Here is a 72,089-nt window from a genome sequence, read left to right as displayed (position 1 = left end):
GGTAGGTTGAGTAAATTATGGACTCCCTTTACAGTGAAACGAATTCAGAAGGAGTAAATATTAGGATAAGTTTTGGAGCTTGTTAATTTTTCGAAATTGATAAGGTCCCAGATTAAGTGCAAATTACAGTTATGAATGAGGTGGGTTAGTTAAAGGTTAACCAATTTTAGTAGTTTGTGGTGAGAGGAATCATTGAGGATATAAGTGTGAAGTATAGTTTGCCGTTCTGCTAACCTGACTCATATCATTTGAACAAAATGGTTAAGAGTTGTTGGGTTGGAGGATAAGTCTCCACTTCGGTGGGGTAAGTAAATTAAGAACTCCCTTTACAGTCAAACGAATTTAGAAGGAGTAAAAATTAGGATAAGTTTTGGAGCTTGTTAATTATCAAAATTGACAAGGTCTCAAATTAAGTGCAAATCAAGGTTATGATAAGTGCAAAGCTGAACTTCATTGCACAATCTTCAGTTCATGGATTATCGTACATGTTATTGACCTTAGGTTTAGTGGATTTATGGTGTTGTCTTGGTGGATGAGTTGTGTAAATTAAACGTGAACCTAATTCAGTAGTTTGTGGTGTGAGGAATGATTAGGGATATAAGTGCGAAGTATAGATTGCCCTTCTGCTAACCTGAGTCTTATCATTTGAACAAAAGTTTTAGGAGTTGTTTGGTTGTATGACAAGTCTCCACTTTGGTGGGGTTAGTAAATTAAGGACTCCCATTATAGTGTAACGAATTCATAAGGAGTAAAAATTAGGATAAGTTTTGGAGCTTGTTAATTTTTCGAAATTGACAAGGTCTCAAATTAAGTGCAAATCATAGTTATGATAAGTGCAAAGCTGAACTTCATTGCGCGATCTTCAGTTCATGGTGCAACGTACAAGTTATTGACCTTAAGTTTAATGGATTTATGGTGTTGTCGTGGTGGATGAGTTGAGTAATTTAAAGGTGAACCCATTTTTGTACTTTGTGTTGGAAGGAATGATTTAGGATATAAGTGCGAAGTATAGTTTGCCCACTTACTAACCTCAATCTTCTCATTTGAACAAAATTGTTAAGAGTTGTTGGGTTGGATGAGAAGTCTCCACTTTGGTAGGTTGAGTACATTATGGACTCCTTTTACAGTCAAACGAATTGAGAAGGAGTAAAAATTAGGATAAGTTTTGGAGCTTGTTAATTTTTCGAAATTGAAAAGGTCCCAGATTAAGTGCAAATTACAGTTATGAATGAGGTGGGTTAGTTAAAGGTTAACCAATTTTAGTAGTTTGTGGTGAGAGGAATGATTGAGGATATAAGTGTGAAGTATAGTTTGCCGTTCTGCTAACCTGACTCATATCATTTGAACAAAATGGTTAAGAGTTGTTGGGTTGGATGATAAGTCTCCACTTTGGTGGGGTAAGTAAATTAAGAACTCCATTTACAGTCAAACGAATTCAGAAGGAGTAAAAATTCGGATAAGTTTTGGACCTTTTTAAATTTTCGAAATTGACAAGGTCTCAAATTAAGTGCAAATCACAATTATGAATTGGGTGGGTTAGTTAAAGGTTAACCCATTTCAGTAGTTTGTGGTGGGAGGAATGATTCAGAAGATAAGTGCAAAGTATAGTTTGTCGTTCATCTAACCTGACTCTTATCATTTGAACAAAATGGTTAAGAGTTGTTGGGTTGGATAATCAGTCTCCACTTTGGTGGGGTGAGTATATTAAGGACGCCCTTTATAGTGAAACGAATTCAGAAGGAGTAAAAATTAGGATAAGTTTTGGACCTTATTAATTTTTCGAAATTGACAAGGTTTCAGAATAAGTGTAAATCATAGTTATGAATGAGGTGGGTTAGTGAAAGGTTAACCATTTGAGTAGTTTGTGGTGGGAGGAATGATTCATGATATCAGTGCGAAGTATAGTTTTCCGTTTTGCTAACCTGACTCTTATCATTTAAACAAAATGGTTAAGAGTTGTTGGGTTGGATAATAAGTCTCCACTTTGGTGGGGTGAGTATATTAAGGATGCCCTTTACAGTCAAACGAATTAAGAAGGAGTAAAAATTAGGATAAGTTTTGGAGCTTGTTAATTTTTTGAAATTGAAAAGGTCCCAGATTAAGTGCAAATCACAGTTACGAATGAGGTGGGTTAGTTAAAGGCTAAGCCATTTCAGTAGTTTGTGTTGGGAGGAATGATTCAGGATATAAGTGCGAAGTATAGGTTGCCGTTCTGCTAACCTGACTCATATCATTTGAACAAAATGGTTAATAGTTGTTGGGTTGGATGATAAGTCTCCACTTTGGTGGGGTAAGTAAATTAAGAACTCCATTTATAGTCAAACGAATTCAAAAGGAGGAAAAATTCGGATAAGTTTTGGATCTTGTTAAATTTTCGAAATTGACAAAGTCTCAAATTAGGTGCAAATCACAATTATGAATGGGGTGGGTTAGTTAAAGGTTAACCCATTTCAGTAGTTTGTGGTGGGAGGAATGATTCAGAAGATAAGTGCGAAGTATAGTTTGTCGTTCATCTAACCTGACTCTTATCATTTGAACAAAATGGTTAAGAGTTGTTGGGTTGGATAATAAGTCTCCAGTTTGGTGGGGTGAGTATATTAAGGACGCCGTTTATAGTCAAACGAATTCAGATAGAGTAAAAATTAGGATAAGTTTTGGAGCTTGTTAATTTTTCGAAATTGAAAAGGTCCCATATTAAGTGCAAATCATAGTTATGAATGAGGTGGGTTAGTTAAAGGTTAACCCATTTCAGTAGTTTGTGGTGGGAGGAATGATTCAGGATATAAGTTCGAAGTATAGTTTGCCTTTCTGCTAACCTGACTCATATCATTTGAACAAAATGGTTAAGAGTTGTTGGGTTGGATGATAAGTCGCCACTTTGGTGGGTTAAGTAAATTAAGAACTCCATTTACAGTCAAAAGAATTCAGAAGGAGTAAAAATTTGGATAAGTTTTGGTCCTTTTTAAATTTTCGAAATTGACAAGGTCTCAAATTAAGTGCAAATTACAATTATGAATGTGGTGGGTTAGTTAAAGGTTAACCCATTTCTGTAGTTTGTGGTGGGAGGAATGATTCAAAAGATAAGTGTGAAGTATAGTTTGTCGTTCATCTAACCTGACTCTTATCATTTGAACAAAATGGTTAAGAGATGTTGGGTTGGATAATAAGTCTCCACTTTGGTGGGCTAAGTAAATTAAGAACTCCCTTTACAGTCAAACGAATTCAGAAGGAGTAAAAATTCGGATAAGTTTTTGACCTTTTTAAATTTTCGAAATAGACAAGGTCTCAAATTAAGTGCAAATCACAATTATGAATGGGGTGGGTTAGTTAAAGGTTAAACCATTTCAGTAGTTTGTGGTGGGAGGAATGATTCAGAAGATAAGTGCGAAGTATAGTTTGTCGTTCATCTAACTTGACTTTTATCATTTGAATAAAATGGTTAAGAGTTGTTGGGTTGGATAATAAGTCTCCACTTTGGTGGGGTGAGTATATTAAGGACGCCCTTTACAGTCAAACGAATTCAGAAGGAGTAAAAATTCGGATAAGTTTTGGACCTTATAAATTTTTCGAAATTGACAAGGTTTCAGAATAAGTGTAAATAATAGTTATGAATGAGGTGGGTTAGTTAAAGGTTAACCATTTGAGTAGTTCCTAGTGGGAGCAATGATTCATGATAACAGTGCGAAGTATAGTTTTCCGTTTTGCTAACCTGACTCTTATCATTCAAACAAAATGGTTAAGAGTTGTTGGGTTCGATGATAAGTCTCCACTTTGGTGGGGTGAGTAAATTAAGGACTCTCATTATAGTCAAACGAATTCAGAAGGAGTAAAAATTAGGATAAGTTTTGGAGCTTGTTAATTTTTCGAAATTGACAAGGTCTCAAATTAAGTGCAAATCATAGTTATGATATGTGCAAAGCTGAACTTCATTGTGCGATCTTCAGTTCGTGGTGCAACGTACAAGTTATTGACCTTAAGTTTAATGGATTTATGGTGTTGTAGTGGTGAATGAGTTGAATAATTTAAAGGTGAACCCATTTTTGTACTGTGTTGGGAGGAATGATTGAGGATATAAGTGCGCAGTATAGTTTGCCCTCCTACTAACCTCAATCTTATCATTTGAACAAAATGGTTAAGAGTTGTTGGGTTGGATGAGAAGTCTCCACTTTGGTAGGTTGAGTACATTATGGACTCCTTTTACAGTCAAACGAATTCAGAAGGAGTAAAAATTAGGATAAGTTTTGGAGCTTGTTAATTTTTCGAAATTGAAAAGGTCCCAGATTAAGTGCAAATCACAGTTATGAATGACGTGGGTTAGTTAAAGGTTAACCCATTTCAGTAGTTTGTGGTGGGAGGAATGATTCAGGATATAAGTGCGAAGTATAGTTTGTCGTTCTGCTAACCTGACTCATATCATTTGAACAAAATGGTTAAGAGTTGTTGGGATGGATAATAAGTCTCCACTTTGGTGGGGTGAGTATATTAAGGACGCCCTTTACAGTCAAACGAATTCAGAAGGAGTAAAAATTAGGATAAGTTTTGGACCTTATTAATTTTTCGAAATTGACAAGGTTTCAGAATAAGTGTAAATCATAGTTATGAATAAGGTGGGTTAGTTAAAGGTTAACCATTTGAGTAGTTCGCGGTGGGAGGAATGATTCATGATATCAGTGCGAAGTATAGTTTTCCGTTTTGCTAACCTGACTCTTATCATTTAAACAAAATGGTTAAGAGTTGATGGGTTCGATGATAAGTCTCCATTTTGGTGGGGTGAGTAAATTAAGGACTCCCATTATAGTTAAACGAATTCAGAAGGAGTAAAAATTAGGATAAGTTTTGGAGCTTGTTAATTTTTCGAAATTGACAAGGTCTCAAATTAAGTGCAAATCATAGTTATGATAAGTGCAAAGCTGAACTTCATTGCGCGATCTTCAGTTCAAGGTGCAACGTACATGTTATTGACCTTAAGTTTAATGGATTTATGGTGTTGTCGTGGTGGATGAGTTGAGTAATTTAAAGGTGAACCCATTTTTGTACTTTGTGTTGGGAGGAATGATTCAGGATATAAGTGCGAAGTATAGTTTGCCCTCCTACTAACCTCAATATTATCAGTTGAACAAAATGCTTAAGAGTTGTTGGGTTGGATGAGAAGTCTCCACTTTGGTAGGTTGAGTACATTATGGACTCCTTTTACAGTCAAACGAATTCAGAAGGAGTAAAAATTAGGATAAGTTTTGGAGCTTGTTAATTTTTCGAAATTGAAAAGGTCCCAGATTAAGTGCAAATCACAGTTATGAATGAGGTGGGTTAGTTAAAGGTTAACCCATTTCAATAGTTTGTGGTGGGAGGAATGATTCAGGATATAAGTGCGAAGTACAGTTTGTCTTTCTGCTAACCTGACTCATATCATTTGAACAAAATGGTTAAGAGTTGTTGGGTTGGATGATAAGTCTCCACTTTGGTGGGGTAAGTAAATTAAGAACTCCCTTTACAGTCAAACGAATTCAAAAGGAGGAAAAATTCGGATAAGTTTTGGACCTTGTTAAATTTTCGAAATTAACAAGGTCTCAAATTAAGTGCAAATCACAATTATGAATGGGGTGGGTTAGTTAAAGGTTAACACATTTCAGTAGTTTGTGGTGGGAGGATTGATTCAGAAGATAAGTACGAAGTATAGTTTGTCGTTCATCTAACCTGACTCTTATCATTTGAACAAAATGGTTAAGAGTTGTTGGGTTGGATGAGAAGTCTCCACTTCGGTAGGTTGAGTACATTATGGACTCCCTTTACAGTCAAACGAATTCAGAAGGAGTAAAAATTAGGATAAGTTTTGGAGCTTGTTAATTTTTCGAAATTGAAAAGGTCCTAGATTAAGTGCAAATCACAGTTATGAATGAGGTAGGTTAGTTAAAGGTTAACCCATTTCAGTAGTTTGTGGTGGGAGGAATGATTCAGGATATAAGTGCGAAGTATAGTTTGCCGTTTTGCTAACCGGACTCATCATTTGAACAAAATGGTTAAGATTTGTTGGGTTTGATGATAAGTCTCTACTTTGGTGGGGTAAGTAAATTAAGAACTCCCTTTACAGTCAAACGAATTCCAAAGGAGGAAAAATTCGAATAAGTTTTGGACCTTGTTAAATTTTCGGAATTGACAAGGTCTCAAATTAAGTGCAAATCACAATTATGAATGGGGTGGGTTAGTTAAAGGTTAACCCATTTCAGTAGTTTGTGGTGGGAGGAATGATTCAGAAGATAAGTGCGAAGTATAGTTTGTCGTTCATCTAACCTGACTCTTATCATTTGAACAAAATGGTTAAGAGTTGCTGGGTTGGATAATAAGTCTCCACTTTGGTGGGGTGAGTATATTAAGGACGCCCTTTACAGTCAAACGAATTCAGAAGGAGTAAAAGTTAGGATAAGTTTTGGACCTTATTAATTTTTCGAAATTGACAAGGTTTCAGAATAAGTGTAAATCATAGTTATGAATGAGGTGGGTTAGTTAAAGGTTAACCATTTGAGTAGTTTGAGGTGGGAGGAATGATTCATGATATCAGTGCGAAGTATAATTTTCCGTTTTGCTAACCTGACTCTTATCATTTAAACAAAATGGTTAAGAGTTGTTGGGTTCGATGATAAGTCTCCACTTTGGTGGGGTGAGTAAATTAAGGACTCCCTTTATAGTCAAACGAATTCAGAAGGATTAAAAATTAGGATAAGTTTTGGAGCTTGTTAATTTTTCGAAATTGACAAGGTCCCACATTAAGTGCAAATCACAGTTATGATAAGGGAAAGCTGAACTTCATTGCACAATGTTCAGTTCATGGTGCAACGTACAAGTTATTGACCTTAGGTTTAATGGATTTATGGTGTTGTCATGGTGGATGAGTTGTGTAATTTAAAGGTGAACCTATTTCTATACTTTGTGGTGGGAGGAATGATTTAGGATATATGTGCGAAGTATAGTTTGCCCCCTTACTAACCTCAGTCTTATCATTTGAACAAAATGGTTGAGAGTTGTTGGGTTGGATGATTAGTGTTCAATTTGGTGGGGTGAGTAAATTATGGACTACCTTTAGAGTTTCACGAATTGGGAAGGAGTAAATATTAGGATAAGTTTTGCAACTTGTTAATTTTTTGAAATTGACAAGGTCCTAGATTAAGTGCAAAGCACAATTATGATAAGTGCAAAGCACAATTATTATAAATGTTTAACATTTATTCCCTTCCAGTTTAAATGCAAAGCTCTGCTATCGTAACTATGAACCTGAAGTTTCCTTCAAACGAAAACTTAGGTCTACAATCCATTGACAAACTAACTGCCAAAGCACATGATATGTGAACCACAACCATAGTTTAAGCAATGACATAACAAAATAAGGGGTCCATACATCGCATACATTACAATGAAATTATTAGTTAAAACACCCATAATGATTTGCATAAGACAACGTTTGACAGAATATAACTAAACTTAACATTAAGTTGAGGATTTCATCTTAAACCATAATATATAAAAGGATATAGTTGCCACTATGGTTGTGACTTTGATGATTGCCATGCCTGAGTGTTCTTGAATTTCTTGAAAGGATCAACTAGGCTTTTAATCTTATCATCAATGCTGATGTAGGTCATTTCCTCATCTTCACTGCTATCCTCTACTGTCTGCAAAAGGATTTCGTCCAAATGCTCCAAATTTGAATCCACATTCATTTTCACATTTTGCTGAACAATTGGTTCAACATCAGGGTTAACCGTTACTGGTTCAGTGTGGTTCATCTGTTGTTGAACAGGTTCTTGGGGTGGTTCCTTTCCTATATCAACTTTGTATGAAGCTGCTACCTCTTCCATTGTTGGATCACTGATGTCATGCTTAAAGACCTATGCATTTGTTTACAACACAATCAATAATGTGTTTGGACATGACACAATATGATGAATAAGCTATTAAATATCACACCTTAACAATATTCCTTAGAGTCATGTTTAAGTACAACTTATCTGCCTTAGGATTGAATACAGAAACTTGTTTCAGTAAAATCACAGCCCCAATACCAATCAGTGGACCACATTCAGGATGTGAAACTGCTTTATTGTGAACGTTGGCCTGGGCAGTGTGCTTTGCATCCTGATAAAATAGCTCACCATCATTAAGAAGTTTGTTCAGCAGTTTCAGTGGTACAAAATGTTGGAAATAAAAAACATAATAAAACTTGAAATACCTTAATAGTGAGAAGTAGATCCCCCAACCTATTTCCTTTTCACTCTTTCACAACACATGCCACAAAGGGCAATTTGTCAAACACCTTTTTGGTGTACACGGGAGTAACATTTTTCATGTCACCCCCTTCCACCAAACCTGCATTTGGCATAATTTAGTGCTCTCATATCTTTTGAATGATGAAGCTTATACCCAGGTTGTAGCAGTGGTGTTTCAATGAAAAATTACCGTGGTGTTTAATGAACATGGTTGCCCATTTCCAAGAATTTGATTCAAAGTCACGAGCAAAATTTGCAGCAGCAATGTGCCCTATAAACTACTATGTGGACTCCTGTCTTCCTGCCACACGGTTCGTGATGACAACTTGATAATTTCCTGTTGGACCAGGGATCAAAGATGTGCTTCCACTGCACCGTCGCATGAAGCTCTGTAGCTCTGCTTCATCTAAGTCTAGAGACTCCCATTGTTCCATTTTCTTTGTTGCAATATCACCCAATGAAAGCACGTTAAAGCTGGAGCTGAAGAAAACGTCTTAAGTTTGTGTGATGAAAACTTCATGACCAAAATACCCTTGTAAATTGGTTATTTAAGTGATGTGACATTTTCCCACTCTAAAGATTGTCCCGTTGCACTTGTTCTGTGACTTTTTAAACAAGCCAACCACACCCGTCCCGTCAGCCATCACTAATTAATTGCATTCATTGTAATGAAAGGTATGGTGCGATTTTTCTACTAACTTAAAAGTTAAAACACATAAACACCATTAAAGCCTCTATAAAAACAGATTGGAGGAGGAATTAATGTCCAGCGACTAACAGGGCTGACATTCTGGCCACCAATGAAGATGTAAGAGAAGAAATTAATGCAAGCTTTTACTTCTAGCACCAGTTGGACCACTTACAATGGTGCGTTATAATCTGCTTATTTTATCCCATATACGTTATAGTAATGATATTTTAACAATCTGAAAACTATGTTTATGTAGGTTTTTTTTTTTTGCTTATACATTCTGAAATGTCATCCTAAGCTTACTAAAATATTATTTCTGAAAGGAAATGCTACCTAAATGCTACCTTCATATGAATCATAAACAAAGTTTTCAGATTATAAACAAATAATAAAATACCTAAACTGATCCAATGGCCATTGGGATGGTGGAGTTATGGATGAAGTAAACTGAATGTTAATTTACTTTGATCAACAAATGCAAAATGGTGAACATGATTGATGTAGGATTATCTTGTTCCTTTTAGAAGATTAATTAATATAGTGATGATTGATTAAGAAAACCAAGGAAATCCCCACTGGACATTAAGATAGCAAGCTATCTAGATGTGAAGGTTGCTTTCCAAGGTTATAGAGAGGAGGAGGATGGATTGATAGAGAGTATGAAACCAAAAGGAAAAACATATAATAGAAACAATATAAACCAAGAAGAGTAAAGAAACATAAAATGAAAAGCAAGGGAAAGGGGAGGAATGGAGGATTCATGCCACTACAAGGCTAGGCTAGAAGAAGCCATGACAACCTTGAAGATGAGTGGTGTATGCCGCCACTTGCCAAGGCAAGATAAGGCTTGAAAGAACTCCACTCCCTAAGGAGGAATACTCTCACAAAAGGTTGAAACACAAAGTGTATAAATTCTCCAAAATGTTCAACCCCTCTACAAGTGTTAGAGGTCCCCTTAAATAGACAAGTCTAGGGGCCCCTTAGCAAAACAACTAAGTAGAAGGTTACAAAAGAAACCTAGCATGTTCTAGAAAGTAGGTGAACATAGGGTGCACATGGGAGAAATTTCGTCCAAGCCTCCTAGGTGGCAAGTCTTCATGGCCAAGGCTCCCAAAAGAGGGTTCTAGAACATTCTAGAAGACTTGGTGTCCAAGACATGTGGGCCTCACCATTCTAAATGCTTCTAGAAAGTCTTGTTCCTTCCCTCTCTTCCTTAGGATGCCAAATGTCTTCCATGTAGTCCTCCTCCTTTATTATTCCTACAAAAAGCAAATTAAGGAATTTATTAGCATCTTGGTTTAAGGTTAAGCTAATCTTTTGAGTCAACAAGTCAACCCAAAGTCAAGGTCAACAAGTCAACTTAAAAATAGTCAACCAACCAACTTAATGGAATTTTAAACTAAAGCAAATAAAAGCAAAGGAAGGTATCAAAGAATTCCCTTTCTTCTAAGCATGTGCCATGGGCCATCATCCTTGGTAGGGATCAATCCTTTATCAATGATGACCCAATATGCTTGGACGACATAACTTTACTTCATGAAGACTGTAGACTACGCACATCTAATGCGGATGAAATGTCTGATAGTGCTCAAGACATTAACAACACTGAGGAGGGTGTTGTGCCTACTGTTGGAATGTGATTTGAAAGTGCAGAAGAGGTAAGAGTTTCTACAAGCAACATGTTGTGAAATGTGGTTTTGGTGTTCGAACTCGTACATCAAAAAAGGATGACGATAACCAGTTGTGATACCTAAAATTAGTTTGCTCAAGGGAAGGCAAGTATGTGTCCCATATCACGCCAAAATTGAAGACCTGCCCAACCCAAACAAGACAATGTCCAGTATTCTTAACAATAGTAAAAAAACCAGAAGCCACCTCCACTATGAATTTTGAGCTTGGTTGGGAACAATTCATATCCAGCTTCAACTTACATCATAACGAATGACTTTCTACTCTTTACGCTGAAAGAAGTAGATGGGTTCCTTGTTATTTGAAGTCTCAATTTTGGGCTGGTATGTCCACCACTCAAAGAAGTGAGAGTATGAATGCCTTCTTTGATGGTTTCATAAATTCAACCACAACATTGAAACAATTTATCATCCAATATGACAATGCGCTACGGTCCAAGGCAGAGAAGGAAATTGAAGCCAATTTTGCTTCCTCCAATACCACCCTACCTTGTGCCACTCAATCAATGATTGAAAGGCAGTTCCAAGAAGAATACACTCATGCAAAGCTAGCGGAAGTTCAGCAAGAGTTAAGGAGTAAGATCAATTGCACTATCAAAAGTTGTGAATGTGATGAAATGTTTTCAAAGTACATGGTTAAAGAGGAGTGCATACGTAATGGACAAAGTGATGACAAAATGAATGAAGTTGTTTTTGATAAAGTGACGCAACAAATTCGATGTACTTGTCTTTTGTTTGAATTTAGACGTATTTTATGCCGACACAACTTTCTTGTACTAGCACAAGAAGAGGTCAAAAGTGTATCACATCACTACCTTTTGAAGAGGTGGAGCAAACACATTCGATGAAGACACACTTACATAAGAGCGTCGTACAAACATAATAACGACGATGCCAATGTGGAAAGGTATGACTTCATGTGTAAGAGATTTTACGAAATTACAAAAGTTGCATGTCAATCTGAGAATGGGACAAATTCCGTGTTAACCCAACTTAACTCCACGTTTGCAACTCTTGACTTACCTATACTGAATAATCCAAGTCTTCCTTCCTAGAAGGGGATGGAAAAATTAACCCAACATCAAATGCCCACAATGGACAACATGGTACGAAGCCCTTCAGAAGTTAAGAGGAAGGGTCGACCACGAACAAATAGGCTTCAATCAACAGTCGAAAAGGTTTCCAAGAAACGAAAATGGAAGGCATCATTGAATAAATCGACAAGGAATGTTGATGTAAGTAATTCATGCACATTGTAAACTTATTTAGACGGATTGAATTACAATTACTTCATCACACCCAGTTTATGCATGTTACATTTTGCACCAGGTTACCCCTAATATGGAAAGTGGAGCACCCACAGTTCAGCTACCCACCACCATGGGTAATTCAAACAACCTATTATCACTCTCACCTTCCACAGGTTTTATGTCTCTCCTAGCATCATTAGAGCACAATATCGATACATAAACATCTACAAATGAAGACATCATTAGGTACTATATCACGCTGCTGTTATTTATTAAGATCCAAACCACTGAACATATGTCATGACTTTCAATTTTCGATGCAGAAATGAATGATAGAATTTGGAGGGTTATTTTGTAATGTCTTTTCGGAGCTATTGTATATGTCTGATTAACAAATGGTGGATGAAGGTTCAATTGGTGGCTTGAGATTGTTTCTACAATTCTGCTGTCATGCCCAGATTTTTTGTATCAGACAGTAACAACAAATATTATTTCCCATTTAGTTTAGCAAATACATGTCTTTAGGTTTACAGATAATTTCATGTTTGCACTTTGTTACAATCTTTTGATTCACAACTTCTTCACATTGTATGGCCATATACCTGAGATAAAGAAAACAATGTTAAACAAAAAAATTATGTTCTTTTCAATCATTTACTTGGCTGTTGAAAAATTCAACATAACTGGAAAAAAAGTAATCATGCTTAGCAGTTATTAAGGCACGGGTTTGCACATAAACTGCACCCTCTTAATTGGCAGCACAAACAACATTCCTTTAAAAATTAGTGACCTAGGTTATCAGTACTCATGTCATTGCTTTGCACTTAAAAAACCATTCAAGCTACACAAGACCATGACCCTATGAAGAAATATGACAATTAATTGGCTGCTGAAAATATGTACATAACTGAAAACAAAGTTTTTCTGCTTAGCAAATATTAAGCCACGGGTTAGCACATAAATTGCACCCATTTAATTGGCACCACAAACAACATTTCTTTAAAAATCAGTGACCTGGCTTATCAGTACTCATGTCATTGCTTTGCACTTAAAAAACCAATCAACCTACACAAAACCATGACCCCATATGACTATTAAGTAATGCAGGATGCATAAATATGACAACTAATTGCCTACTTAAAATATGAACATAACTGAAAAGAAAGTTTTCCTGCTTAGCAGATATCATGCCACAGGTTAGCACATAAACTGCACTGATTTAATTGTCACCACAAACAACATTGCTTTAAAAATCAGTGACCTTGCTTATTAGTGTTTCCTTCATTACACATGCAACATCATTCCAATCCATTAAACAATATTCCATAAAGAACCACATTCAATTGTCAATAAACAAATTAAGAATATAATTTTGATTCTACTTCCAAACATTACTTCTATAAATTCATAATTTGTCCACAACTTACACAAATTGAGGGTACCACAATTAATTTACTCTATGTTTAATTCAAATAAAATCTAACAACACTACAAACATCCAACAAATTCTAACTACTTCGCTTCCTCCTCCTCGCATAAGTCATAAAAGGAGTTCGTATGGCTATACTCTTGAAACGTTGCCTCGATTCTTCCTTCAATCTGTGGTACAAAATACTGCTTTGACCTTACCAACCTCTTCGGCATGTTGCCGTGGAGGAGTCCTTTCAACAACCTCAAACCTCTCTTCCTGCCTAATTTCATCACAGTCTTCTTGTCCCCCATAATTATGTGGTTCAGCGGGAAGCTCCTCTTTCAAAATTTTGTTCGATGTATTATTCATTATGGCTTTAAACTCCTCCATTGCCTTCCGCAGTTCCATAATCTCAGCTTCTTGTTTAGCTATTTCTATACTTAAATGTTCCTCGTTTTCTTCGTCTTCGTCGTCCTCAAATCCTTCACCATATTTATCAAAACCTTCCTGCACAAAAGGATGACAAAGCTCGGACTTTGATACACATACCTCCAGCACAACCAGAAACATTACACCAAAAAATTACTGCATACAATTTATGTCAATACCTATAAGTAACTACTAATACTAAATCCATTTTCATACCTTGTTGTTATTCAAAGCACTACTTATTTTTTCCTCAGCCACTTTCATATCCATCCATTGCAATATTCGGGGGAACATTGTGCTTGACTTTCCAACATCACATTTTGGAATCAAAAAGTGCTCAAAAGCCTAAATCTAAACCATCTCAAAATCAATAAAATTAAATGAATACATTTCTACCTATTTCAAACAATACCAATATCAATTGAAACGAATTCATTATAAATTACTTGTAACAAGTACACACAACCAACAATGTAGAAGTGTCTCTTCTTTCCTTTGTCCTGTAAGAACATGGATGCATTGCATACGCTCCCAACTAACTGTTCGTAAACAAGTCCACCCCAATTGTATTTTCCAAGACCACTAAGGTCATCAACAATGGTAAATAACATGGGAAAAATTGTTCTTTTGCAACTTGGAATAAGGAACTCTAATATTCCCAAAACAATATATAGCCTACAGTAATCCTCCGGGCTAACAGACTCCTACATCTTTTTAGAAAATCATATAACATCTCAATATCAACAATATCGTTATTCAATAATTTCCTACACTTGCTCTTAACAAAAACGTCATCTAACTTAATACTATCACCAGCAACCCGTAATCCGAGTCCCAAACAAACATCCAATAAAGATAAACGAACAACTTTATTACTTATGATAAACCCCCCTCCTTTCAACCCACACACTGATTAAAGAACTAAGAAATGCAACAACAATGGACATCATATGTGCCAACATGTAAGCATGCTTTAGCACACCAAATATTTATTTTCACACTTAACATAATTTCGAACCATTCATTAGATCTGCAAAAACAATTACCCCACTCACAGCTATGTTGTGCAAACATTTTAAATATTCATTTCCAATTCATTACTGCAAAGTCTGTGCAAAACTCAGTACCTTGACTTAACACTTATATATTAACAAGTTAGCATAAATTTTCAACAATCACCTTGCTAACCTCTTCAACAACACTAACTAAAAAAAAATTGAAAACTTTATCACAAATTTACTCTAACCAAAAATAGAAACAAAATTCACTTCTTTCTACAAACATCAACAAATTTATCGGAGTGGGTTAACCCAAAAATTTTTGTGCTCCACCAAAACAGAAAGCGATGACCATGGAACAGAGCAACGGAAAAACAGTGGGCAAGCATGAAAACGATACCTGTAGATGGTTTAATGACAAAATGCTCACCACCGTTGTTGCAACCACTTCCACTGCGTGATCTGTAACTCCTCTCTACCTTTTCTCACTTCCTTCTCTCACTCATTCGCTCTCTCTCACCCCATTCTCTCTCACTTCTCTCGCTTCTCTCACTTCAACCATTGCTGCTTCTCTCTTTCTCTCACGCTGCTTCTCTCGGACGAAATTGGGTGTTGACAATTTTCTTTCTCACTTGGTAGAAGCTTATTGCGCACTCTTGTGAAATTCAAGGATTTCTTCGGCTACCCGTGCTGGCAAGACAAATTATGATCACCACTGGAGCGTGAGCCTTTTCTATTTTTTTAATAACTATTTTTCTTTTAGTATTGAGATCCTTTATAGATTTTTTTTTCAATGAAAATTTTGTCGACTTTATCGATTGAATTGAAATGGTTACTTCAGAAATCATTGAATTATTCTTCCAAATTGTTGAATATTTTTTGTTTTCGCTCAATTCATCGAGTTTTGGGGGTTTCCTTTTAATAAAAAAATATTTTAAATTTAAAAATTCTTGTTTTTTTTTTCGTGAGGAATACTATACTTTTTCTAATAATTTCAACAATACTTTGGATGATCCCTTTTGCTTTTTCTATTACGATATTTAGAAACAATTTGAATTTTTCACTTAAAACTTTTAGAACTAGAAAAGTGAAAAATTCAAATTTTTTCTTTTTTTTTTAGTTCTTTTAAAATGGGGTCGAAAAAGGAAAGTGGATTTTTCGTGGAACTAGAAAAAGGCAATTCTACTTCCATCCTCCAAACTGTTAAAAAACAAAAGTTCTTTTTTTTCTTTGAATTTTTTTTGTTTTCATTACATCGTATTTTAGATTTATGCCAAGGTTTTAGACGAAAAGGAAATAATATTTTTATCTGAATCCCATATGTTAGCCATTTTTGCGGAAACTCTCTTTCGGATAATTGAACGCCGTTATACGTGCATTTAATATATATTTCTCTCTTCCAATCCATATAATCTTCAGACCATTCTGAAATTTGAAAAAATAGTATACGAGTTGTATTTTTAATTATTATAAATGAAGGTAATAGAATATATTTCCTAATAAAGCATTGGGTTATTAATAAAACACCTCTTATTACTTGAGCAAATATAATGCTATCCCAGGCTTCTGCTATTTCTATACGTTTTCTTTCTGCATTTTCCTTTTTTGCTTCCTCCTCTTTTTTTTCGGACTTTTTTTTTGTTTTTTCCTCTATAGAACCTAAAATTTGAAATTCTATCTTTTTACGAATCCAAATATTTAACATAAAAAATCTTTTCATTGATTTTAAACTATGAAAAGAAAAGAATATTGATTTTTCAATTTTATCCAAAAAAAACGGCGAATGCACCCTTTTTTGAAAAAATTTCCAAGTAATTGTTTTCCGTTTTTGAGCACGGATAGATCCTTTGATTATGTCTCTTCGAAAATCCGATTGTTGGGAATAACGTCTTAAAGCCAATTCGTTTTTTTGTTCAGTATTTTCAGTATCTCCACGATCATGATAAGTCTTGTATTTCTTAAAAAATTTATCTTTATTAGTCAAAATGACTACACGTTTGCCTTTTCTAGAACGAATTTGAGAATTATCTGCTTCAATTTTTCCACCTAGTTGTTCTAATTCGTCCATCAATTTGTATGACCACCGAGGTACTTTTTTACAGATTTCGTTTCTTTTAATAGACTTAGTGTTCTTTCGATTTACTTTTCTTTTTTCGTTCAAATCAGTTGTAATTGCATCAAATAATATTTTGATTATTTGTTTTTTTTCTGCGTCATAATTATAATTCATTTTTACTTGTTCAGGTTCTGTAAATAAATAAGGTACGTGCGAATTTAAGCTTGACACTAATGAAAATTGACTGATTAGATTAAAAAGAAATGTAGTTACTAATAATTTTTTATCAAATGTTTTTCTATTTTCCTCTAATTTTGGAGAATTACTATTATTCTTTTTAGAAATCTTATTATAAAGAAAGATATCTTGAATTTTATTTATAAAAATGTTATTTTTTTTGTAAGTTTTTTCATGTTGTATTGAGGTTGAAAAACCGTTTTTTATTTGTCCACGGAAGGGTCCATTTAACAAAGGATCTTTTCTTTTAGTTAAATATTTTTGTTTAGTTTCATCATCACAAAATCGAATTCTATTTTCGAATATATCGAGAGAAATCAATTTCTTATCTATCAGTTTTGTGCGATTTATAAATTCATTGCTCAATTTGTTTATTTTTTCTTCATTCCTATAGTACGAATCATTATACAAATCATCAGAGGAAATTTTCTTTTTTGTGAAGAAATCTATTTTTGTTTCCATCAGTTTTTCAAAACTTGATAAATTTTGTGGATACGTAAAAGATATTTTTTCTCTTCCATCACGTTGATATGTATGAAAAAAAAGTTCTGAAATTTCATTTTTTACCATTCAGATGCTGGCTATAAATACAAATGCTGAGGAAATTTATTCACCTTGGTTCATTTGCAAGAAGTTTGAGAGAAGTCATTTGTGTGCGAGAGATCTGTCCGATACATTCCTTGTTTCTACTGTCATCTTTGATATCTCAAAAAGGTATGTCAAGCGTTAGTGGTAGTGTGTCATTATCTAGGTCGGGTAGTGAGAGTGAACGTTCAGGGGGAGACATGAGTAGTCGGTCAGGGAGTGGGAGTAGTGGTCAGTTGATTGGTGAGGGGAGGATCCTGATGGAGACAACTACTGAAACGAGAGAGGATCCACCAGAGGAATTAGCAGAAAGTAGCTGGACAGCAAAGGCCGGGTACAGGTGGGTGGCTAAGGATGTGCGAACGCAACATTCCTTATTTAGATGGTCACGGGTGTTGAAGTCTTGGTTGAACTGTATCCCTATATTCGAAAGGGGTGTCTGGAAGGACATTGTGGCCTTGGAGAGAGTCCGCGCTATTGATTGTGTGTGCCATGGTCAAGAAGAGGCTTTTGAGAAATTTTTCTACATGAACATGTGCCATTTCTTGCACTTGTACGCGAGATTGTCGTTCAATGACTTCACTATAGGGGTGCTACGTTTGCTGAACGTTGGCCCTACTCAACTGCATCTGAATAGCTGGGCATATCTTCAAGCTTTCAAGGTGTTGTGTCGATCCTTGTATTTACAGCCATCTCCACAATCATTTCTATACTTCTATGATACTCGACCCAAGAGTCCAACAACATGGCTATCGCTAATAAGTCGGCCATGAATAGGCAGGCTGGAGGCGTTTACCCAATCATTTAAGCATTTTAAAGATGGTTTCTTCAAAGTGGTGGTGAAGGAGCCAAGGCGTTCATACTTCTATAATGTTGATAGAACCACTAAGTTCCCCTTCAGTTGGACCGACAACCCTTAGCGGTATAAGGATATGAAGAGGGAGAAGTTGTCGCTGGCGAATAGGGAGGTGGTGGAGACCTTGATGAAGTTTAACAATAAGATGCCCACTAAGGGCTTAGTTAGGGTTTATAATTCGATACATCCAATTGTTGATATAAAAGGTATCTTTTTGTATTTTATGTGGTATGTTGTGTTTGAGTTAACTAATCGTGGTTGTTACACTCACTATAGGTCATATGGCACAGGTTGGCAAGAAAAATTTGAGTCAGTTTCAAGCTCTTCGCAAGGAGAAGGCAGCGAAGGCCAAAAATGCTGGGAATATTGAAGTTCCCAACCCGTAGGATCCATTGGTGGAGGTTCACGTACATGGCGGCTCAAAGAGGAAGGCGGAGGTGCCCACTAAGCAAGATGGGGGTAAAAATGTGAAGAAGGTGAGGGTCGCCTTGTTGGGGCGGAGATCCTTGTCTGGTGTGACCAAACCCGAGGCTCGGTTGATATAGTTGCCCGAGACTACCGTCTGGTGCGACATTGATATTAACTTGTCTGAGTCTTTAGTTAAGTCTATTGACAATATGGAACCAAATGCCATGGTGAATGCGATGTTGGAAGTTTGTATGTAAGGGATTTAAAGGAGGGTAGCCGGTCCAGGGTGGAGGAGTTAAAAGAGAAGTTGAAGGGTCAAGCTGATAAACATGCTGAAGAGAAAGCTGCCTGGAAGAAAGAAAGGAAAAAGTAGTTGGAAGAGAAAAAGAGGTTGGGGTCCTAGAGAGTGAGATGTTTGGAATCTGAGAAAAAGCTAAATGCGAAGATCACAGATCTGGAGATCGATTTTGATGAATTGAAGGTAAAACATGACGATCTGGAGAGCGAACTCGAAGACCTGAAGGGTTAGATAATCCAGGAGCATATCAACGACTTCCAAAAGGTATTAAGGCAAGTTGCCTTCTTCCACAATGATATAGATGTATTGGATGCCAAGTTCGATGTAAACAAAGATGTAGTTGGAGGCAGCTCGTGAACGAGGCAGATTCAAGCCCGGAGGAAGAGGTAGAGAAGTTGGCGGCTGAATTGGATGCAAACCCTGATGAGGTCGTGGTCGCGGAGGAGGATGTGAACCAAACAATTGCTTGGGATTACTGTTTTAAATTTTCAATTTGATATTAATCCTAAGTTTGTAATAATCCGTACACTTTTTATTTTGTTTGTTAATTTGATGAATGTTCTATGTATATTTAATGTTGCCTTGAATTCATTATAGCTTGTTCGATATTAGCGTCATATACCGCTTACTTTGGCAAGTGGTATGAAGGTTTTTAGAAAATAACTTAATGATTTTTACACGAACGACGTAATAGTTCTGGTGTTCAACCTAGACCGCTTACTTGTGGTAAGCAGTGGGGAACTTAAAAGTTGGTTGGAAAGCATTTCACTCCTTTTTTATGGATTTGAGTGTAGCCTTGCCTTGTTGCTTTGGGGGAGAGTGATCAAAACACTTGGGTTGTTTATTTTGACCACACTTGGTCACGAGTTTCTTATCATTTGCTAACCAACTTCTTTACTTGTCTCGGATTTTTGGAGTTGTTTTGTAGAAAAACATGGATTTGAGTCCGGTTTTGGAGGATGTAAGAGAGGGAGAAGGTTCGACTTCTCCATACTCACCTCAAGTGGTGACTCCCGTGGCACATCAAGGGACCATCATTGATGTCACTAGCCTCCTCCAACAAATGGAGCTTAAAAGGCAAGAAGATAGGGAACAACAAGAGAGAGCCTTTCAAATGTTCATGCAACAACAAATGAAACAAATACAACATGTGCAACAACAAATTCAACAAGTGCAACAACAAGAACAAATCCAACCAAGAGAGGAAAGAAGGGCAAGGAGGCGATCTCCTTCTGTGGACTCTTAGGGAAGTGAGGAAAGAAGAAAAAGGCCCGGATGGGATGGAGAAAGAAGGCACCAAGTGCAACATCAAAGGCAACCTCCTCCCATCAAAATCCCAAAGTTCAAAGAAGAACATGACCCCAATGCTTACATGGAGTGGGAACAAAAAGTGGATCAATTTTTTAGCATTCATAGAGTTAGTGATCAAGAGCAAGTAGACTTGGTAGTTTTAGAGTTTGAAGAGTATGCCATGACTTGGTGGTATCAAATTTGTATGGACAATTATAACCAAGAGCCACTCGTGGCTTCTTGGATGGACCAACTTCTTCCCAATTCTTGTAAGGAGAAAAAGGATTTTAAAACACCTTCCAAATCCTCCCAAGACCCCACACCTAATGATGAAGGATTATCTTGTTTCCTTTTAAGATTATTGAATATGGCGTAAGTTGATTAAGAAAGCTAAGTGAAATCCCCACTGGACATTAAGATAGCAAGCTATCTAGATGTGAAGGTTCCTTTCACAAAGCTCAAAAGAAGAAGATGATGGATTGATTCAAAATGAAAAGGAAATGGAAAGCACATAAATCATATAAAAACAAGAACAATTAAAGGAAGAAGAAAACATAAAATGGAAAGGGAAGAAATGGTAAAAATGTGAGAAGCACGCCACTACAAGGCTAGGCTAGAAGCCATGGCAACCTTGAAGATGAGTGGATGTGGTGGAGCTCCAAAGGTGCATGAAGAGCTCCATGGGCAGCGGAAATGGATGAAGGAATGGAGGCAAGTTGGAAGGCACTTGCAAGCAATGGAAGGTGAAAGAAGTGATAGGATTTTCTAATCTATGCTAGCCTAAGGAAGGTGGCTAGAGGTAGAGAGAGGAAATCTCTAGAAAGTGGTGACTCTCAAAGGCAATAGAGGGAGGAGTGCTCTCAACTCAAGTTGCATCTATTGCATAAAATTTCAAGAGTGTCTACAAATGAGTGAAATTTTGGCTTTTATATGAAGCCATTTACACATGAGAAAAGTGAGCCCTTGGATGGAGTGGGCCTTGATCTTGGCCCTTAGATCAAGCTTGGAGAAGGAGGCTTGATCTTGACCATTGGATGATGCCTTGGAAAAGGAGGAAGCATTCCTAACCCTTGGATGCTTTGGATCCATGAGGTGTAGGAAGAAATGTTGACTTTCACTTAGTCCACCTTGGCTCTTTTGATAGTTCATGGCCAAATCTCCTATTGGGCTTAGTCAAGCCCAATTTTATCAATTGAACTACTCATTGTTTGACTTATTATTCTAGAAAGTAAGGCCTAAACAATGGGCCAATCTTATTGCTATTCTATTGCTCTTTGATACATCTCTTCAAATCTTCATATCTTCTTTGGCCAATGCGAAGAGTGTGAGAAGCCCAAGTGGGTTTAGGCCATCTTGAATGAAGCCTAATTGGATCTTTTTGAGCATGCTCTTGTTATTGGGCCTCTTGATGGACTTGGGCTTGAAGGTGAATGTGGGCCATGTATTGGGCCTTGAGCATGATTTGGGCCTAGGCATTGACCCAAGCTATAAGCCTTGTTGGGATCACATCATCCCCTCCTACTGGAAGAGGATCTGACCTCAGATCAAGAAGGTAATTTAAGGCTCACAGCAACTAAAGTTGGGTTCCACCAGGATCAAAAACATATCTGCAATAGTCATCAAACAGAATTGGATTAAAATCATGAAGACCATGCAGTATAATTGATTGAGGAATGTGTGAAAGTGGGCTTATAAATTTGGAAAAAGTTGGTATTAGGCCCACTTCACAAAAAGAGTGTTTCACACTTTGACTTGGATGATTTTTGAAAAGAATTTTAAAGTCAAAGTGTATTTTGGCACTATATTTTGAAGAGGATGAAATAAGGGAATGAGATAAAGAACAAATTTTTTGAGAAGGAAATAAAACAAGAGATTTAATGAAAAAGTGAGAAGAGTTTAAAGATGGAAAAACTCCCTTTGGAACTTGGGTCTTCATGAATGGAATTGGTGAAGGATTACACACCAAATCCCTAACAAAGAGTTCCCTTGAGGTTGAATTACTCTTTAACTCGACCACTTTTGATTTTCTTTCAAACTCACTCTCTTTTTTTAATTTCTCTCTTGCTTCAAAGTCTTTTCTCTCATTCTCTTCTTTATCTTTTCTAATATTATCCTCTTTTGCCTTTTCTTCTTCATCTCTTTTCTTCTTCTCAATTTTTTCATTTTCTTTTCTCAACTTCTTTTCATACTCTCGAAGCTTTCCAAGTTTTGCTTGCTCTCTCTTATATTGTTCTCTCTTTCTTTGTTCACTTAAGAACAATTCCAAATTGTGCTTAAAATCCTTTTCTAGTCTAGAAAACTTAGCAATGTTTTGGATGAATGCATCCCCAATGTCAATGAAGTCTTCTATCCGAGCTTGCTGGGCTTTAGTGATCCTGAAAGAAGGGGGAATGAAATGTTTCCACATGCATGTTTTTAATTCATAAAATGTATTGATGCATGATGTTCTCCCCTTTTTGACTCGATACTGCCTCTCTTGCCACCACTCAGATGCACGTCCTATAAACCTAGAAGTAACATGCCTAAGAATGTCAAATTGACTATATTTACCAAACAATGGTTGTACCAATTTCTCAGTATCCCACATCCAATCTCTAAATGATATTGGTCCTATATCCTCCCCAAAGAAGGGAATGTCACTATGAAATGTATGATGCAACTCATGACTACCATGCTTATGCAACCTAGGACTATATGTAGAATATGTACTCATGGTGATTGAATGAACTTATGCAACTTGAACAAAGTGTGGTAGAGGAAATCAATCACAAATGGACCTCCAGGTTAGGCGAGGTGAGTCTTTAAGACTTCTTAAATACCAAGGCCAATCCTTGCCAAGATACACTTGCAAAAGGTTTCAAAGATCACACAATTGTTTAAGTGCTAAGTAAATATAATCACTTGAGTCACTAAGCACAAAACAAGCAAACAAGACTCAAAGAAATTTAACACTAAAAATGGACCCCTAATTGGCCAAAATATGAAGAGACTTTGGACTCTTGAAATTTTAAGCCACTAAACAATATGAAAACTTGAATATAAGCTATGCGGCCTAATGTAAGGTGAGAAAGCACTTAGAACTTTCAACACACTTACAACTAAAAGCGAATTACTAATGGAGGAGAAAGGTTCTACGTAGGAGATGGGATTGAACACCTTGTGGTTCCCCAAGACACCTAAGTAGGCCAAAATACAAGTTCAAAGAGAGTTAAAATTGGTACACAAAATTTAGGCAAAGAGGAGCAACCTAAGAGCACCAAACTTTTAGAGAACTTTGAGTAGAAAATAAGGCACAAAGGATGCTCCAAATTGACCAAAAGAAGTGACCAAATTGTAGAAAAACTAGTAAACTAAAAGATGCAACAATTACAAGCCACAATGGCCAACAAAAATGCTTGAAATTGGTGTTGGAATCTACTCCCAAGGCCAACTTAAACACCACAATTTTGGACAGCAAAGTGATGGCACTTTGGTACCAAATGAAGCCTTAGTTGATGGCTTTGAAGTATACACCAATTGGAGAAATATTTGGACCCCTTGTGGATGCAAAATGCAACACCAAACAGCAAGAAAACCTGGCCAAAATAATGAACAAAAATAGCAAACAAACTATGCCAAAGGCATTGGTTAGCTCTCACTCAAGCAAGAAATTGATGGCTCAAAACTTTCCAAAAGATGGTGAAGGTGAGAGGAAGAATTCAAGCACACTCTCTAGAGTTTTACTTCTCAACCACCACCTAAAATGCTACCTTAGACTAGCAACCAATTTGGAAAACAAAATCACTTAATTCACAATCAAGAGCATTGAAGCCAACATTACTTGCCAATTGAAATGTATAACACAAGAAAAGCTAATTAAGAAAGTTGAACCACATTGAATATGATTTGACAAGACTGAATTGAATAGCCAAAAACAAGGACAAGCAAGAAATTAAGGCTTGAAAGAAAGGAAAGCACAACAAAGGAATCCTAGAACGGAACTAGAATAGAGTAAAAACCAAAAACAGAAACTGCAGTGCTCATAAAATGCTTATGGTATTCATTGCATGTATGCCAATGTGAGGGAAGTAATCCACTCCAAATGAAAGCAATTGATGGCAATATTGAATACACATATAAACAAGAAAATGTATAGACCAAGAGCACTGAAATTCTGAAGCAAAACACACCAAAAACGCACTAAACAGTGATTTTTCCGAAAACACAGCACCAGAAAACGCTGACAGATGCCTTAACTTTGAAGAATTTTCATATTTTTTGTACTTGACATATTTGAATGATTCTTTTTGCTAATTTTTCGTCCAGATGTTAAAAAAATTAGGCAAAAATCAGAAGGTGATTCGGTGCTATGAATCGTTACAGTTAAATCACACAAGAAAAGTGTGCGTCAGGACACAAGTGAAAACAGCAGCAAACTGGCACTGAAAAACGCAGAAAGTTGCATCTACTTCAAAAATTTGTATAGAATTCAATTCTCAACATAATTGAATGATTCTTGTTGGAGAATTTTTGTTTATGACTTAGCTTTTCGAAGCAACAATCAGATTAAAATTTGGTGCACTGAGTCACCCGTGACACTTCTCAAACAGAAGGTGTGCAGTGGAAAAAAGTTGAAAACAGAAGCAAAAGCAGAGTGAAAGGGGAAGATGTTCAATAGACAAATCAATTCGATTTGGAGCTTGATTATGATCTAGAATCAAGCATAGATGAAGATGAACATCTTAGGACACTCTAAGGCACAAACCAATCGGTGAAATGGCATTAAAACAGTGAGGAAAGCTGACTCAAACAACCACACGCATAGCATGAAGCTTCATTGCGTTTTGGAGTGGAGTTTGGCACGGTTTCACTCAAGCAAGTGCAGAAAATGAATGTAAACGGTGGAAAATTGAAGAAACATGTAAAAGAAAGCATGAACAAGACATATAACACAACTTGAACGGTGGAAATTGAAAAGAAAAAAGAATCACCGAATAAAAAATGACAACAAACACAATGGAAGCAAAAAAAATGGTGCTGAAATGTAAAGGAAAGCTAGTAAAATATGTGAACCATAGCAAGCAAGGAAATCTACAAATAGAGTGTAGAACACTCTTGTAGTCTCATAGTTGCATGGAATCAATGGAGAAACACAATATAATAGACAATGAATGGTAAATGTGAAAGAAAACCAAAGAAGAAGAAGAAGAAGATGAGAACAAGACGGAAAATGAAGGAAACACAAGACTAGGAAAGAACCTTACCAAACCTTGAGAGACCATGGTTTGATGGCTCTTGATACCATTATGGTGGAGCTCCAAAGGTGCATGAAGAGCTCCATGGGCAGCGGAAATGGATGAAGGAATGAAGGCAAGTTGGAAAGCACTTGCAAGCAATGGAAGGTGAAAGAGGTGATAGGATTTCCTAATCTATGCTAGCCTAAGGAAGGTGGCTAGAGGTAGAGAGAGGAAATCTCTAGAAAGTGGTGACTCTCAAAGGCAATAGAGGGAGGAGTGCTCTCAACTCAAGTTGCATCTATTGCATAAAATTTCAAGAGTGTCTACAAATGAGTGAAATTTTGGCTTTTATATGAAGCCATTTACACATGAGGAAAGTGAGCCCTTGGATGGAGTGGGCCTTGATCTTGGCCCTTAGATCAAGCTTGGAGAAGGAGGCTTGATCTTGACCATTGGATGATGCCTTGGAAAAGGAGGAAGCATTCCTAACCCTTGGATGCTTTGGATCCATGAGGTGTAGGAATAAATGTTGACTTTCACTTAGTCCACCTTGGCTCTTTTGATAGTTCATGGCCAAATCTCCTATTGGGCTTAGTCAAGCCCAATTTTATCAATTGAACTACTCATTGTTTGACTTATTATTCTAGAAAGTAAGGCCTAAACAATGGGACAATCTTATTGCTATTCTATTGCTCTTTGATACACCTCTTCAAATCTTCATATCTTCTTTGGCCAATGCGAAGAGTGTGAGAAGCCCAAGTGGGTTTAGGCCATCTTGAATGAAGCCTAATTGGATCTTTTTGAGCATGCTCCTTGTTATTGGGCCTCTTGATGGGCTTGGGCTTGAAGGTGAACGTGGGCCATGTATTGGGCCTTGAGCATGATTTGGGCCTAGGCATTGACCCAAGCTATAAGCCTTGTTGGGATCACATCAGGATGTGTGCCGCCACTTGCTATGCAAGATAAGGCTTAAAAGTATTCACTCCCAAGGGAGGAAACTCTCACAAATGGTTGAGACACAAGAGTGTTTTTACTTCAAAATGTTCAACCCTTTTACATGTCTAGGAGCACCCCTTATATAGAAGAGTTTAGGGGCCTCTAAGCAAAAAAAAAATACCTAAGGATGTCTCTACAAAAACCTAACCCTAGTTTCTAGAGAGACAAAAAATGAGAGACAAAAGAGCTAGCTATGGTGTGTGGAAGGCTAATTTCGTTCTAGCACAAAAGGAGACAAAGAATGTGTCTCATATGTCTCCAAAATGTGGCCAAAGTGTGCTAAAAACAAAGGAGACAAAAGGTACATAGGTACACTTGTTTTATGCCTTTTACTTTATGCTTTATGCCTTTGCTTTACTCTCTCCTCCACATCATTTATGCTCCCCAACCACCATGCGCCACCTAGCATTGCTTTCTTACTCCTAATTAACCTACAAAGCAAATAAACATAGATTAGCATGTTGGCTTAAGTCAAGTCAACTATAGTCAAAGGTCAACAAGTCAACTGAAGTTGATTCAACTAAGTCAACTTAGGGAATCAAAAATAACAAACACAAATGAAAGGCATGAAGGATTAATGAACTTCCTTTCTAAACATGCTTAGTCTTCTTAAGCATGTGCCTCCATCCTTGGTTGGGGTCAATCCTTCATTATCCTCTCCTCCTTGGAGAGAATTTGACCACAAATTCTTTGAGCCTTTGTAGATGGAGCTTGACTTGATTTGGGGGAGGATTTGAGCCTCCCTTTTATGAGCTCTTGTTCCATCCTTTCTAAGGGTATTACCCCTATCTTTGGTTAGGCCATCTTTATTTTCTAGACTACTCTTCCTCTCTTTCTTGTGCTTTGGGCCTTCCCTTTTGGCTTGGGAAGGGAAGGAAGGGTGATGCACATCTTGCTTTGGAAGAATTTTTTTATAAGCAAGTAACACCTTAGTGAAAGCTTGCCCCTTTTCTTTTTCTTCTTTATCTCTTCTCATTATATTTCTATCCTTTTTAACTTCTTGAGGTGATAGAGGTTGTAAAATGGTCTTTTTCCCATTTTTGAAGAAAATGTATTGGTTGGTATGACCATCATGTAAAGTTTGTTTATCAAATTGCCATGGCCTACCTAGTAAGATATGTGTGACTTCCATGGGAACAACATCACATAGCACCTCATCTTTGTAGCTTCCTACAGAGAAGTTAATTAGGACTTGTTTATTGACATCTATTTCTCCCTCTTTACTTATCCAAGCAAGCTTGTAGGGCTTAGCATGAGGAATGGTCTCTAAGCTAAGCTTTTCCACCAACCTTGTGCTAGCTACATTGGTACTACTTCCTCCATCAATAATTAGAAATCAAACCCATTTGTTAATTTTGCATCTAGATTGAAAAATGTTTTCTCTTTGAGTTGGCTCAAGCTCACTTTGATCTTGACCTATCATGCGCCTTAATAACATAGGGTCTTTCTCAAAAATTTTAGTTTTACTAGAGGAAGAAGATTCTTTTGAAAGAGAATGGGGAGATGAGTGTTCACTTTCAACATCATTACTCTTCTTTAAGATCATGGTCCTTTTGGTTGGGCAATTTAAAGCAATGTGATTATAACCTAAACATTTAAAACATTTAATGGAACTTGATCTTTGAGAAGTGGAATGGTGAATGTGATCACTTGGTGACTTGCTTTTACCTAGGCGGATCAAGGTAACTACACGACCAAGACCGCCTAGGCACAACCCCACAAATAACAAATAGAATCAGTATGCAAGTAACCAGTCAAGCAGAATCATATAGCGACGCAGGCCACCTATTGTAAAGGACAATACATAATATCAAGTAGATGACTCCAAACTTAGAATGTCGCAAACAGGGTCCCTAGCATCAACAACGCTAACACCGGACCTGGGCTAGGCCTAGGCCCATCTAGGATCCAATTGTTGGCCCTATCCATCTTGATGTTATCACAAACAAACAACGATAGTGTTGAAAACTTTTAGAATTTTTAAAGATATAAGAAATATAAGAGATATATTATATAAAAATATATATTATATGTGATTCCTATATATCATGTGCAAAATATAAATAATAAATTATTTTTACAATTGAAATATTTTTTAAAAATTGTTCCTGCAGAGAACAAATAAGATGAGTTAGGCACAAGGGTCACCTTACCATGTAGTCCGTTATCTCCTCAGTTAGCCTCTCCCCAGTTGATACATGTCAGCTTGAACCTAGGAGGGGTTACCTACAGAAGAGTCTCCGAAGCTCAAGTAAGTCAAAGCTCTCAGAAGATCAAATCAGTGATTAATGAATGTGTACCTTTAATTACTGGGTCCACGTGTATTTATAGAGCATTAATGATGTCTGATTACCTCATGGGCCAGGCCTTGACTTGGGCTCTAACTTGGGCCATGAGTGGGCCTGGGCCCTAACCCAGACCCTTAAGACCTATTGAATGTGGGGGCTTCTATTTTCACTAAGTTTATTGGAGTTGTCGGCCTGGGCTTTAATCTTATCGGGTCTGCTGGAATAGCCGGCCTGGACCGGCCACCTATCTGAGGTTACATGAGGTATAGGTTATTCTTCTAGAGGTATAGGTTAAAACCGGTACAAGTTAGGCTGACTCGGCCAAGGTTGAATACTTGGCTGCCTTGATATATACATTGTTTATTTATTTGGTCGAGTTTGGTTAGGTGCGGTACAAAAATTAATTTAAATAAAAAATATATTAAATAAATATTCTTGACATTCCATTTTGCTTAATATTTGATTATTTGAATTTTAGATCATCAAATTTGAATCTACTTTTGATGATTGGTTTTCTCCACTTCTTTACTTGTAATTCTTATTTTTTTTCTTTCTTTCACATGATCTCATCTTCATATTTGACATTTTTAATTGTATTTCTTCTTATATCAATATCATCTTTTTTGTCTATTGTGGTTTACATGGTACTAACATCGAACCTTTGATGAATGTTAGAATATGGACTTTCATCTACTTTTTCCACTTGGACATTAAATTTCTTCAAAAGATATTTATCTTTTTTTTATTTTTATTTTTATAGTTCCTTCACAACCTCTTTTTTTGTAGTTAATTCCTCCTTCATAAAATCCCAAAGCAAATATTTTGTCTTTCATATGAACTTTAAATACTTGTAGGTTGTTAGCATTTTTTTATTACACAAAATTTGTTATCAAAGGAAACCTTATTATCTTTCTCTAACATTTGAATAACACTTAACAAATTTTAAATAATCTCAGAAACACATAAGACATCAAAAATTAATTTGGCAGCTAAATGAGTTTTAATTGTAATTATTCCTATACCTTTCACAACAAGTTGTTCTCCATTCCCAATTCTCACTTTAGAAATATAAGATTTGTTGAACTCTTTGAAAAGTACTTGATCATGAGTCATATTGTTTGTGTAACCATTATCTATAAGACTTGTTGATTATAACACATGATGTTTTAAAAAGTAGTTCCTCCTTTAATTTGTACTCTACAATCTTCACATATTCTTGAGGATCATGGGATTTGCATATTGTTTTCACATGTCGATTTTGACCACATCTGTGGCATTTTGAATCTAGCCTCCACCAACACTTGTTGTATTGATGATTATTTTTCTTGTAATAGGGAGAAGTTGGAAATAGTGTGTTTTTGGTTTGGTTGTATTTGTTCCTCTTGCTTTTATTGAATTTAAAAATATATTTACTAGTATGAAGTAAAGTATCGTCAACTACATGATATTCTCTCATTAGTCCCTGGTTCTCTTGTGTTGCAAGGCACGTATCACTTTTGTCAAAGTGATTGTAGACAAATCTTTTGTGTTTTCCAATGAAGCATTAGATGTTTCTCTAGATGTTTCGAATCTCTCTAGAATCATTAATAGAATTTTCTTAACGAGTCTAGAATTTGGAAACTCCATTCCCAACAATTTAATATTTGTAGCAATACCCAACAAATTGTTTGAGTATTCCTTAATTTTCTCAAATTTTTTCATCCTTTATAGCTTAAACTCCCTTATGAAGTTCAAAACTTTCATGCCTCAAATAATCTTTTTATATTTTGAATATACAATCAAAAATACAAAAAATATATTTCAAATTATATAATCTAAAATGTTATTTTTGTTTTATATTTTGAAATGTATAATCTAAAATTTTAAAAATTATATTCTAAATTATAATCCAAAATACGAAAGTCTATGAAAATAAATTCAAAATCGAGGAAGAAATGGCCTTTTCTCTTTGGAGTTGATAGGAATGATAGTTGTAAGTGTCTTTATCTTGCGAGTCAACTACTTCAAGAGGGTCACTAACTTGGACAACCATTCCACAAACTTCTTGTAGTACCCATTGATAACAATCAATTTGATGCTTTTTTACTTGAACATCTTTGTGGAGGTTTTATTCATTAATTCCTAGGTTTTTACTTAAATTTAGCTTAGAATAGAATAATTCTAGTTTTTATTAAGATTCAATAAATTAGCTTCTCGTACAACATTTTTGTATTAGTTTCTTCGTTAGATAGATTTTATTAGCTTAGTATAACTAGTAATATAGTTTATGTAACATTCATTTTAATTTTGAGCTTTGATAGTATAAATTTTTGATTACATGTAGATTTAGTTTTGAAATTAAATTATGATATGCAAGTTTATGGTGTTAATATGGGTTGTTTTTGAAGTGCGCAAATTATTTGAGGAATAAGAAAGTGCAACTGCTTCCATGTTGGAAATGATTACACTACCATGCTAGATTAAATTAGTGATGATCTAGACATTGGCAAGATGGCATGTGTATCTGATCAGCCAAATAAGGGATTCCAAGATATACAATTTGAACTGGATAGTTAAGACAGCTGGCAAAGTTGCCACTTGCAAAAGTTGGAACAAATGAATTTGAAGAATTGAAGCACCAAAGTTGACTCATTTTCAAAACTTGTTGACCTGATATTTCTAGTACTAGGATAAATGGTTAAGAGTACTTGATTGTGTTGAGAGGACTTGGGTTTGAGTCTTGTGTATGCCATTATGTATTATTTTAATTCTTTATTATTTTAATAATAATATGCTTGATCATGATGAGTGATAATATAATCCTAGATTTATAAGAATTATCATGAAACATGAATTGGTTGAATGGTTGAGCATTGACTTGGCAATTGGATGGTTGTGTGTTCAACCTTGGTAGACACAAATTAAGCTTTCTTTTTTTGGCAGCTGGACTCCATGTATTTAGATTCGTATTGATCTTTTTGCATGATTATATATATATATATATATATATATATATATATATATATATATATATATATATATATATATATATATATGTGTGTGTGTGTGTGTGTGTGTGTGTGTGTGAATGATTGATGTCGCATTTCTGGAAATTTTCCAAAAACTGCCTGGCGGGCTTTCAAAGCTGCAAGGCGACTCATGCCTTTTATGTGTAAATTCTAGATTCCTGATCGGAATCGCCTGGCAGCATCCACAGGTTGCCAGGCGACGCAACCTCATTTTCTCAGTTTCTAGGTTTTTGGTATGAATGGCCTAGCGGTGATGAACACCCGCTAGGCGACACGAGCCACTTTGACTCGATTTTTTGTATTTTGGGGGTTCTGGGTGGTTTTGATCGGGGAAAAGAGTTATCGTCAATTGATTATATTGTGAAACCTTGTTAGTTTCAGTTTTGTAATGCGATATGAGGTGATTAAGTGGAATTTGGCATGAATATATGTTAGGGTTTGGAAAAATTGGGAATATGAAGTTTTGAATGATTGATGCTGAATTACATTGAGTAGTTTAGCGTTGAAATTGGTTTGATATTAATCATTGTTGGTGTTGGGATTGTGTATTGAGAAGTGAAGTATGCATACCATTTGAGGAATAAGGAAGTTCAATTGCTAACATGCTGGAAAAACTTACACTGCCATGCTAGATTAAATGAGTGATGACCTAGACATTGGCAAGCTGGGATGTGTATCTAATCAGCCAATTAAAAGATTCCAAGAGGTAAAATCTGAGTTAGATAGTGAAGACAGTTGGCAGAGTTGCGGCATGAAGAAGTTGAACAATGAATTTGAAGAATTAAAGCACTAAAGTTGACTCATTTTTAGCACTTATGGACATGTTATTTGTCGTATCTAAGGAAGTAGATTAGTTGCTTAGGTTACCTATATAAAGCTTGTAGTAGAAATTGTTCAAGAGGCTAAACGTTACATTAGACTACGATGTGGGCATGGTGATATGGAATCGTTAAAGAGTTGAAATTATTTTTACATTTCTAGTAATTGAATATGATTTGTTTCCTTCTAATCCATTTCTTATTTCAAGTCAATGCAATTTCACCCATGAATTCATTTGTTCATTTGTTTTATCAAAGAAGGCAAAGCTTAAATTCAACTTAACTTTTGTTTTGCTTCACAACGAATTTTTTTATTGTGGATTTACTCTAGAAATTAGAGAATGCGATATCATCATCTTAGAAAAAATTGACTACAATGTTAGCATTGATTCAAAAGACAATAGTTAAGCAATTCTGCTCAAATTTAAGTTTTTGACTAAGTTTGCATTCTGTGTTTATATATGCTTGAGGGATTTTGCTATAATAAATTTCCACTCATTTTACTTGAGGTTTGTACTTCATTCTTTTGTTCTCTATCTCATCTTTCACTAAAATTTGAAAAATCAAAGAAACTAAAGCATTGAAATTTATGCTTGTTATGTTTGTTAACTTATGATAGCTTATGTCATGTTTTCATGTGTTATGATGCTTTGTTTGTTCAATTTAGTGTTCCTATATTCAATTCATGTTTTTTTTACATTTATTCACAATCGCAATTCACAATTACATTATTGATTCACTGATTTGAAATACTCATGCACGGTTGTTGTCAGGTGCACATTCTCTACTCTTTTTTACAACTTTTGAGTTTGATTTATGATTCACTGTTTTGGATGTTTTACATCATTTCAGCCACATATTGAATTTACTTTAGGTTTATTAACATTTATACACACATATCACATGTTCATATACCATTCTCATGCATTAAGGTACCTTATAGGATAGTTTTTAGTTTACGTTTATTGTATCCCCAATTTTTAAGCATAATTTTAGGTTTTCGCACGCTTAATTCAGTCCACTTATAGTTATTTCCTTGGATTGATATCCAAGGTTTACCCTACACCCTACATTAAGGTGATTAAATCAATTTGTTTGAATTCCTACTCGACTAAGAGTTTAACACCTATCCAAGCCCATAAAACTCCTTATTTTGGTCACTATTTTTGGACTCGCCCAATTTAGGACAACCTCCACCTTAGCACGGTCGGTTAATACACCTTGATCCAAGATCACATGCCCAAGGAACTGTTCTTTCTCCAACTAGAACTTACACTTGAACATTTTAAAATACAACTTCTTTTCTTGCAAGACATCCAACAAAGCTATGAAGTACCCTCAATGATCTTTGCGATACTTAGAATAGATGAGGATATCGCCTATGAAGACCATCACAAACATATCTAAGAAATACCAAAAGATAATATTCATTTAGTCCATGAATACGACAATGTCATTGGTCATTTGAAACGGCATCGCGACATATTCATAGTGACATCAATTCTATCTTTAAACACACCGCAACACCATGAACCTAATACATTAAGTCATCCACTCAAGGAAAGGGATACTTGTTCATTATATTCAACTTGTTCAGTTGTTTGTAGTCTATACACAGTCTTGATCAACCATATTTCTTCTTAACTAGCAACATTAATTCTCCCTAAGGAGATGCACTTGGTTTAGTAAATTGTTTGTCCAACAACTCATCAATCTGTTTCTTTAGCTCACTAACTTTGCAACAACTATACTTTAGGATGCTCTTGACACTCGCCTTGCTCTAGGCATCTACACAACGATTCTTCCCATTATATCACCGATGAAGGCAATCTCTCCATCAAATCCACATACAAGGGTCTAAAATATGTCAAGATAAGTAATGACGCAAATTTGAAAATAAAAAAATGGTTATTTTGAATTTTTTGTTGCCCAATAATGTTTTCTTAAAAAAAACACTTTACATGGTTTCATCTATTACAAAAATTTGCATAATGTATCTAAGTTTGTAAGAAATAATAATGCTTTTTGTGAATTCATTTATGATTTTTGTCCTTAAAGAACTTATTTACACATAAGTAAATTCTTCAACTTAGACTCAAGAATGGACTCTATGTGTTTCCAAATGGTCAACACTTGTAATGTCATTATGCTTATTAGGCAGCAATTGAGTCTTGAATATGTCAACCTGTCAAAACTTGTACTCATCTTTCCATGGAGTTGCACTCCATGATTGGACTTACTTTTTCCAATAATAAAAACTATGCTAGATAAATGTACTATATCTTATAGAAAAACTTCTTCATTTCTATCATTCTTGTTGCTTAGGGAAATCAATGCAACTATTTTTCGTGAATTATAAAATAATATATTATACTATTTTAGAACTTTTATTCAATGATATGTAAAGTTCCTCTCTGATTGAATCAACCAATTTTAGATGCTTATTTGAAACATAATTGGATCTTTTCTTTTCTTTTTCAATTTAAATCTCAAGCTTTTCTACATGCTTACAATTTTGAATAATTTCTTCAAACAAACTTAAACCTAAGATTAAAGCTACCCAAAAAGATACAAAACTTTAGCCTTGTAATTCTAGTTTAATTAATTTTGTTTTAGTGGATTACTATAGGGTTGGTGAATTGCTTACTGATAATCAACTCCATAAATACGATTGATCTCTCTTTGTAAAGGAGATTTGTTTCTTTATTTAACCTATGAAAATCAATTATTTTTTCCTATTCAATCTTTGTCCCTAATCTTTACATAGGTTAAGGGTGGTGGAGGATGGGTATGTTATGACCAAAAAATTCCATAAAGTTATCAACATTTTAAGAAATATAGCACGATATTTATTTATTCTTTATTGGTTATGCATAAAGAATGAAAAGCCCAAAGGAAAAAGTGAAATTGTAGTACACATTTCACATAAATTCTTATTGTAGCATCATCTTAATTTTCTAGAAAGTAACTTTATTATTATAATTTAGAACACAATAGCAATGTAGATAAAGGCATTATATATATACATATACATATACATATATATATATATATATATATATATGTATATGTATATGTATATGTATATATACATACATATACATATACATATACATATATATATATATATATATGTATGTATATATACATATACATATACATACATATATATATATATATATATATATATATATATATATATATATATATATATATATATATACATATATATATATATATATATATAAGCGTATCAGTTGTGGTTTAGCTTCAAATGCCATTCGGTTCTGGCACGAACCAACTCTGTCTTATTGTCTTGTAGACGAAGCAAGTGTATATATTGTAGGTGGGGTTTTTTGCTAACATACTTATTGTTTGAGGCACCAATCACTTTGGATGATGCACTTGTCATTGATTCCAGTATATCTGATTGCGTACATTCACGCCGAAATTCTAAAGTCATGCTTGTCATTGTGTAATCTTCTAACATTTTTCTTGGTACACTCTACATAAACAAAATAAACATGCCAAATGGTTAGCTAGTTCTTATCCACCACCTCAATCATCACCAAATTATATAAAACATTTCACATCTATTTTTCCTGACTTTATTAACTAATCAGACAAACATAGCCAATTATAATCACATTTTTGCATGCATTATTTTGTCCTAGAAAGCATTTTTTCCCCATAATATATATGTTAAGTACCTCAGAGATCCATCTGGTGTATTTTGCATTATTAACATGCTGGTTAACATCCATGTCGTACCACCCTGGCTGGAATATTGCATGCAGATATAAATCAGTTAATAAAAATTTATAGCCCTTGAGGAAGATGGAATGAGTGAAGTGTTAATTAAGGAAAATAGGATTGTTATTCATCTATAAAGTTAGGACAATGATATTTTTACAACTAAATTTTGACAAATTTGTCTTACAACTTGATGTGACATCTTCTAAGTAGTTTTGGAATATAGAGAAATAAGAAAATGAAAAATGGGATGCCACTTAAAAAATGCCACCTCACATTGTAAGAGCAAGTTGTCAAAATTTAGTTGTTAAAAAATCTTTTCCATAAAGTTATTGTATTAAACTTACAATCACTCCAAAACGAAAACCTTCAACGGTGGAGTCGGTGAGCTTTTGTATCTTTTGATGATCTATTTCTTCGGCGGCAATGGCAAACCTGTTAAAGTAGAAAGGAGCAAGTTCTTGTCTAACTTCTTCATGCATCTTAGATAATCTTCTTGTTTCTCTATTCATGATTGCCCACTTGCTGCATCATGGGAGAAAATATTATGTGCTAAATTAATCACTAATTATGAAATATGAATTGAAAAACTTAACACACTTGTTGAAATTAGTACAATTTTTGTAAATCTTATTTTTATTTCGTAAGTGATAAGTCTTTTCAAGAACACATCGATGAGATTGAACATTAATGAAACTTGAGTGTAATATAATTAACATCACTTCTAACCTAAAACTTCAAAACGATGAATTTCTAAGTTTTGATCCTTGTATAGTGGTCAACTTTCTCATTTCTATCAATGTGAAACTTAAACTTTCATTTAGATTCTCAACCATATTTCTCAATATAGCTTTCTGTTACATAAATAAGGATAATTATGGAAATGAAAAAGATAGGAGTGCTTCTTAGTAATAATTATGGAGTTCATTAAGTTGTACTTTGGTAGTTGGGTAGTTGTTTGTAAGACTAGAAGTTCATTAATAGTATTTTGGTAGTAGTTGGGTAGTTGTATTAATTATGTTTTGGTAAAAATTGCATTATATGTATGTGGTTGATTGGCCAAGATAAAGGACCTATAAATAGTGCATGTACTAAAGTTTTTTACAGCAAGTCATAATAAAAAGAGTGTTTCTTCTGTAGAAAGACTTCTTGTCAAAAAATTGGCATCAAAGCTAGAGACCTTGAGTGTCAGAGTGCTTAACAAAAAGAAAAAGAGTGTTTGAGAGCCAAAAAGTTTAAGTGAGATGAACAACCTTGCAAATAGTCTACCCCTACCTAAGTTCACAAATATTGTCAACTATGACAATTAGAGTCTACATATGAAGACTCTCCTTGGTTCCCAAGAAGAATGGGAAGTAGTTGAAAATGGCTACCAAGAACCGACAAATATTGAAGAATAGAAGATTGCCCAGCTTGTTGTGTTGAGAGCAACGCGAGTAAAGGGCGAAGCAACTTTGTATGTGTTGTACCGAGCTATCCATGAGTCTATCTTTGAGAAGATAGGAAATGCTAAATTTTCAAAAGAAGTGTGTGATATATTGGAGAAGGCTTATAAAGGGGATAATCGTGTATAAGAGCTCAGGCTTTGAACTTTTATAGGTGAGCTTGAAAGCATAAGGATAAACGATGTTGAAGGAGTGGCTGAGCATATCTCTCAAGTTGAGATTATGGTGAACCAACTTGGTAGAAACATAGAGATGTTGCGCATTACCCGAGTTGGGGAGAAAATTCTAAGAAGTATAAGGACTTGTCAATGCTCTCGATTTAGAAACTTGTCGGGTCACTAGAGGTGCATGAGCAGTGGAGAAGGAAAAACAAGAAGAGTTTCTTAATCAAGCACTTCAAGCAAAGACAACCATAAAGGGAGATACTAATGACACTTAAGGGTGAAGACGATACCAAGGAGGTAAATGAACCAGTCTTGGTGGTAGAAGTCGTGGATAGGAAGAGGAGAAAGAACAATTCAACGAACAAAATTTGCACGAAAGAGTACGAGGTCGATGGAGAAGAGGGTGGTCGAGCAACTTAAATGTTGATTGCTTTAAGTGTGGTAAGTATGGCCATTTTACTAAGGAGTGCCACTCATATAAGTATTTCAATTGTGGTAAGGTTAGACACTTTGCAAAAGATTGTTGGTCTTAGTATGGAAAACAAGAGACACCCAACCTTCTCATAGAAGATATTTAAGGGGGGAGCGGTGTTATTAATGATGGGACATAGCTCGAGAGTCGAACAAAAGCAAGGTAAGAATTCGGTAAAAAGGATGAGTAGCACGGAGAATTGACCATGCAGGTTGAGTACCAAAGATAACTCGACAAGACAGTTAAGTAGCGTTGGAAGGTTAACAAGACATCCAGATAAATCAGTGGTGCATTCGAATAGCCGATAAAGGTGCATGGAGAGCTTAAATATCTCAGTGGGAAGTTTAGACAACTTAGTTAAATCAGTCAAGCAAGTGGAGTGCTCAAATAGCTTAGTAGAGCAAGTAAACAATCCAGATAGCTTAGTGCAGCAGGTGTGGAGCTCAAATAGGATTATATAGAGAACTTAGATAAGTTGGTGGAGCAAGTGGAGATCTCGGATAGTTCAATGAGGCATCTAGAGAGCTAAGTGGTTCATTTGTACAACTTGGATAGCTCGAACAATTATGGAGTTGAGCTCGCTATCCAAAGGTTAAATCTTGCACAACGCATTTTGCAACAAAGAATTCACAAGGAAGTTTGAGGCAAAGTAGAGTTATAGGCAAGCTTAGAGAATAGAAAACAGATTTTGCATATGCAATGCCTGATAATTGAACAAGAAGTGTTAAGTTTGCAAGAGCAGTTGTGTGCCAAAAAGGATTTTAAAGTTGCATTGGAGGTGCAAGATGAGAAGTGATGACTTGAAATGAATGATGAGTTTGGTGTGAAGACGACGTGGGAATTGTTCAATCTCTTAAAAAGAGCTTGACCTATTGAAAGGAATCCACTTAATGACAATTCGGCCACAAAGACAACAAAAGACCTAGTTAGGGACAAGTCGACTAAGGTTAAGAAGAAGTCGGCCAAAGCAAAGAACAAGTCAGCCACAATGAAAGAGAAGTACAAGTCGGTTACAGTGAAGAGCCCGACTATTAATGAGCAAGCTCGATATGGGATGCACATGGCAAAGTTGGGATGAAGGGAAGAAGGATAAAAGACAAAAGAAGTATTTAAGTTTACAAGAGTATTTTGTTAGATAAACTTAAATGAGGATAGATGGAGAAATGCAAAAGATAAGAATGATTCTTAGTAATAATTATGGAGTTCATTAAATTGTACTTTTGTAATAATTGGGTAACTCCATTTAAGACTAAAAGTTCACTGATAGTATATTGATGGTAGTTAGATAAATTTATTAATTTTGTTTTGATAAAAGTTATATTAAATGCACGTGGTTGAAAGAGCACGATAAATGATTATTCTGTTGAAAGACTTGTTGTCAACACGGTCATTGTATTACAATATGTTAATATGTTCGAGAATATGAGAGGACAATATTGGACCTGGTTGCTTTAGCGATGATTTCTTTGGTGTAACGATCCCTGATTATCCAATCTCTTCGTGTCCCATTCTTTCCGCCAACATCAATCCAAGTTTCAACCTCAATTTCATCCCCCCTGTACAATTTTTTATTTTGTCATCAAGCCAACCATCAATGTATTCATTTCTTAAACATGTAAATCATATCTTACAAAACATTACAAAGTTAATGAAAAAAATTGCATTTAATAGTAAATTACCTTCTTACAAAACCTTTAAAAGTAAAAGATATTTACCATTTGCTATATCTCTGAACTTGAACTTGCATACGAGTAACGACCCAAATGAGTTTGCGAAGATCCATCTCGTAAGTAGTTCCAAAACTGTTCTCATTTAACCCACAGCTTCTGACATGATTTAGAGCAGTTTCCTGAGTTCATCGAAACTATTTTTCATTAATAAGAATACAAAAAGTATGCGACCAAGATTAACTCATGTTCTTTTATGCCTGTCTTGAAAACCTATTAGATAGTAACAAATTATATGAAAATATTAAGATTAGTCCTATAGACACGCGTGGGAATTTCAATAATAATAAGATGGTCAAAACCATGTCAATTATTCATTATAATCATAATGATAACGATGGGTTAATTATAATATTACAAATAATAATAACAACAATAGAAACAAATAACGGTAGACAATAGATTTCACAGTATGACATGGGATAGCATTTTTTTGTTTATTTTATATATGCATAACTCATTCCTTTCTCAGAAAAACGCGGAGATAATGAAGATTACACAAGTTAATGAGATTGCTTACCCCATCATTCAGTCAACCAAACTAATACATTAGAATACATATTACCACTTTTATCTTTTTATTAATTTAAAGTAACAGTGAATAAAAAGTTAAAAATATATATTTAAATTCATTAACTATTCAAACATTACATATATTTGTAAGAAAAGAAAGTCACACGCACACACACTAGAGAGAGTATGAGAATAAATTACCAGAACACTAATCTTCTATATATGTTTAATAGATATATAAGAATTAATTATGTATAAAAGAATAATTAGATTTCAATGTTTAAATAGATTTCTAGTTCCACATATTTTGATTAATTTTTCTTTCAATCTTCAACTTAAATTTATTTTTTTAGTTTGAAAATTTAAAATAAAAAAATACTATTTTTAATCTTTCAGTATTATTGATGTTATATTACTAAAATCGCCAACAACATTACATTACAAGTGACATGTGTGACAAAAATAATGTTGTGAAATACTTTTTAATATTTTTAATAAAAAAACTTTTGTAGCTTTTTGAATTTAAGTCTAGTTTATTTTAACCATCATATTTCGTATTTATATTTTTAGCCTCTCATATTTTAAAGTGATATTTTTAGTCTCCATGTTTTAGAAGTAATGTTTTTACACCCTTCAAACTAATTTTTCTAAGCTTTACAAGAGAAAAAAAAATTCAATCCCAGAAATTCAAAGGATCTTTTTAGTTGTCCAAATCTAAAATTTAAAGTTGTATTTTATTAATCATATACTTTGGATAATTATTTTGAATTCATAAAACTTATTAAGTTGTTAAAAATCTACAAACTAAATTAAATGTACATGAATAATTGACAAATTCATTAATAATTCTAGCTAGATTCAGTAGTAAAGTTAGATTTAAATAGAAAAAATGATTGTACAAATCGATATACTCTATGTTGACTCATCCTTTTGAATTAATATCTCTAATTCAATCAAACATAAATTCATTTATAGAGTTTATCGAAATGAATTAATAGATGAAAAAGAAAACTCAAAACAGGTGTATCAACCTTTATATTATACGAATTTGTTTAAGTGACTATATAACACACACACACACACACACACATATATATATATATATATATATATATATATATATATATATATATATATGTATATATATATATATAAACTTTCAAAATTTAAATTATTGAATAATGTTTTAAAATAAATTTGCATATGATTTTTGTTAGGTTTATAAATAGGGGTTCAGTGGGAAGATATAACACCACTGAGACACTTGTTAAGTTTATAGAGAGACTTTCACCGGAAAGATAAAATGAAAAACAATTCCAATGAGACCTGAATTCAACCACATAAGGCATTGACACCACTCTCAACTCAAAAGCTTAAGATACTAGATTTATGGGTTTTGATCCTTATATGGTGCTTAACTTTCTCATTTTTATTTAATGTGGGACTTAGACTCACACTTGGATTCTTAACAATTTTAAACTCCCAAACCTAATAAAACAAATGGAAACATATGTAATCACGTCAACAACAAATGCAATTTTGTTGGAAACAAAAGTAAAAAGAAATCTTAAAATATAAGTCTAAAGAACATCAATTTTTTATATGAAAGACTAAAAGAAAAAGATCCAATTTAATTTAACGAAATAAAAGTATATCTAAGGTTTTCAAGCAAATATATATAAGTGCTAAATATCTCGAAACGACTTCATTCCTCCTATTCTACAAAAATATTTTTGAAAAGATATCACAGGAATTTTTTGAAGTAAGAAGGAAAATATTAACCTCAAAAGTAATATTAAAACAGCACTTCAAAGAGAGAATATTTAAAATCTTGAAATTAAAACCTAACATTGCCATTGAATCTACAAAAGAAATTCCCCCCAAAAAAAAGTTAAATATTTAGAAGATTTGAATTGTATATATTTTCTTAAGTTTAATGATGCAGTAAAAGCTAACCTGGAGAAAGTTGGTGAGTGTCTCCATGGAGATAGTCTTATCTGGTCCAGTTTCGTAAGACCTCACAAAGAAATTTTGCCTATAAACAAACCTGTCCTCCACAAACCTTCCACGAAGGAAAGTAGCAAAATCCTCTGTGCTTTCATTTCCCAACTTCCTTGCTCTTCCATTAATCAATGGAACATCTTTCAATCCCTTCCTCGTGTTCCCTCCCACTGGACTACAATGAGAACATGCACTCACCAACAACGAAAACCTTCTATTAGTGTTGTAGCATGTAGAGTTGCATGGGGAATTAATCTCTACAATTCTCTTCTTGGCACTGCACCAATTTCCTAGAAGTTGTTTCCCCATATTGATGGGTGCCACCATTGATGATGTCATACCAGAAATCATGGCTTCTAGACTTGATGTTTGCTTCTAGCTCTGCTTCTAATTTATACATTCTAACTGTGTCTAGTAATTAATGTTTCTCTCTTTTATTTTCTAATATTTGTCTTAAGGTTGCTGCAAAGATGAAAAATAAATGTTGATTTAATGACGTGCACGAAAGCTTCTCGGTTCTTATCTATTTTAATAGATATCTACCGTTTTGGAGAAATAGTAACGCGTGTGCCACATTTTTTGGTAACCGAAAAGATGGAGTCCTGTATTTAGGTATTTGCACGAGGTTCACCATTTCCTGAACACAGTGAGGAAGACATCTAATTAATAGGTAAGAAGTAAACGACAAGATAAATTATTTGTAGACTTAAATATGTTTTGACTTTGATACAAAATTAAAGTTCCTCCCAATTTCAAATTTTGATACATTTCATTATCCAAACCTAAATATTATATATATATATATATATATATATATATATATATATATATATATATATATATATATATATTCTTTAACCTAACAACACCAACCTTTTTTAACCTATTAAATGATGTTTCAAGTTGTGATTTGAGAATGTGTCAAAGAGTGTAAACGGTTCTGATAACTTGGTTCCAAACATAGACCCAACTACTAGAAGATACAAGAGGGCATGGATCTTCAAAAATCCAATGGGCTTCATGTGTTCCAAATGCTATTTTCTTGGGCTAAAGAAGACATAATTATATGATGGACTTATTTTTGGAGCATTAGAGTAGATTTCAATTGGATCAGTTGTTTAGGTTTTGCTTTCTAAATAAATTATAAAGTACCTTGCATCTAGTTTTGTAATTGGGTCAAGTTAAGCCCATTCTACAAGCTAGGTCGAGAGATGCATCTAGACTTAGGCCACATTTTGCACTTTAAGCACATGTACTTATGCATGGAATGTGTGAGCCTCCACATGGCGCTTGATCCACAACTTTTGCATCCTAGATCTAGATCTAGAACTAGACGCATGTGCGTCACATGGCTCCTTCCATTTGCATTTCATTTGGCCGTGTATTTGAATTCCATTTCAGGAGACAATTCTCTACCATAAATGAGAGTCTCTATGCATTGTAAAGGTTACTCTTGAATGTTGCTCCAAAGTTATCATGTTGAGATCACTCCATGACCTTGCCTTTAAGAGTCAATAGCTAGAGTATTCTCCTTTATAATGTTGTCGTTAACGTGATCAAATTAATACCACTTATCGATAACAACCTTAGTATTGTTTAGAAAGTAGTCAAAACAATAGAAAGGGTATAGTAATCCAAAGTTGTCTTTCAATGAACACATAATTGATTCTTGACAAACTAGTTTTTATAAAAATACAAAAGGGATTACTTAAATAATATTAGGAAAAATAACAAAAGAAGATAAAGATAAAAAGATATAAAAGACAATGATAAAGAAGATAGATTGATTCCGCTGCTTTTTCAAAATAGATCCATCATCGGTTATCTAAAGATTATTATTCAATTAATTATTGTTGTAGATATGCAACTTAATCAATGTAAATTTTCAATTAATTTGTTGACATTCTCACTATTAACCAAAGTACATTTTTAATTAAAAGTAAGAACTTTGTAAATTAATCATTGTAAATTTAACCAAAGTACATTCTCAACTAAATATTACTACGCCTAATCATGTCTATTCTTTTACCTCTAATATCAAGTAAAAAACTAATTAATCAAAGTAAATTCTTGATTAATTCTAGTTAAAGTTTTCACCTTTAATCAAAGTACACTCTCAATCATTGGCAAAAACCCATTCAATCATATGAAAGTTTCTAAATTTAATCAAAGTACATTCTCAATTAAAATTAAAAACCCTTGAACTCATATTATTAATATTATTTATCCTTATAGTGGTTATGAATATTTAAAAATATTTGAAGAGATATAGACTATTTGACAAATATAGTTGGTTGAAAATTTATGATATAATATTAAATAAATAAATTATTTAAAAATATTTGATAAATTATCATCAAATAATATTTACATTAATTTTCTTAATCAACCCTTTAAAAATTTATAGTCCAAATTTGCAGGAAAATCCAAATATATCAATAATTACATTTTAGTCCCTCTTTATTTTACCAAACATTGACTAGATTTGAGATATTTGACCATGTTTGACTGCCATGTGGCAAATTTCTCTCACTCTCCCAAAATTAGTTATTCTTCTCCTTCACCCCTATAAAACTCTTATTTTCATCTGTAGTAACCTTCATTGAGTTTCGTTCATCTTTTTTTTTTTCTTTGAGGTTCGTATAACTCTAACGTTACGTTTCTTAGTTTAGGTGTCGTTGCATTAGAGGTTTTTTATTGTCATTCTTTTGCGTATGGGGTGCCACGACATTGCATGTTCTTGTCGATGCTCACACTTTGGGTCTCTCTTCTTTCTCTCTCTCTCTCTCTCTCTCTTTATTTTGGTGTCGATGCACTTTACAAAATGTATAAAAAGGCCTGTGTTGCTACAATCACTTTAAACTGATATTATATTTTGTGGCCACAAATATACGACATTTTGGGAAACCATCACACATGCAAATAATGGCGGTTGAAAATTTCACAATATACAAAAATAACCATCACAATTTACATGACTTTTTATAGTGATTGCCCAACATATACATTACTTTTATATAAATTTATAAGACATTACAACCTAGTTGAAAGTACTCAACAACTTCTAACCAACTTAGTGAAATAATTATAAAATTGTTAGATTATCACCTAACACATAATTTTATTCTAATGACATTATACCAAACTATACTAATATAACATATGTTATTCAAACTAGTTGTCAACCAAATAAATCTTCTAACTTGTTAAAGAGTATAAAATTGTTCTTAGTTCTCTAAACACAAATATTTCATTGTAACAATCTTTTTTTTTTCTAAATAAACAATATTAATTACTTAGTATCATATAGTCTCTGCATCATTAATAATTATAAATGAACTAATTCACAATGCAATTCATAAACTAGATAATATTGTATTTCAAGATATATTCAACTACAATCATAAATGCATGCTTTAAATACAAGATATGAACTTAATATAGTCTTTCAAAATGCTAATTCCATTATCTAAGCTACTCTTATATTAATATTTTTGTTTTACTGTTCTCCAATGTTTTTATCACCATAAGCTCTTATATTTGCTCTCGTATTTAATATATGATCATCGGAAAAGAAAATAAACAAAAGATACATAAAAATTACAAGGGTAAGCTAATTTTCATAAGATTAAACTCAAAGTTTAAAAGTATCACATCTTTCATAAATATTATCCAAAATAAATCTTTTTATATATATATATATATATATATATATATATATATATATATATATATATCAAGTGTAACTCATATATTTCATCCAATACTATTAATAAGGTTAACTTTGATTCTTATGACCTAGTTATCTTCCTCAATGTGAATTAGACTATAACACCTCAAAAGGGGATGTCATAGAAAATTATAAAATGAATACTTTTAGTGGAAACAATTATGACAAAACGTACTGAAGTAAAATTTTATAATTTAATTATAAGATTTCATAGGTCAAAACATCATTTGTCTAAAACTTTCGAAATAACAATATCAAGTAAAAGAAATTACATCATCAAAAAATACTAAAATTCTCAAGTTCACCTCATTTTCTCGTCAATCTACTCCATTCCATAAACATATGCATTATCACTTGCTCTCGTAGAACACACGTCATATGATCATTGCACACACAACAAACACAAACAAATAAATAGGAATAAGCTAATTATAAATAATAATATATAAACAAAATTTAGTAAGACAGGACATTCCAAATAATATTTAACATCACATCTAAGTAATATACTTAAACATTATAATCACATCACAGAAAATAAATATTATGATTATAATATTTAGGAAAAGGTCCAAACTATAATCCCAATGGCATGCACTTACACCCGTGAATGATTTATCTCAATGAACCAAAAGCTACTACTAAATACACAAAAGGCAATATAACATATATATATATATATATATATATATATATATATATATATATATATATATATTCTAGCATACGGCATAACATTTTAATATATAATATCGCAAAATAAAACAACCGCATTCACATTTTTCTTTCAATTATGGTCATAAAAGCATCTGCATGCTACCAACAATCACGTAGCGTGATCTAACCCATGGGACAAAACCAATCCCATTATATGAATTGTTAAAAAGGACAAACATGTGAGATATAGAAACCAAGCAAACAAAACAATATTGCATTACGTGAAGTTTGCACCAAAATCTGAAAGAAGGAAATTAAAATCATGTGACTGCACTACAATGAGACAGAAATCTTGGCTGCACCAAATAACCGAACCACGTAAAACATGAAGAGAAAAGTCTCCATTGCACCGATTAAACATGAAGAAAGAAAAAGAAATACCAAGCTACACTCTAAACCTTCCAGGGTCCCACCATACATTAGGAAAGTTGTTGCAGAAACCATACAAAGGAAAACGAAATTGTATACTGCTTTTTTACTACCTTATGTGGCATTCCACGTGGTGGATGAATATGAGTTTTTATTTTGTTTTATCAAAATCTACCATGGCCAAAGGTTGGTGGGAAAAGAGCCAAAGCAGACTTTGGGAGAAATGGTGTACTACGACATTTTGATCCTATCCAACGTAAGTGAACTTCAAACTCCCATCTTTCTCATTTAATTTCATAATGTTCTAAGTCTCTATTTATTCATGGACAATGATATGTTAGGAATCTAAGTGTGAGTTTAAATCTCATATTGGTTAGAAATGAGAAAGTAGAGCACTATATCAGGATAAAGACCCATAAATCTATTGTCTTAAGGTTTTGGGTAGAGAGTGGTGTCAATGCCTTATGTGGTTGGGCTCAGGTTTCATTGATGTTTATTCTCCCCAGTGATACCCATCCTCTATAGACCTAACAAGTGGTATCACATTACTAATGAGACATATGCCAGAACCTTGTGGGAGAAAATTGAGTCTCTGTATGTCTAAGTCTGGCAATAATAAATTGTATTTGTTGAATTGCTTGATGAATTTGAGGTACATGGAGAATTCTTCAATACTTACCAGAGTCTTGGGAGGTATTTCGGGTTTTAATTACGAACGGTGCTCATTTTTGTCATATGGGCACATTCAGAAATACTATTTTAAGTGGAAAAAAGAGAACAAAGACAAGAAGGGCAAGCAGAGAGAGAATGACCATGATGATGATGATCGTGTCACTACTACTACTACCAAAGGTGGTGATCTTGTTCTTCTTTGTAATTTTAAGTTAGTTAATCTTATATCTGATGAGAGCATGTGGATTGTTGATAGTGGTGCTACATTGCATGTTACACCTAGGAAGGAGTTCTTTATATTTTACACTTCTGGTGATTTTGAATTGTTAAAGATGGGTAAAGATGGTTGTCGCAACCGAAATCGTGACGGGACGACGAACCAAAAAAATAAAATTTGTAAAAACAGAGTTTGGAGTCGCCACCACAGTTATTATAGGAAACTATGGAAAACCATAAAAAAAAAGCAAGGTCTGTGAAAAACCAGAATTTGGGTCCGTGAGTCGGTTACGCGTGGGGAAGGTATTAGCACCCCACAACGCCCATCCTAAGACGGTACCTTTAATTAAATGTACAAAAGTTTTATGGTTTTTCAAAATATTTATGTTTTCCCAAAATTAGCATAAAAGAATGTAAAAAAAAAAAAACAACTATTTTTTTGATTTTCGACGAGGATTAATCATCGCTCCTACGTATCTCCATGTGAATGGAGAATCAGGGTTACGTAGTTCTTTTTAAAAAATCTATTTGGAAAATTATTTGAAAATGATTTAATTTGTTTTATAATTTTGAAAATCTTTTTATTTAAATTATAGTATTATTTTAAAATTGGTGTCATGCGACGCGAGCGGTTGGATAGACACTTCAAATATTTTTTTTCTAATCTTTTATTTTTTTATTTCTTAATCATTTATAAATTTTTAATATTTTTTTAAAGTTATTTTAGAGTAGTTGTGGATATCATTGCGACGTGAGCAACCAAATAGATATAAAAGAGTAAACAAAGAAAATTATATTTTATTCTTAGCTTGATATATATTTTTTAGGAAAAAAAAGGAACGAAAGTCTAAAATAGGTGTCATGCAACGTGAGCGGTCGAACATACACAAAAAAATGGAAAAAAAATTTTAACGATTTAAAAAGAATAATAATAAAATTGATAAAAATAATAAAAAAATGAACTAGCAGTTACGTACCTTAAAAAATGTTCAATATCTGCTCACCTTTTCTCTTTTTCTTATTCTTTATCTCCTTTTCTAATATTTTTGTTTTTTTTTCTAGAGAGATAAAAATGAGATGGGTCTGTGTGGGTGGTAATGAGAGAGAAAGAGAGAGTGTAGAAAATATTTTCTTCTCTTTTTTTTACTACCTCCTTTAATATTTTTTTTGAAAGAGAGATAAAAAAGAAGGTGTGTGTGGGAGTGGTGATGGGAAAGAATTAGAGAAGTGTAGAGAATTTGTTTTTTCGATCCCCATTTCTGTATGACAGAGTGCGTATTTATACTCACATATTGCAATATTAATGCAATCTCAGCCTTAATTGTAATGAACAAAATAAAGAAAGAATTGGTCATGATAGCAACACATTATGAGATCAAATCGTAGAAAATCAGAGCACAAAATCAATCAAGATTAAGACAATTGATTCTAACCATCAACAAATCAGAGCACAAAATCAATCCCAATTAGTAATATTGATTATAATCATTTGAAGAAATATTTCTTCTAATTATTGGAATCATATCACTAATTTCTCTTACAGAAACAAAAGATAGACCACATGTTGAGTTGTTGGGCTCATGAAGGAGTGCGATAATTAAAAACAATTTGGGCTTTTTCTTCTTCTTTTTCACTCTTTTTTCATCTCTTTTTTTTTTAAATTAAAGTTCGAAAAATCTCTAAAGAAAATTTTGTTCCACATTTTTTTATTTTCCATTAACTAAAAACTTTTTTTTTTATTTTTTTTATTTTTTTTGAAAATAAATTTATTCACCCGGACGAAATTGGGTGTTGACAATGGTGTTTCAAAGGTTATTGGTGTTGGTGATGTTTGTTTGCAAACCAACATGAGAGTGCAATTATTACTCAGAGGAGTCAAACATGCTCTAGATGTTCGCTTTAATCTGATATCTGTACATTTGCTTGATGATTGTGGTTATGACAATCACTTTGGTTCTAGTAAATGGAAGCTCACTAAAGTTAACTTAGTTATGGCTAGAGGGGAGAAACAATATAAATTGTACTGGACTAAAGCTTTGGTTGTTAAAGATAGTGTGAATGCTATGTATACATAGGCATCTTTGTGGCACCGAAGGCTTGGTCATATAAGTGAGAAAAAGGCTTAACTGCTTAGCTATAAAGGATGTGCTTATGCGATTGAGGAATGCAGAATTGGAGAAATGTTCTCATTGCATGGCTGGTAAACAAACTAGAGTATCTTTTAAGAAGCATCCTCCCTCAAGGAAGTCAAAATTGCTTGAATTGGTGCATTTTGATGTTTGTGGCCCATTAAAGGTAAAGTCATTTAGTGGTGCACTTTACTTTGTTACTTTTATTGATGATTGTTCCAGGAAGCTATGGGTCTATGCTCTTCAGCGTAAAGATCAAGTACTTGAAAAGTTCAAGGAATTTCATGCTATGGTTGAGAGGCAATCAGGCAAGAAGCCGAAATGCATCCATAGTGATAATGGTGGTGAGTACTGTGGACCCTTTGATGTTTATTGCATGCAGCATTGTATTAGACACGAGAAGACTCCTCCTAAAACTCCTTAGTTGAATGGTCTAGCGGAGAGGATGAACATGACCTTGGTTGAAAGGGTTACATGTATGCTTTCGGAAGCAAAGTTGCCTAAACACTTTCTTAGAGAGGCATTGCTTGTAGTTGTGCATGTTATTAATCTTAGTCTCGCATTTGCTTTGAATATTGAGGTGCCAGACAAAATTTGGTTTGGTAAGCATGTTAGCTATGATCATTTGTGTGTTTTTGGTTGTAGGGCATTTGTTCATGTTCCTAAGGACGAAAGATCTAAGTTAGATAAAAAGGCAATGCAATGTATCTTTATTGGCTATGGTGAGGATGAATTTGGCTACAGGTTTTATGATCCTGTTGAAAAGAAGCTTGTTAGAAGTCGTGACGTACAATTCATGAAAGACCAGACCATTGAAGACATTGATAAGGTGGAGAAGACCACAACCGAGAAAGATAGTAATCTCACTGATGGTAATTCGATGAGGTTGACTGCTCACAATCTGGAGAATTTTGAAATGGAAGCTCAAGATGAGGAGCAACATGGTGATGTTGATGATCAACAGGTTGGAAGTGGAGTCGAGGTTCCAATTGATGATGCTCAAGAGGAACATGATGACGATGATCTTAGTGATGTACCTGAACCACCTCAAGTCCAACTCAGAAAGTCTAATAGACAGAAACAACCTTCTACAAGGTATTCTTGTGATGACTACATAACATTGACTGACGATGGAGAACCTGAGTTTTTTGAAGAGGCTTTTGATAGTGAAGAGAAGAAACAGTGGCTGGATGAAATGCAAGATGAGATGAAATCTTTGCATGATAATCACACTTACGACTTGGTGAAATTGCCTAAAGGCAAAAGGGCATTGGACACTAGGTGGATTTTCAGGGTTAAACAAAATTCAAATTCTACACTTCTAAGGTACAAGGCTAGATTAGTGGTGAAATGTTTCAGACAGAAAAAGGGTGTTGATTTCAATGAGATTTTTTCACTTGTGGTTAAAATTTCAGCTATCAGAACTATGCTAAGTTTAGCTGCTACTCTTGATTTGGAGGTTAAGCATATGGATGTGAAGAAAACTTCCCTTCATGGTAATTTGGAGGAAGAGATATACATGAAGCAACCTGATTGTTTTCTTGTTGAAGGCAAGGAAGATTTTGTGTGTAGGCTAAGGAAGAGTCCATACGGTTTGAAGCAAGCTCCAAGACAGTGGTCTAAGAAGTTGGAGTCTTTTATGTGTAAGCAAGGTTACAAGAAGACTACTTCTGATCATTGTATCTTTGTTAAAAGGTTTTCTAATGATGACTTTATTATCCTATTATTATATGTTGATGACATGCTTATTGTTGGGAAAGATATTTCCAGAATTGACAGGTTAAAGAAGACACTTGGCGAGTATTTTGCCATGAAAGACTTGGGAGCTGCTAAAAGGATTCTTGACATACATATCTCACGTGATAGAAGAGAAAAGAAGATTTATCTATCACAAGAGCAATACATTAGGAAGGTGTTGCAGAGATTCCAGATGGAAAATGCTAAAGCTATGAGTACTTCTCTTGCTACTCATTTTAAACTGAGTGTTAAATAGAGTCCTTCAAATGAAGTTGAGAAGACCAATATGAGTAGAGTTCCTTATGCATCTGCGGTTGGCAGTTTGATGTATGCAATGGTGTGTACAAGACGAGATATTGCACATGTTGTTGGTATAGTTAGTCGTTTTCTGTCAAATCCGGGTAGAGAGCATTGGAATGTTGTGAAATGGATTTTGAGATATCTTCATGGTACAATTGATATAAAGCTTTGTTTTGGAGGTGATAAACCTACTTTGATGGGTTACTCAGACTCAGATATGACTGGGGACATTGATTCCAGAAAGTCCACTTTGGGCTATTTGATAAAGTTTGCAGGGGGAGTTGTGGCTTGGCAATCAAGACTACAGAGGTGTGTAGCGTTGTCTACTACAAAGGCAGAGTTCATTGCTATTATTGAAGCATGCAAGGAGTTGCTATGGTTGAAGAAATTCTTGTAGGAGCTTGGTTTTAGGCAAGATAACTATTTATTGCTCGTTGATAGCTAGAGTGTTATCCATCTTGGTAAAAATCCAACTTTCCATTCTAGATCCAAACATATTGATGTGAGGTATCATTGGATACGTGATGCTTTGGATGCTAAGTTGTTGGCGTTGGAAAAAGTTCATATAGATGATAATGGTGTTGATATGATGACTAAAGCATTGCCAAAAGGGAAGTTTGATGTTTGTTGTGAGGTCGTTGGTTTGGCAGTTTTCTCCACATAGTTGTGAGGGGGAGATTTGTTAGGTATTGGGCTCCCTTCCTATGTGGAGAAAAGGCCCAAAACTTGAAAAGTCCATGTCTCACTTAACCTAGTGGAGAGGGGGCTATAAAATAAATAGAAAGGTAGAACAATAGAGTCAGAACACACTGAAAACCCTAGCACATAGAGGGAGAGAGAGAGAGGGAAATTTTGTTCCCATTTTTCACAAAGCTACCACCGTAAAATCGGCGTTGCGGATTCGTTCAACGTTGGATCGGGCTGAAATTGATACAGCAGGTTCGGAACTCATTGCTCTTCATTATGACCGGTCGGATTGTTGATATGAGGTCTGAGTTGGGAGATATTAATTTCACACTGCAGTAGTGATTTTATAGGTTTTTCTTCTCTATTATGAATGCTTTGTTGCTTTGTTATTTGGTTGGGTGTTGGCACTAATTTGTGCTATTGATTGAGACTCTTTTGTACTCTTGTTGATCATAGAGGAGCTATTTCTTTGGTCTGGACGACTCGTGGTTTTTACCCTTGATTTGAGGGGTTTTCCACGTTAAAAATCTTGGTGCCTTTATTTGTGCCTGTGGTGATTTATTATTGCTGCTCTTTGATTGTTGCTCCTCATAGATTCTTGCAAGTTAGGGGAAATTATATCCGCTACATTCTCTGGTATATTGTTTGTGTTGTTGTTTTTCCCATTAGAATCGGCTCAGACGAGTGTAGTGTATGGTCCTAGTATCGAAAGTCTTCTTGGCAAGGGTTCTAGGTAAGCGTGTCCCGTTAAGAAAAATGACGATATAGAAAAGGGCAGAAAAGGAGTACTCGTGGTTGGGAATGCTTCCGGTGGAGGGGGAGTATACCAATGTGGTTTAAGGGACTCACCCTTGAGGGGGAGATTGTTAGCAATCCAAGTATGAGTCTAAGTCCCACATTGGATAGAAATGAGAAATTAGAGCACTATATAAGAATAAAGACCCATAAACCCATTACCTTAAGATGTTGGGTTGAGAGTGGTGTCAATGCCTTATATAGTTGGGCTCAGGTCTCATTGGTGTTGTATCTTCCCAGTGAAACCCTCTCTGTAAACCTAACAATTGGTATTAGATTCGATGGTTAAACTGGCTCAAACAAGGTGTAGTATGGTCCTAATATCAAAAGTTTTCCTGGCAAGGGTTCTGATGAGTGCGTATTTTTGCCCTCATTTAATGTTTAATTCTGGGTATTTAATTGAATTTGTGTGCTTAAAGATTGATTTAATTGGGATTTCCTATTATTGGGTTTATTGAGCATGAGATACAAAAACATGTTAAAAATAGCTTTTTAGTTGCATAAATGTTCTTTGGATATTTTGAGGTGTGTTAGTGCAGCTGCAGCTAAGTTGAGCTCATTGAGGTGTGGAAATAAATTGATTAAAGCTTCATGACACCTTAAAGATAAATCCAAGAATAAGAAATTATCAAAAGCACAAAAATCCAAGCCAAGCATTGCATGAAGACGGCAAGAAAATCTTGAAAAAGTGAAGAAGTTTGGCTAAACCAAGAAGGGAGGAAAGAAAAATTAGACCTTGCGGTTTTCTTTATCTTTATGATAGAAGATAATTTGGGAAAATATATCTTTAGATATTTTATTTGATATTTTTAAATAATTATCTTATTTAATTATATCATAAAATATTAAAAGATAATAACTACCAAATCCTTTTAAATATGACAAGATCTTCTTGAATCTTTTTAGTTCCACAACAAACAAATATATCTTGAAGATATTAGATTATTTAGAAGATAATTTAAGGAGATTGCAAAGCGTTGATTTGGAAAATTAATACAAATACTAATTGGTGATAATTTATCATATATATTTAATTAATTTAATTTAATTATATTAGATATTGATATTATCAAACAACTATATTTGTTAAATAGTCTATATCTCTCCAAATATCTTTGAATATTTATCTTTATCTTTATTTTAAAAGATATTTGAGAGGTTTTATCAACAGAAAAGCCCAGTCCAATTCCTATATAAAGAGACCAAGGGAGAAGCAGAAAAACAAGCTCGGGACTTCAGAGTTTTGGAACCCTTAGGGGGGCCTAATTTCGTTTCCTTTCTCTCTCTCCATTCTTCTATTTTTATTCTGTATTCCATGAATTGCTAAATTTCTTGGGTTGATTCCATTGTAATTTCATTATGGATTATGAGGTTAGAATGAAATAATTTCTTTGTTCTTTTTATTATTGTTGAGGTTTTTATTTATCTATGTCTTTTATCTTTGAATCATATAAAAAGTAATGATTTTAAATCTATATGCATGTTGATCATATGAGTTCAGGGTTTTTAAATCTAATTGAGAGTTTACTTTGATTTTATTTATAAACTTTCATGTGATTAAACGATTTTTTACCAATAATTGAGACTTTACTTTGGTTAAAGGTATTTACTCTAACGAAATTAATTGAGACTTTACTTTGATTAATTAAGTTTTTTATTTGGTGAGGAGATAAAAGAATAAACATGATTAGGCATAGTAAATTTGATTGAGACTATACTTTGGTTGAATTTACTGTGGATAATCTAAAAGTTCTCACCTTTAATTGAGACTGTACTTTGGTTAAAAGTGAGAACGCCAACAACTTAATTGAGACTTTACATTGATTAATTTGTAAGACTATAACAATAATAAATTGAGAAATAATCTTTAGATAACCGATGATGAATCTATTTTGAAAAAGCAATGGAATCAATCTATTTTCTTTACTATTGTTTTTATTTCTTTTTATCTTTTAAATTTTATTTCTTTTTTTTTATCTTAATCATCCAATATTTTTATTATTTTATTTAACTAACTCTTTTGTATAGTTTTATAAGAACTAATTTGTTAATAATCAATTCCGTGTTCGTTGGGAGACGACTTTGGGTTACTTTACCCTATCTATTTTGTTGACTACTTTCTTAACAATACTGAAGTTGTTATAGAAAAGTAGTATTAATTTGATCGCGTCAACGACAGTGTTATCATATTTGGCGCCGTTGCCAGGGAACACGGTTAGAATTTTTATCATTTTAGTTCTTTTTTTTTTCTTTTGATTTTATTTTTTGTTTATCACTAACATTTTTTTTTCTCTCATTTTTTTGCTAACATTTTTTTATTTTCTTTAGTTATTATATTTTATTTAGTTTTTTTTTTAAGCATAATTTTTGTTTGAGGAATTTTGTTGGGAAATTTGTAAAACTAGTTGGGAAAAACTTTGGCTAAGGAAAGATAAGGTACTTAAGTTGTCCATTGAGACACACCTCTCTTTCCTGGAAGTCTACTCAACAAGCTTTCAACTTATTTCTTTTCAGAAAACCTCTTTCAAAAATGCAAAATAATTTTTCATATGAAAGTAATCAACATTGTAGTTTTCAAATGGATTACAATTGCTATCCAGAGCAACCACGTGATTTTCAGCAACAAATTGTCACACCTACTTCTGCACCTGATATAAGTGGGTTAACTTTACGACAATTTAATGATCTATATCCTAGATCATCTTCTAAGTGTCCACCTCAGCAACTATATGTTCCAAATAGTTTTCAACAACAATATGTACCACCACAACAAGTTGAAGCAACCAATGGACCATCCTACAAGGAAGTTATGATACTAATGGGTGAAGTTATAGAGAAATTAGAGTCCATGGATGAAAGGTTACGAGTTGATCAACGATGCAGAAATATTGAGCAAGAGTGGTATGAAAATAAGCAAATATTGTCTGATATGTTGAGGATGCAAGTAAGAACAACTTCATAGAATTATTTGTAACTATTAATACCACCCCTCAACCCCATCAGAGATTTCCTGAAAATCTAGATTTTAACGAACTTCGTCATGAAATCAAAGATGTGCTTCTGAAGTTGGCCATCAGAGCTGAACCTGAAGATTTGAGTCAGCTAATGAATGATATAGTTAGAAAGGTCACTTTGGAAGATATGATGAATATGATGACTGAAATGATGAAGATGAATCAGACAGTCAGAAAGAGATGATGAATGCCGCCACACAAAGCTTGCAAAATCAGTCTGAAAAACCAATAGCGGAATCACATCACATTGATATATCTATTGATGGATATAATGATTTTCATAGTAATATGTCTACTGATGGACATATTAAGGATGTTGCTGAAGTTAATGAAGAAATTAAAGATTCTCACACAAACATATCTACTAATGGATATGTTGATGATGCTCCATGTGAATATAAAGTTGTACCTGTTGATGATGTTATGAGTACAAATGATCATTTTCAAGAGCAAAGTTGTGAGAACAATACAATGGAGGAACCAAGTGCAGTTGAAGAGCCAACAGTATTCGAAGATGCAGCTGAAGCATCTATTATTGCAACTGACTTGGTTAATGATGAAGCAGTAGAGTCAACAACACAAGGTGAAAAATTTTGCTCACAAGGTGAGATTATGAGGATTACTGATGATCCTGTTAACCATCCAAATGCACCTGATGATGCTCAAGTTGAGTTGAAGCCACACACTCCACACATCAAGTTTGTTTATGTGAATGATGCAAATAAGTTTTCAGTGGTTATCTTTGTTGACATGGCTGCAGAAAAAGAAGAAAGGTTGCTGCAACAGGTAAAAAGCTTAGATTTAAATTCTTTTGAAATCATTGTTGATAGAAAAGTTAAATTGCATGCATATTTGTTTTTTGTTTTTGATTTTAATAAAAAATATAAAAAAATTCAAAAATATGTTTTTCTTGTTTTTAGTTTTCATAAACTTCAAAAAGTAAAAATTAAAAAAATGGTACAAGTTGACTTGTACTTTATAAAATTAAAGAAAATAAATTTTGACATATGGCCAGATTGAGCCAATAGTCACAAGAATTTTCGCTTCCTCCCCAAAATAAGTCCATCAAGGACATTTTTTTTTGAAATAAGTGTGGGGGAGACAAACTGTAGGTAGGATTTTTTTGTTCTTTTGTTTTTCAATTTTTTTGTTTTTGTTTTCATTAAAAAAAATTGTGATTTCTTTTTGAGAAAATTGTGAAAGTATTAACTTTTTACTAAGTGAAACTTTTAAACAATATGTCTCATAAGAAATCCACAAAAATATTTCCCTGCTTTCAATAAAACATATTGACATTAGATTTTGGGATTTGATTCAGTAATTGGGATGATCATAATTCTGGAAAAATAAAAGTCATGTTGATATGAGTGGATTGTTTCTATGATTTGCTAATTGAGTTGATTTGAGAATTTATTGATTAAATCTTTTGTGAAAGAATTTGACCTTGTGAGTCTTGAGCCTTAGAGCAAAGGATGGACAACCATATGCCATTCCTATTTTTTCTTGAGTGACTTGCTCATGTTTGTTTATACTCAAATGTTTAGCTTGACTCTTTTGTTTTGCATCTTAGGTGAATATGCATGATTTGATATGATTGAGGCATTTCTTGTTTTTAGCTACTTAGCCAAATAAGCCCACCTTGATATTGATCCATTGGTAGCCCCTTTGAGCTGTAAACCTTTTTTTTTCTTGTTTTAAGCCTATTGCATAACCTTGAAAAGAAAAAGACCATATTCTACCTTAGGAAGAAAGAAGGAGTTAATGGATTGTGTTCAAGAATGGTTGAGGAATAAAGTGTGTGGGTGAGTACCTCACCCATAAATTAATAAAAATGGCAAAAGGAAAAATTGTTGATGAAAAAGTGTTGAAATAATTGCTTTCTAAAAAAAGAGAGAGTAACCAGCAATAAATGAAAAAGAGTTATTTTTGAAATTATGCTCCATTATTCTTCCTACATTACTATTTCAAAAAAAACCAAAAATCCTAAAATTGTTCGTACGTTTGCCTTGGCCCCATTATAACTTGTAAAAGAGTCCTCATGATCTTTGAATGCATGTTTTCTGAAAGTTTGTGAATGTTAAAGTCTTCTTAAGTATTATGAGAGTTTACTTACATGAGTATTTTGAGTGAAAACACAAGCCAAGACACTTGAGTGAATTTTGGAGAGAACATATACATTTTATCTTGAGTGCTTTTTTTCATAATTGATTGTCTTGTGAATTCAAAAGATTAACTCATGTGTGAAATATAGAATCTTTCCATTTGTATATACATGATAATTTGATTTCTAGAGTATTGATTTGTCTCCAGTGATGTTCATTCCTTTGATCCAGTGTTGATATGAAGTAAAATACCTCATAATAAAGTTTTGAAATTGCTCAATTTTGCCCAGGAGTGCAAAAGGATAAGTGTGTGGTTATGATGAGTGCATATTTTTGCCCTCATTTAATGTTTAATTCTGGGTATTTAATTGAATTTGTGTGCTTAAAGATTGATTTAATTGGGATTTCCTATTATTGGGTTTATTGAGCATGAGATACAAAAACATGTTAAAAATAGCTTTTTAGTTGCATAAATGTTCTTTGGATATTTTGAGGTGTGTTAGTGCAGCTGCAGCTAAGTTGAGCTCATGGAGGTGTGGAAATAAATTGATTAAAGCTTCATGACACCTTAAAGATAAATCCAAGAATAAGAAATTATCAAAAGCACAAAAATCCAAGCCAAGCATTGCATGAAGACAGCAAGCAAATCTTGAAAAAGTGAAGAAGTTTGGCTAAACCAAGAAGGGAGGAAAGAAAAATTGGACCTTGCGGTTTTCTTTATCTTTATGATAGAAGATAATTTGGGAAAATATATCTTTAGATATTTTATTTGATATTTTTAAATAATTATCTTATTTAATTATATCATAAAATATTAAAAGATAATAACTACCAAATCCTTTTAAATATGACAAGATCTTCTTGAATCTTTTTAGTTCCACAACAAACAAATATATCTTGAAGATATTAGATTATTTAGAAGATAATTTAAGGAGATTGCAAAGGGTTGATTTGGAAAATTAATACAAATACTAATTGGTGATAATTTATCATATATCTTTAATTAATTTAATTTAATTATATTAGATATTGATATTATCAACCAACTATATTTGTTAAATAGTCTATATCTCTCCAAATATCTTTGAATATTTATCTTTATCTTTATTTTAAAAGATATTTGAGAGGTTTTAGCAACAGAAAAGCCCAGTCCAATTCAAATATAAAGAGACCAAGGGAGAAGCAGAAAAACAAGCTCGGGACTTCAGAGTTTTGGAACCCTTAGGGGGGCCTAATTTTGTTTCCTTTCTCTCTCTCCATTCTTCTATTTTTATTCTGTATTCCATGAATTGCTAAATTTCTTGGGTTGATTCCATTGTAATTTCATTGTAATTTCATTATGGATTCTGAGGTTAGAATGAAATAATTTCTTTGTTCTTTTTATTATTGTTGAGGTTTTTATTTATCTATGTCTTTTATCTTTGAACCATATAAAAAGTAATGATTTTAAATCTATATGCATGTTGATCATGAGTTCAAGGGTTTTTAAATCTAATTGAGAGTTTACTTTGATTTTATTTATAAACTTTCATGTGATTAAACGAGTTTTTACCAATAATTTAGACTTTACTTTGGTTGAAGGTATTTACTCTAACGAAATTAATTGAGACTTTACTTTGATTAATTAAGTTTTTTATTTGGTGAGGAGATAAAAGAATAGACATGATTAGGCATAGTAAATTTGATTGAGACTATACTTTGGTTGAATTTACTGTGGATAATCTAAAAGTTCTCACTTTTAATTGAGACTGTACTTTGGTTAAAAGTGAGAACGCCAACAACTTAATTGAGACTTTACATTGATTAATTTGTAAGACTATAACAATAATAAATTGAGCAATAATCTTTAGATAACCGATGATGAATCTATTTTGAAAAAGCAATGGAATCAATCTATTTTCTTTACTATTGTTTTTATTTCTTTTTATCTTTTAAATTTTATTTCTTTTTTTTTATCTTAATCATCCAATATTTTTATTATTTTATTTAACTAACTCTTTTGTATAGTTTTATTTAACTAACTCTTTTTATCTCCTTACATTCAATTTCGATTTTGTTTCCTTGTATCACTACGTTCAATTTCGTTTTCCTGTGTCATTGATTTCAATTTCAATTTTGTTCATGTAGAGAACAAACAAGATCTGTCAGACATAAGTATTACCTTACCCTAGTCCGCCATCTCCACAGCAGGCCTCTTCCCGGTTGATATATATCATTTACGGGTATCCTGGAGTGGCCGGTTTGGACCCGGGAAGGGTTACCTACAGAAGGGACTCTGAAGCTCAAGTCAGCGAAATCTCTCAAAAAGTCAAATCTGGTGATTAGGGAAGTAATGAATGCATACCTTTATAGATTATTAATTATGTCTGGCCACGTTATAGGCTAGGCCCTTGCTTGGGCCGTAGGTGGGCCTGGGCCCTAGCCCAGGCCCTTAGTTTGATTATTGTGGGCTGGTGAATCTTGTTGAAACGCTCTATTTTTTGCCAAGTCCTTGGTTATTTTCGTGGAGTTGCCGGCTTAGGCCAGTTACCCTTTAACGGCTTAGGTCGCTATTGTTGTTTTTAGCTTGCTTTATCAATGTCGCTTCTTAGTGGTTTAGTCAGGGTACCTTAGCATGTTTATGGTAATTGCTTTTATTCGGCTTAGGCCGACTAGGTGTGGTACACCAGTCTCCCAGCCTTTATCGATATAGTTATGTCGGTAAAGGATGACAAGTGTTTGTTGCTTTTCGGCTAGGCCGACCAGGTGTGGTACACCAGCCCCCAGCCTTTAAATGTGATGAACAATGTTAAGGCTAAAGACAGGAAAAGGTTTGTAGCAGGTAAGGGGGTGTTAGGGGTCTAATCAAAAAGGGTTTTTGCGTCGTCGTTCCTGATACTCATGACCTTTGGTGTGCCTTGTGTCGATTGGTATGGGTTGTGACTTTTGGCGGGAAGAAGTTTTGTCGTTTGGAATTCATGCTTATAAATGCAGATTTCGCGAAGGGTTTGCGTTTGTCAGCTCATTTTTGAGAATTTCATAATCAGAGACTTGCGTGCGTTAGATCTGTCTAACTAGTTCCCTGTTTCTGCCGACATCTTTTAGAAAAAAGGTATGTCTAGTAATAATGATATTGTGTCATTGTCTTCTTCAAGTAGTGGGAGTGTGCAGTCTGGGGGGAGTGTAGGTAGGCGTTTTGAGGAGGAAAGTACTAGTTTGGTGGCTGTGGTGGGGAGGATCCCGATGGAGACAGTGACCGAGGCGAGGGAAGATCCTCTTGAAGAAATAACAAAGAGTAATTGGCCGGCTCAGGCCGGTTATGACTGGGTAGCGGCTGATGTTCGTAACCAGTCGTCATTGTTCCGGTGGTCTCATCTACTGAATTTGTGGTTGAACTGTACCCCGTTATCGCGAAAGGCGTGGACCGTGGCATCGTGTCGTTAGAACGGGTGAGCGCTATTGAGCGCGTCTGTCACGACCAAGAAGGAGTTCTCGAAAAATTCTTTTACATGTATATGTGTCATTTCTCTCAGCTACATGTGAGGTTGTCGCTAGATGACTTTACCATGGGGGTACTTCGTCAGCTCAACGTGGCGCCTACTCAGCTACATCTGAATAGTTGGGCCTACTTGCAGGCCTTTCGTGTTTTGTGCCAATCACTATATCTGCGGCCTTCTCCTCATGCGTTTCTATATTTTTATGACATGAGACCCTGACAACCGACTACCTGGTTATCCTTGGTGAGCAGGCCGAGCATTAGCAGACTAGACGCATTTTCAGAGTCATTCAAGCACTTCAAGGATGGCTATTTCAAGGTTGTGGTGAAGGAGGGGGGCAAGTCGCATTTTCTTAATATAGATGGGAGTACAAAATTCCCTTTTAGTTGGACGGGTAGCCCTTCTCGGTATAAGGATATGGGTACCGATGAGTTATCAGCGGCAGATAGGAAGGTTGTAGAGGTGCTAATGAAGTTTCCTGATAAACTGCCCACTAAGGGCTTAGTCAGGGTTTATAATTCGGTTCACCTGATTATTGATATTGAAGGTATCTGTTTATGACTTAAACTGTCTTGATGTTTCTAAGTTAAACTAACCGGAACTTGGTGTATTTGTGCAGGACACATGGCTCAAGCTGGAAAAAAGAACTTGATGTTTTTTCAAGCATTAAGGAAGGAGAAGGCCGTGAAGGCGAAAGTAGCTGGGAACACTGAGGTCCCAAATTTACAAGAGTCGTTGGTTGAGATGCACGTTCATGGCGGCACCAAGAGGAAGGACGAGTTACCGGCTAGGCCTGGTAAGGGCAAGGATGTGAAAAAGGTGAGGGCGGCCTTGCTTGGGCAAGGGTCATCGAGTGGGGCTAAAGGACCAAAAGCTGGTCTGATAGAGTTGCCAAAGACGGCCGTTAGGAATGACATCGCGATTAATTTACCGGAGATAGTTGATGAGTCATTATTTTCTTCCATTCCACTAGCCTTTATGTACCCATTAGATAGTTGATTAGTGCTTAATTGTTCATCTTTAGAGTGTTTTTCATCTGTTGGGCTTTATTGGGCCATTGTTCCGAATTTGGACTAATTTCACATTATTTGGCCTAATTTTTGTTTTTAATTATTTTTAGGTATTTGGGTGAAGCAATTTTGGAGCTTGGACGTCAATATTCAGTTGAAGAGAGTCGCCACATCATTTTCATGTCATTTCCACGTCAGCAAAGTCAATGGGTTAACATTTGAGGCCTAGAGTGGCATTTTTGTAATTCTGCAGCTCATAATGGCAATTTCGTAATTCTGAGTGGCAGGGGTTGATATGACCATGAAATTAGGTCTGCATGGGAGAGACCAGCCGCTCCTTCTTCTTCCATACTCTCTCAAACATTCATTTTTGTTGTTATTAAGCTTTGGAAGGTGACCTATGGTGGCAGAAGCGAAGTTTTCACGTTTTCCATTGGTTTTTCACGTTTGAAGTTGTATTAACGTTTTCTACCGTTTGGGTAACATTTATATTGAAGTATTCTCATTTTTTGTTGCTGTTTTCGTTGTTGCCCCTTTCTTTCCTTGCTCATTTTCGATTCCTGCACCGATTTAGGTTTTCTGCATCAATTTGCACTCATTTGGATGGTTGAATCAAAATTTATGTTTAAGCCTTATTCGGATTCCATGAGGAACTAAATTTGCGTGTTGATTCTTTGTAGAGAATGGATTGAAACCTTGAGATTAGTGTTTTGTTCGGTGGAGTTATGTTAATCTCTCAATTTTGAATTTGCGTTGGGTTTAAATGAAGAAACCGTTCTGTTTTTTGCTTAATTTGCAGAGTGCAATCATTATGTGTTCATGCTTAGTGAACTATAGCAGATTCATGGTTGTGTGCTTTGCTTAATTGCACTTGAGTTCGAGTTCATTTGTGCTTAGTAATTAATTCGGGTCTCATTAGAGTTAATATAACAATTTTGAGTTGTAATCCGTGATTGATGGATGTTCATTTGAAGCAAAGAATCAACGCTGTTTTTACAATGATTTTACACGTCTGCATTGAAGTTTTCAATTGTGCGTTGCATCCGTAAATATGCCAAACCCCCCCCCCCCTTGTGTTATTGTTGTGTTCATCTGGAAATTTCGCTTTGAATGAAAATATTGGTCGTTGGGAAACGAATTGGTTCACTTTCATATACTGCATTTAATATGTTTTAATTTGGTGGGGTACGACCTCTATCAAATTTGGCGTCGTTGTCGGGGATCGAACCCGGGTCACCTGCGTGACAGGTGGGAATACTTGAATGTATAAACTTATGAAATCGATTTGCTTGTAATTTATGCGCTTGATTGACTAGAACGAGATTTGGGGGCTTAGTGTTCATCACGGGTGCGAGAAAAATCAGGTGTTTGCCCAGAATTTGATGTGCTACCTGGCGGCAAGTATGCACCGCTAGGCGATAGACGCTGCAGCAGTGGAAATTACATTCTGTGACTGTCGGGACGCGCTTTGGGATTTTGTGAGAATGAAGCTAAATTCTACACGTGATAATTATACAAAAAAGTAATGTGAATTGAATAAATATGATGTGGGAACAGTATAATTATGTCAAGACGAATGCTAGAATTGTTGATTTGGGGTTTTAGGGATTACGCAGATGCAGAACAATTTGGGATTTCTTTTCCAGAACTGTATGCAGCGCCTAGCGGTGCATGAAAATAACTAAGTTTCTGGGTTACGATTAAAAATCCGCCTGGCGGTGAAGAGTTGGCGCCAGGCGACGCGAGGGTGTTCTGTTCACAAGAAATGTTGTTTTTCGTACTTTTCGCGCTACAGGAACTGCCAGGCACAATTTTTGTAGCGCTAGGCGCTACCTTCCTCATTTCTGGGCGCTAGGAGCCACCATTTTTCTAGTTCGCGTAGTTTTTGTAAAACAGCATTTCCCGGTTCGTTAACCGTTCGATTTAGGTGAAATTTTGACATGTGGTTCACAACGGTGGAGATTTAAGTTCTTCAATTTGAATGGTTGAGATTTGATTTGGAGGTCAGTAGCCAGAGATATACGCTACTCAAGATTGTTGATTTTGGAGTATTTAAAATACATGAATAAGCTCTTGATAATTTCAAGTAACTTCTAATGAAGCAGGATTGGGTTGTGTGGTAAGCCTCTATCAATTTGAATGTTCCTTTGAGTTAGTCACATGTTCAGAATTGGTTATTGGTGAATGCATATGTGTCAATATTAATTTGCATTGGTGCCAAGATCATGTGCTTAAATTATAAGAATGTTGTTGCTTATACTTATTTAAGCAAGCGTTATTCATAAGTTAGAATTGAGTGCTAACATGGGTTTAAAAGGGAAGAATATATATGAAATATGAATGGATTGATTTTACTTTGTTCTAGGTGATTAAAAATTAGTACTGCGCAAGTACTGGTGTAGCGCCTGACGGTGGTGTTCGACCGCCAGGCGATAGCTACAAGACTAGTAGAGAATTGAAGTGTGTGGCGTTTGGCGATAAAGGTTGTCCCGCCAGACGATAGTTGTAGAAATAGTAGCATTAGAGGCACTTGGCGCCTGGCGGCACGTATCCCCCGCCAAGCGATCTAGAAGTCTTTTGCGCCTAGCAACTTGTGTGGAGCGCCAAGCGACTTTTGATGAAGCAGACGTTGTGTTTTGCTTGCTTTGGATGTGTGTGGTCCACGAGGCTTTGGGCAATATCTCAAGGGTCAGATGCTAGAGTATTCCTGCAGTTGTGGCTCAGGATGGAGGGTAACACGAGCATTCTTTGAGTTGTGGCACGGAATAGCGAGTGTTCCCGCATGTGTTCTACCAGTGGTGGCTTGTAGGTTGGACAACAAAAATAGCTTGAGATTATCAACCAAACACGTAGAACATGGATTACATGGTGGTAGCCATGTGATATGAGATCAAAGGATGATGATCCTTGGATTTGTGTGTGTTTTGTTATATAAATTGATGCATATGTTTTCTTCTGTTAGCTCACCCTATTTGCTTGTGTTTGGCGATGATCGTGTACGCGGTACACGGGAGCAGTCGATGTTGTAGGTGGATCTGGTGAGGCATAGAGCCGGAGCGGGGCTAGTTGGGAGAGGACTTTCTTAGAGTTCTATACTTTATGAGTTTTTAAAGAATTTGTAATATTTCATATTACTACCCGTAGACATTAGAATTGAGTTTTAAATTTTCTGGATTTGAGTTAACTTCAGATTTAATAAAAGTTTTATATTTTCCATGTTTTGGAAAATGGAGCTTAATACATGAGCATTTAATATTATTATCTTAGTTTATTAAGTAAATTCGTAATATTCGGACGAGATGTTACATGGATGATGAAGGATTGACCCCAACCAAGGATGGAGGCACATGCTTAAGAAGACTAAGCATGTTTAGAAAGGAAGTTCACTAATCATTCATCCATTTCATTTGTGTTTATTATTTTTGATTCCCAAAGTTAACTTAGTTGAATCAACTTTAGTTGACTTGTTGACCTTTGACTAGGTTTGACTTGTTGACTATAGTTGACTTGACTTAAGTCAACATGCTAATCTATGTTTATGTGCTTTGTAGGTTAATTAGGAGTAAGAAAGCAATGCTAGGTGGCGCATGGTGATTGGGGAGCATAAATGATGTGGAGGAGAGAGTAAAACAAAGGTATAAAGCATAAAGTAAAAGGCATGAAGCAAGTGTACCTATGTACCTTTGGTCTCCTTTGTTTTTAGCACACTTTGGTCACTTTTTGGAGACATATGAGACACATTCTTTGTCTCCTTTTGTGCTAGAACGAAATTATCCTTGTACACACCATAGTTAGCTCTTTGTCTCTCATTTTTGTAACATTATTTGACCTAGTTTCTAGAAGCTAGGGTTAGGTTTTTGTAGAGACATCCTTAGGTATCTTTTATTTGCTTAGAGGCCCCTAAACTCTTCTATATAAGGGGTCCTACTAGACATGTAAAAGGGTTGAACATTTTGAAGTAAAAACACTCTTGTGCCTCAACCATTTGTGAGAGTTTCCTCCCTTGGGAGTGAATACTTTTAAGCCTTATCTTGCATAGCAAGTGGTGGCACACATCCACTCATCTTCAAGGTTGCCATGGCTTCTAGCCTAGCCTTGTAGTGGCGTGCTTCTCACATTTTTTACCATTTCTTTTCTTTCCATTTTAGTTTTCTTCTTCCTTTAATTGTTCTTGGTTTTCTATGGTTTATGTGCTTTTCATTTCCTTTTTGTTTTGAATCAATCCATCATCTTCTTCTCTTGAGCTTTATGAAAAGAACCTTCACATATAGATAGCTTGCTATCTTAATGTCCAGTGGGGATTTCACTTAGCTTTCTTAATCAACTTACACCATATTCAATAATCTTAAAAAGAAACAAGATAATTCTTCATCACTTCTTTCCTTTTACTTTATGGATCATGTGACAGATGATAATGTGTTATAGTTGTGTTTTCGGTGTCTGTAATTAATCAATCACTCAATGGTTATTGTATTCAATTTTGATGATTATAAATTTGCAGTTTTCATGTTTTGTAGTTCCCATGATTCCTCCTACAATAGTTTTAATGTTTCAGAGCTGATTAATGGATTATTTAACCAATAATACCTTCCTCCAGTTACTAGAATTCGTCTTTTCATTAATAAATTCATTAATTAATGGTCCTTTTGGCCATGGTGCATTTGAGAATATGTAAGAGATAGGTAGGCTATGACTATGAAGGAGAAGCTAGCCACGAGAGAGAATAGTTTCAAAGTAGGAAGTATTGGGAGAGACTTTAGGGTTTCTCAAGTACTCTGGGAGTGCTTTCAAGTTTGCCTCTAAGTTCTCACAAATTGGCTAAACTGAATATAGTAATTTTTTTTCTCTATTCTGTAGCTATTACGTTTTCATTTTTCTTTTTCCTATTTGTTGAACCACTCAAATTAGTCTGTTGCTGTAATATGCTCTAAATACATGCATAAAGCCTAAATTATACAAAAATTTTGCTGGCAACTTGGGCTGCCATCTTGTCAATTGGCATTAATGACTTAAAATCTTGGTCACAGGTTCTCAATTATTGAAAAACTGCTTAATTGGTTTGGTCTTTACTCTGTTTTAAGAACAACTACCAGTTGTGCTTGTAAAACTTATTTATTGTTAAGAATTAATGCTCGCCAGCATTGGGACACACTCTGAGTATTGTTTTTTTTCAAACTTGTCCAGAGTGTTCTAAATGATGTTGGATATGTTCCCTCTAATATAGAAAGGTATTCCCTTAGAGGCATTATCTCTGCCATGTAAAGCTTCTCCTTCATAAAAATATTCATGTTAGGAATAGAGTATGGAAAAAGTTGCTTGATATGGGGATCTCTAACTATGGTACTCACGTTCTTACTTACAATATATATATAGAGAAGTTGGGTGGGAAGCAGATGCAAAACAAGTTAGGACTGGGATTGAAGAAATAGGGATGAGAAAGAAGCCCGGATGCAACATAATAGAGGTGGATAATGAAGTTAAAGAGTTTCTTGCAGGTGATCATTCTCATCCACAAGCACAGGAGATGTGCAGATTACTGGATTCCATTCTCAATATGGGGATTTTGGAGCACTTCTGATGAGTGTGTGGTGGAGCTGTTGGTGCAGAATGGATGAAAGCTCCATGAAGTAGATGTGATCCATGGAAGGGAGTGGAAGCAAGTGTTTAAGGCTCTCGCTAAGCGTTGGTTCGCACTAAGGTGTTTGAAGGCTTAGCTTAAGATAAAGCTAGGGGAAGGTGGCTAGAGGAGATGATTCAATCCTCTAGCAAAGGAGACTCTCAAATGCAATAGGGTGGAGTACTCTCAATATTATGCTTCTATTGTAAAATTCAAGAGTAAAAATGTACAAATGGTCCACTTTTGGCTTTTAAAAGCTAGACTAATTTTTGGCCCTTAGATCAAGCTTGGAGGAGAAGCTTTAATCATCACCCTTGGATGGTGGCTTGGAGAAGGAGGCATCTTCCTAGACTTTGGATGAAGGAGGCGCATGGGTGGAGTGTGGACTTAGCTGCATGGAATGCATGATCCATGAGGAAGTCATGGCCTAAGGGAGACTCTTAGTGGGTCGAGCCCATTTGTACATGTAACACCTATTTTTATGTCTTACACCATTATTGAAAGCAAAGCCCAAACATTGGCCCAATTTAAAATCTATTCTACTGGGCTTTGATGCACTTCTTCGAGTCTTGGTGATTTCTTTGGCCCATGAAAATAATGTGACAAGCCCATTAGATTTGTGTCCATCTATTGGGAGGCCCATTTGAATCTTCTTCATCATACTTCTTGTTATTGGGCCTTTTAATGGGCTTGGGCTAGGGCTTGAAGGTGCAATTGGGCTTGGTGGGGTCACATAATCCTCTGTCCCTTGAAGAGAATTTGCCCTTAAATCCCGATGGTCATCGTCATCATCCATAGTACATGTAAAAAGAACTAAGTCAGCAATATTGAAAGTAGGATGAACACCATACTCATAAGGAAGATCTAATTGAAAAGCAAGAGTATATCTACGGTAGAGGACAAAAGAAGAAGGTCTTGTTGTATTGTTGAAAGTTACTTAAAAATAAACAAGGCCGACTTCACAAAAAAAAATTGGTGTACTTTGAGTTATCTGAAACCTAGTATGCAACATTAACTCAAAGTATGATTTTGCACAATCTATTGAGGAGTTTAAAATAATGAATGAAGGTGGAAAAACATTTTTTAGAAAGAACCAAGACAAAAGAATTAATTGAAGATAAGGTAGAGTGTAAAGATGGAATCACTCCCTTTGGAAGCTTGATCTGGAGGTCTATGCAAGGATGTTATATCTTTACTGTCCTAGACAATAGTTCCTTTGCTTCTTTCCTCTTAATCTCTTCCTCTTTTCTTTTTAACCCTTCCTCTTTTCTTTTTAATTCTTCCTCTTGTCTTACTCTCTCTTTTTTTTCATACGCTTTTCTTTCTTTTTCCTCCTTCTCTTTTCTCAACATCTCCTCTACCTTTTGTTCTTCTTTGTCTCTCATTTCTTTTTCAAATTTTTTTCTTTCCTCTTGCTTTCTTTGTTTTTTGAACGCTCTTTCTTTTTTCTCCCACAAGAGTATGTCACGTCGCTTTTTATACCTAGTTGCATGACGAAGGAACTGTGGCTCATTGTCAATGAAATTCAGACCTCTCTCCACGAGTTCTCTCAACTCACGTTTGAGTGCTTGAGTTCTCTCAAAATTAGTTGGAACAAATTGTCGCCCCCATGCAAGCCCTTAAATCCTCCCAATTTGGAATGGCATATTTTCTACCATTGTGAACCAGATTTTGTCTTGAATGCCACCACTTAGATGCATGTGTTATAAACCTAGAAGTGCACAAATCAACTATACAATATTTACTACTCCTAATAATGAATGAATGCAATTTTTCAATCCTTTTCTCTCAAGCGAAGTATGACATTGCATCTACTTGGCTACCAAATTGGGGAATGTCATGCATAGCCCTATGATGCAAGTAATGCTCACTATATTTAGAATGCAAACTATTTTGATCCCAAAAATTATCATGCAAAGTAGAATAGGGATACACAATTATCTTGGAAACAATTTTGAAAAATATGTTGCTCAAAAAAATTGAGGGACATTTCTAAAGAAAGTAGTGCTCATGGTGATTGAAAGAACTTAGAAACTTGAACAAAGTGTGAAGGAAGATGTTATGCACATAAGTGGACCTCCAGGTAGGTGAGGTGAGCCTATGAAGACTACTTAAGTACCAAGGCCAATCCTAGCCAAGATACACTTGTGAGGGTTTGAAACCAATTCACACAAAGTCTAAATTCTAAGTAGTTAAAACCACTTTAAAAAAAACAAACACAAAAAAAAGAACAAACAAGACTCAAAAGAGAAAAGATTAACATGAAAGACGGACCCCTAAATGGCAAAAGAGTAGAGACTTTGGTCTCACACTTAAGCCTCTATGCAACGTGAAAACATGAATATAGTTATGCGGCCTAAAGTAAGGTGAGAAAGCACTTAGAACTTTCAACACACTTACTACTATAACGCTCACTATATAGTATCAAAAGGTTCAACTTAGGAGATGGGACTGAACACCTTGTGGTTCCCCAAGACACCTAAGTAGGCCAAACTTACAAGTTTAGAATGTAATAAAGTTGGTGCACTAAGAATGGCAAAGAAGGAACAATCCCGAGAACACAAAAAATTTAGTGAACTTTGGGAGGAAAATTAGGTAACTTAGAATGCTCCAAAAATGCCAAAATTAGTGACTAAATTGAAGAGAAAGAGCTAAGCTAGAT

The 72,089-nt window shown here is 34.7% G+C and overlaps 1 protein-coding gene across 1 annotated transcript; it reads right to left on the bottom strand.

The window, feature by feature from the left end:
* Positions 1-35,997: 35,997 nt before the first annotated feature.
* Positions 35,998-43,238, bottom strand: LOC114163002 (palmitoyl-acyl carrier protein thioesterase, chloroplastic-like). Its single transcript, XM_028047045.2, has 6 exons — positions 42,812-43,238; positions 40,331-40,464; positions 40,058-40,171; positions 36,882-37,059; positions 36,492-36,560; positions 35,998-36,286 (listed from the first exon to the last, which is right to left on the bottom strand). Exons 1-6 carry the CDS (start codon positions 43,205-43,207, stop codon positions 36,035-36,037), a joined length of 1,143 nt encoding a protein of 380 aa, XP_027902846.1. The 5' UTR covers positions 43,208-43,238; the 3' UTR covers positions 35,998-36,034.
* Positions 43,239-72,089: the final 28,851 nt, after the last annotated feature.

Source organism: Vigna unguiculata, chromosome 9 (genome assembly GCF_037176805.1).
Source record: "Vigna unguiculata cultivar grain cowpea cultivar isolate G323 ecotype 2 chromosome 9, ASM3717680v1, whole genome shotgun sequence".
Taxonomy (NCBI): domain Eukaryota; kingdom Viridiplantae; phylum Streptophyta; class Magnoliopsida; order Fabales; family Fabaceae; genus Vigna; species Vigna unguiculata.
The sequence above is the reverse complement of the archived record's forward strand: the minus strand, read 5'-3'. Positions and strand labels throughout refer to the sequence as shown.

What these genes read in the sequence shown, in the direction of transcription:
- LOC114163002 (XM_028047045.2), bottom strand. Translation starts at nt 43,207, where the DNA reads ATGATTTCTGGTATGACATCATCAATGGTGGCACCCATCAATATGGGG. An exon ending in CACTCACCAACTTTCTCCAG is followed by an intron (nt 40,465 to 42,811) that starts GTTAGCTTTTAC and finishes CGATGAACTCAG; the next exon opens with GAAACTGCTCTAAATCATGT. An exon ending in GTTCAGAGATATAGCAAATG is followed by an intron (nt 40,172 to 40,330) that starts GTAAATATCTTT and finishes AAAATTGTACAG; the next exon opens with GGGGGATGAAATTGAGGTTG.